This window comes from Silene latifolia, chromosome 2 (assembly GCF_048544455.1).
Source record: "Silene latifolia isolate original U9 population chromosome 2, ASM4854445v1, whole genome shotgun sequence".
Lineage (NCBI taxonomy): Eukaryota > Viridiplantae > Streptophyta > Magnoliopsida > Caryophyllales > Caryophyllaceae > Silene > Silene latifolia.
Window position 1 is genome coordinate 910,306 of NC_133527.1, and position 70,459 is coordinate 980,764.

At 37.6% G+C, this 70,459-nt stretch overlaps 7 protein-coding genes and 1 long non-coding RNA gene across 13 annotated transcripts; 2 read left to right on the plus strand and 6 right to left on the minus strand.

Moving 5' to 3' along the window:
* Window positions 1–5,514: 5,514 nt before the first annotated feature.
* Window positions 5,515–9,590, minus strand: LOC141641971 (glycerol-3-phosphate dehydrogenase [NAD(+)] GPDHC1, cytosolic). The gene is made up of 5 exons (XM_074450619.1): window positions 8,323–9,590; window positions 7,533–7,754; window positions 6,910–7,157; window positions 6,368–6,507; window positions 5,515–6,250 (listed from the first exon to the last, which is right to left on the minus strand). Exons 1-5 carry the CDS (start codon window positions 9,011–9,013, stop codon window positions 6,127–6,129), a joined length of 1,425 nt encoding a protein of 474 aa, XP_074306720.1. The 5' UTR covers window positions 9,014–9,590; the 3' UTR covers window positions 5,515–6,126.
* A 1,615-nt stretch (window positions 9,591–11,205) lies between these two features.
* Window positions 11,206–18,584, plus strand: LOC141641974 (uncharacterized). Its single transcript, XM_074450625.1, has 11 exons — window positions 11,206–11,246; window positions 11,456–11,847; window positions 11,946–12,072; window positions 12,200–12,349; window positions 13,575–13,706; window positions 14,729–14,792; window positions 14,871–14,909; window positions 15,018–15,092; window positions 17,841–17,905; window positions 18,159–18,249; window positions 18,337–18,584. The coding sequence occupies exons 2-11, from the start codon at window positions 11,625–11,627 to the stop codon at window positions 18,391–18,393; spliced, it is 1,023 nt and encodes a 340-aa protein (XP_074306726.1). The 5' UTR covers window positions 11,206–11,246; window positions 11,456–11,624; the 3' UTR covers window positions 18,394–18,584.
* Window positions 18,585–18,680: 96 nt separating this feature from the next.
* On the minus strand, window positions 18,681–21,574 carry LOC141641973 (F-box protein CPR1-like). Of its 5 annotated transcripts, none has more exons than XM_074450624.1 (4): window positions 21,369–21,473; window positions 21,173–21,266; window positions 20,115–20,338; window positions 18,681–19,949 (listed from the first exon to the last, which is right to left on the minus strand). In XM_074450624.1, exons 2-4 carry the CDS (start codon window positions 21,262–21,264, stop codon window positions 18,838–18,840), a joined length of 1,428 nt encoding a protein of 475 aa, XP_074306725.1. In that variant the 5' UTR covers window positions 21,265–21,266; window positions 21,369–21,473; the 3' UTR covers window positions 18,681–18,837. The 5 variants fall into 5 exon arrangements, with proteins under 5 accessions (XP_074306725.1, XP_074306724.1, XP_074306723.1 ...); XM_074450623.1 differs by having other exon boundaries at window positions 20,115–20,535; XM_074450622.1 differs by having other exon boundaries at window positions 20,115–20,680.
* An 849-nt stretch (window positions 21,575–22,423) lies between these two features.
* LOC141641975 (calcium-binding protein CBP-like) lies at window positions 22,424–23,942 on the minus strand. Its single transcript, XM_074450626.1, has 5 exons — window positions 23,349–23,942; window positions 23,211–23,257; window positions 22,937–23,109; window positions 22,796–22,814; window positions 22,424–22,686 (listed from the first exon to the last, which is right to left on the minus strand). Exons 1-5 carry the CDS (start codon window positions 23,743–23,745, stop codon window positions 22,588–22,590), a joined length of 735 nt encoding a protein of 244 aa, XP_074306727.1. The 5' UTR covers window positions 23,746–23,942; the 3' UTR covers window positions 22,424–22,587.
* Window positions 23,943–37,464: 13,522 nt separating this feature from the next.
* On the plus strand, window positions 37,465–38,848 carry LOC141641978 (uncharacterized). Its single transcript, XR_012543147.1, has 2 exons — window positions 37,465–37,989; window positions 38,289–38,848. It is a non-coding gene; the product is annotated as an uncharacterized LOC141641978 (long non-coding RNA).
* Window positions 38,849–38,893: 45 nt separating this feature from the next.
* LOC141641976 (cytokinin dehydrogenase 1-like) lies at window positions 38,894–41,593 on the minus strand. The gene is made up of 5 exons (XM_074450627.1): window positions 40,856–41,593; window positions 40,439–40,566; window positions 40,015–40,275; window positions 39,657–39,919; window positions 38,894–39,498 (listed from the first exon to the last, which is right to left on the minus strand). Exons 1-5 carry the CDS (start codon window positions 41,508–41,510, stop codon window positions 39,162–39,164), a joined length of 1,644 nt encoding a protein of 547 aa, XP_074306728.1. The 5' UTR covers window positions 41,511–41,593; the 3' UTR covers window positions 38,894–39,161.
* A 13,249-nt stretch (window positions 41,594–54,842) lies between these two features.
* Window positions 54,843–57,431, minus strand: LOC141641977 (protein IQ-DOMAIN 12-like). 2 transcript variants are annotated; one of them, XM_074450628.1, is made up of 6 exons: window positions 57,214–57,431; window positions 56,778–56,874; window positions 56,406–56,687; window positions 55,916–56,125; window positions 55,699–55,830; window positions 54,843–55,622 (listed from the first exon to the last, which is right to left on the minus strand). In XM_074450628.1, the coding sequence occupies exons 2-6, from the start codon at window positions 56,850–56,852 to the stop codon at window positions 55,155–55,157; spliced, it is 1,167 nt and encodes a 388-aa protein (XP_074306729.1). In that variant the 5' UTR covers window positions 56,853–56,874; window positions 57,214–57,431; the 3' UTR covers window positions 54,843–55,154. The 2 variants fall into 2 exon arrangements, with proteins under 2 accessions (XP_074306729.1, XP_074306730.1); XM_074450629.1 differs by lacking the exon at window positions 57,214–57,431 and having other exon boundaries at window positions 56,778–56,953.
* Window positions 57,432–59,637: 2,206 nt separating this feature from the next.
* On the minus strand, window positions 59,638–62,320 carry LOC141627821 (uncharacterized). The gene is made up of 2 exons (XM_074441039.1): window positions 62,055–62,320; window positions 59,638–60,913 (listed from the first exon to the last, which is right to left on the minus strand). The coding sequence occupies exons 1-2, from the start codon at window positions 62,155–62,157 to the stop codon at window positions 60,165–60,167; spliced, it is 852 nt and encodes a 283-aa protein (XP_074297140.1). The 5' UTR covers window positions 62,158–62,320; the 3' UTR covers window positions 59,638–60,164.
* Window positions 62,321–70,459: the final 8,139 nt, after the last annotated feature.

Sequence of the window (70,459 nt, forward strand, 5' to 3'; positions counted from 1 at the left end):
ACAAATGGGTCCATAATTACGAACGGGCCTTAGAGGTGGTAAATGAGTTCACCGTCGGGTATGGGTCGGATTAGTTTGGAACGGGTCATATCGGGTTTGTTATATATTTCAAATCGGATCGGGTTGGGTAGGGTTATTTGGGGTTTCAGGTCAAATTTCAATGATCTGTTATCGGTTCATTTTGAGTTGGGCCATTTTCGAGCTGATGGCTAAACACTAATACTATTTTGATTAAGAAATACTATTTGCAAATTTACTAATTATTAGAGACGATTGTAGTTTGTAACCAATAACACTTTATTTTGATATATATATATATATATAACTAGTTTTATTACCCGTGAAATTCACAGAGCTAACTATATTGTCATGTTGCTGGTTTTATGCAAGCCCGAATTTGCGATCTCACTGGGCCCTAAGGAAAAAAAAGGCTCGTAAGAAAAAAAAAAAACTATTTATTAATCAATACGTATATTGTCATAATATATCGTCAAAGTATATACTCCGTATTTTTATGTATATGATCACAATTTACTAAACTTTTGCCACGGTATATTAGTATTTTGTTACGAATATTGCTACGTTTGTTAGTGTTTTGCGACGATTATTGTTATTATTGTTTCCTATTTGTTTCTTTTTTATTATGCTCCCTCCGTCTCGGTCATTTTTCTACCTTTTATTGTTAGTTCATTAAAAACAATTGATCTACGTAATTAATTCAATCTAAAAGAATATTTTCAAAATAGAAATTTCTATATTTTTATTTGCGAACTATAATTCAAGGTAGATTAAATGATTAACATTCTTCCACTGGAGAAAAATGATTGTACATCAGATGTACTACCTCACATTTAAAGAGTTTTTGAGTGTTTTTTTAGTTCTATAGAATTGTAAATTACATTTTAGTTTTATTACGTCAAAAATCAAATTTTTCCGAGTTTGTATATAATTTTTTTGAGTTATAATGTAATTTTTTGAAAATAATGTTTAAATAAATGAACTCAAAAATATTATAATAAAACTCAAAAATTTTAAATTAAAACTCAAAAAATTATCTTAATGCTCAAAAACTATATCATCTGATGTATTAGATGTATAAATGTATAATCCACTTACTGTTCTTCCACTACAGTGCATTTTTTGTTTAATATATTTTCTCTCTCTTTGTAATACAATTTTTTTAAAATATCCTTGCAATACAATTTTTTGTATTATACAATAATTTGACTTTATAAAACTTTATTTTATTCCACTATATTATTTTTACAATTGCATGCGGTCAAAGGTGTGTACATACTCCAAAAGAAACTCTTTGACATGTCAAAATCGTACTGTAATGAGTAAAAATTGTACTGCGTAAATCAACACCCTATATGAAATGTCTAATTTAATTAAATTGTGAAATTGATAACAAAAAGTGGGAGTTAAATATATAAACAATTTAAAATTAGGGTGATGTAATTTTTATTTTCGTTTGACTTATTCTAACAATTAACGTCTAATTTAATCTTGAGTTTGGATATTTATTTTGAATTTTTATTTATTTATATCAACAATTAAAACATCAATTTTAATTGTTTAATATGCTATTATTAATTTGCATTTAACATTTACAAAAATTCATTAGTTTCTTATCGTGTAAAATTAGAATGATGTGATTATTTTTCTTTATGTTAGTATCTTAACGATAAACGTAGAAATTTAAAATTTAGTATGTATCTTAATTTTTTATTGTTGTTTAATTTATATTAAAATTAAATAGGTCAAATTTTAATATTTATTATGCTATTTATTTGCATTCAATGTTTACAGATTCATTTTTCTTTTCATTTTTTTTTTCAAAATAAGAAATGATAATGTGGCTTGATAAATTGCTCTTAAATAGTTGAATAGTGAAATATGATGCTTTGGATAGTATTTTTATTATATTTATAGATATTAATATGACTTAGCACTTGTTATTTCGGGTAATTTTGGGTCACTTCAAGTCAATTATGAGCCGAGTCTTTTCGGGTTGGGTCAACATTGGGTCGGACAAGGTTCAGGTCGGGTCTGGGTTAATTCGGGTTTCGGGTCAAGCAAGTCCACTTTTGGGTTGTGGTTCAGCCTTATCGGGTCGGGTCACTCGAGTATGACCCGTTTTGCCATGTCTACAAGTAGTAAGTACTCCCATCCTGTTTTTATTATCGCTTTATTTATGTTTTTCATATTTAAATTAATTGTCTTATTTTTAAATATAACAAATACAATAGTGAACGACCCATTATAAACTTAGTTAAATAAACTCTTTTTTTCCATTTTACTTATATTTTTTATTTAAATTTATTGGTCAATAGGTGATTGTTAAACATCATAAGTCGGAATCGATATTAAGATGATAAGAAGAATAATATTGGAAGATTGAACGTTGTTATTATTACTGATTAACACTCTTACTAGTTTTTGAACCCGTGCACTGCACGGGTGGTAACGAAAAGTGTTATTAAAAGTAAAAACTTACGTATTTTATTGGATTTAGTAAATTACTAAATTTTAGAAAATTGCATTTTGTCTATAGATACACTTTTGAAAAGTTTATTTTGCTTAATTTTATTTGAAATATTCTGGGTTTTTTTTCTCGACTTTTTAACGTATAAGAGCTGAAATCTGAGAAGTGGATATAAAATTATTGTGGATTTATTAACTTGTTTATCTACGCAATATACATTTAATTTTTACTCATTGTTGTACGCTTTTTATCAATTCTATACCTTCTCTCTCATTTTTTTCTCCCACTCACCATCGTTTGGACATTTGGAAGTAGTGTTCAGGATCACTGACCGACCACCTCGAGACCCACCAGCACACCCTCCACCGCAGTGGTGGCCGCACCCAACATCTCGGACCACGACATCCTTTTAGGCCCCTTATCTCAGCAGTCCCCAACAACTAATCACCACCTTGGAATCCATATCCCACGTCCTCCAACTACTTTCCTCCTCTTGCCTCCATTATCCCAGGCCCACCCCATGCGTGAACCTTAACCCTTCTCGTAACCAAACCCGGTCCATTCAAACAATTTTGAAAATTTAGGCTTTACACTGAACTTGAAATTTCGATTTTGTCACATAAGATGATTTTTTTATATAGTCAAATCAAGTTTCAGATCAGATTTTTTATTATAGGTGGATTCGGTATAGATTTGGAGCGGATATGGAGTTGGAAAAAGTATAATGAATCGGGTATGGATTTTGAAATATTTGGAAATGGATCAGTGATCCAATAAATGGATCGGGATTGGATCTCGCAAAATCTGATCCAACCCGATCCATTGCCATCTCTAATTATTATATTACCTACAAAAATACGCACTAACCATCACCACCCCTTGCCGGCTGCTAGATGAAGCCGAACCACATTACCCCCACCCAGGCACCCAGACAAACTTCAATGTCCCAGAACTGCCACAGATATCCTCTTAGACCCACTTACGCACCCACTTAGACCCGTGTCTAGCCACCCTCCCGCCCCTTTCTCGCCTCCCTGCGTATCCAACAACCATTGCTCCCTCAATTACATGCATGTCAGCCACCACATGAATCTAGGTCCCCTTCTCTTATTCCATCCTAGCCACTCTTTTCCATAACCTTGCATAACCCTAAATTAATTATTATCACTCCTTAATTTGATATAATCGATACATGCATAATATTATCTTCGTACATGTATTATGATTCAAGCATAATCGTGTTAGTTGTATATTTAGCCCCATTACTTTGCCTAATTATGAAATTAAACTCATTAAGTTTAGATTGTAGTGATCAGGCCCCATAAGTTATATAAAAGGTGAAATTAAACCCCTTACCTAAAATCTCATGAGAAATTCAATATATCATATATTAAAAGCGAAATTGATTATACTTTATATAAAATATACAATTAAATTTAAAAAAAAAATCAACAAATGAAATCATAATCTAAAATGAATTAACATCAATTAGAGAAGATTTTAAATTATTTTATAAAAAAAATTAAATTTTATAAATGAACTAAATATATTTCCAAAATATTTACCAATTATTTAAAAAAATAAATCTTTAAAAAATATACCATATATATTTTTTTTTGAAAGAAGCTGAATAGTCTAAAAATATATGTGCCTGATTTTAATTGTATAAAGTTTTCTTAGGTAACAAAGAAATGATTTAATAAAAAAACGTTTTTTTCTCAAAAAATATAAAATAAAATATTTCATTTCTTTTAGAATTTAAAAATATAATTTTATTTACATTTAAAAAATCCGATCTTTTTTTTAAATAAAACATAACTAATTTCGGTTTTTACGGAATGAGAAAATGAATTTCTCATGAGATTTTGATATGGGGGTTTAATTTCACTTTTTGCAAAAGTCAAGGAGCCTAATCACCTTGATTTAAACTTAAGGGGTTGAATCTCACAATTAGACTAAGTTAATGAGCTAATTTACTACTTTCACGGTTTCAGAAATAAGATAACAAATTGTGTGTACTGGTATCATGTATTTTGATTCCAATGTCGTATTATTTATTTTTCTAAAAATCGAAGTTGTGTGGAAGTTTGCGTAAAAATTAGTACTCCTGTCTTTATTTCATTGTCTCACATGCTTTTAAACTTTGGATGAGTTGATTTTTATCAACTTGTATCTGTATGCACAAATTTTACAAATATCAAAAATGTTACCTGATGTATAAATTGGATCCTTACCATGTGCTCATTGGGCACATGATAAAAAATCGTAAAATAATTTATCCAACTATCTTATTCAAGTAAAAAATTGACAAATTATGAAAAATGTCCATATAAATTACATTAGTCATAACTCGTAACTATAGAGTCCCTTAGTTTTTGTCACAATTCAGGATTTTTAGCCCTCGTTTGCTTCTTACCCTCAATATAGAAGTCTATCAACAGCCTCAATTTTTTATGAAATATTAATATTATAGTTTTGGTTACCATAATCTTTTCCGAAACCCCCTTATTAAATCTTTCATTTAATGATCTCAAATGAGGAAAGGATGATGCGATTGAATAGTTAGACAGACGTGTTATTTTTCCCATAAGATTTAAGTTTTAAAAAGTGATATATGAGATATTATTGATTCTATGATAATATGCTGATAATAACACAATCTCGTTTTATGGCAATATTAAATTATCCTAGTTATTATGGGAATATAATGAAGGCCAATCAAAGAAAATTTTTCTCATTTAATGTTTGTTATTATAGCTTCCTCTTATAATCACGGTATAATCATGCTTTTTTTTAAGGTCTATGTATTATGGGAAAGAATCAATAATTGACATTTTATTTTAGTTTAAAAAAATATGAAAATGAAAATATAATATAGTTTGTGGGAATGACACATGGCAATGGGAGAGGGAATGACACGTGGCGATTAAAGAGGTAACTGGTTGTTGCTTCAATATAATATATGATTTGCAAACTAAAACTGACCCGATAATCTGTGATTCGAACCTGACTCGATTAAATTGATGGTCTGACAATTATTAAGCTTAATATTATTCAAAATGACAGTGATTTTGTATTGAGATTGATACGTTTGACGTTAACTAAACCAAATAATGGTTAAAAAGTACATTTAATAGTAAAAATTGAAATAATACGATCAAGTAATTGGACCAGATAATGACCAGAAATGACCCTGACCACATAACAACCCAAACCGAACCCGACTCGATCCAAAAAGGTAGGCTTACCCGATATGACCTGCCACCGGATATGACCCGACCCGATCCGACTGACCCGATTGTCGCTTCTAGTACACGTCTAAACGGACTCGACAAAACACAATGTTTTGTTGAATTGAAACCGGATCGATTTGACCCAATTAAACTATGCCCAATAAAGAGAAAGAGACCACTTAAGCTAACCCGATCAGAACCTAAAACAATCTCAGTTGAGCAACTAAGCTTTTCAAATTGAACAGGCCAGATTTTCACGGAAAGTTGAAGACTATACTGCGTATTACTCCGTAAATATTAAGGTTATTGATTGATACAAGACCAACTACAGGTGGCTTCTTCCATCATTTCCGTTGTAAGGTTCAGAATTTAGACACACTTGATGTAGGAATGATACATCAGATTCTAAGGGCTTCCAAGGAGTGACGGCATATAAAAAACATGCGACTGAGCAAGTTCTATACGCTCCCTAGGGTCGTTCATGTTTTCATCTCTCAGAGCTTGGAGAATGTCCTTGGAGCATTGTTCCCTGAAATTTTACCAGAACAGAAAGAAAAGAATAAGAATTATTATTATTTATTAAGCACTTGGATTCAAGAGTGAATGGGGTGCCACTCATCAATAGAATGAGTAAATAAAGAATCACCTGGTTATGAGTATCTTATAAAGTGTCTTCAAGATGGGACACATGTCAACCGGACAAACTGGCTTGTTTTCACCGTGGCGAGTTACATTCAGAGACGACTGGCTCAGGAGCTCATAGAATGCTCCTACAGCTGAGACACCCTATTAACAACAGTTTGGGTATGTTAGAAAGACAAAACACTTTCGATCTGATCCGCTTCATCAGGCAGTCACAAATGCCTTCAACTTTGACGTCCGTCAGAAATACATTGTTTACAACATCATTCTATAGCAGCATAATCTTTAAGGCCTTGTTTGGACACTTATGACTCTTGCACCGCTTCTATCACATAGTTAGTTGTCCCAGTAATATATGCAGTTCAGGTTTCTTTCACACAAACCCCACCCCAAGACAGTAATAAAGGACAAATGAAATTGATAGCAAAGTAAACAGCTTTTGTGTCAAAGAATTTAAGTGTAATATGTGCTCGAGTCACGCCGTTTAAGACATGTGACACACAGCCAGAGTGAAGCTTCCAGGTAATAACAGAGGATAAATGATACCTGGATCATCCCTTTGCCGCTGATACTATCACCCATGTCAAGGCTCAAACCACCCTTGGCTAGCATTTGTCCGTACCATGCATTACGTCCTTTCAGTAATGTCACGTATGTGTCAGCTAGCAATGGTCCAGCAAGCTTCTCAGGATCTTCAGCCAACAGATGAGTAATAAATATCATTTCCGATGTGCAATGTGCAAAATACACCGATTTGCTGGTAGCACTTTCATTTGTGAGAGCTGCTGCCATTCCTGAAATTGGAAAAACAAAGTTCAATATTGGTTTCGTGATATTGAATCTTTATAGCAGTTATCCACTTGCAGCATTTAATCTGCCATATTACTATTTATTATTACTTGTCTATTAGCTTCACAAAATTCTCATCAGAAGTTCATTTAGATGCTTCTGTAGCAAATAGAAGCGATTAGTGAAGGACAGTAACAGAAGAATTTGAAGGGACCCTTTTTCTTGTGAAGGGAGAAGGAGATGGGAAAAGGGTCTAAAATGTAGAATTAAGAGGTCAGGTTTCCTGAAATCTGCTGACTGTCCATGAGCAAGTTTGTACAAAAAGGTGATGACTGATGACTAAACCAGTTTAAAAAGACACACAATGTAAATAAAAGTACCAGCTCCAATAGCGTACACATTCTTTAAACCACCCATAACTTCATGAGTGACGAGGTCACTATTGTCCCACACTATGAAATGGGGCTGCCTTAGAAACTTTGCCAGAGGTTTCCTCCACTTTTCGGTTCCACATATACGAGCATTAGCATATTCCTTATTGTAAATCTCAGAGGCAATATTTGGTCCTCCAACGTAAAGAATGTTGTCCATAGGTACTCCAGCTGTATCCACAAAAATGTGTGTTTGTAAGATGCTTATTGTAAGATACAAATTTCAGTTTGGGTGCGAGAATAAGGGGGCTTCAGTACGTGCTTCACATAAGCAGAATGCAACATTAAGTTTCATCATACAAAGCTAAATGTTTGCAGAAAAAACGGGCGTAACTTTTCTAAAAAATTAGGATAGTGGCTTCCCTGTCCTGAACTTTTCTATGTTGAGTTTAGTTTTTCAAATAATGCAACTTTGATTTCTAATCAAAGGGAAGACAGTGGGACCCATGTATCAAACAGCACAGAGGGAAGGAAAGTCAAAGTCCCACTCTGACTGCAAGGGTCACTCTTTTGTGATAGCTTGGCCTCGGAAATTCAGAAAATGATATATAGCTTGGTCTGAAACTATCCTAGGTTCAATAAGCATTCCGAAAATGATATATAGCTTGGCCTCAGAAATTCAGAACAGTTGTTTCGAGTTGTTATATGAGTGTGAGTGTGTGTGTGTTAAATCTGTAGCTAATATGAAATGCTTAAATTCAGGGTTTCGAAAAAAGAAAAGAAGACGAAAAGGTCATACTTGCACGGTAAATCATCTGAGTGGGAGTAATGATGTGAGGAACAGGGTGCAAAGCAGTCTCAATACCCTTAGACAAAGAGATAATAATAGGAACAGTGAGCCTCTCCTTCCAATAATTGTTGATCTCTTGAAACACCTCCCGAGTTTCAGTGGAAGGCAATCCATTAACAACAATGTCAGCATCCCAAACAGCTTCCTGTAGATTGGTTACAACTTTCAAAGGGCAAAGAGGTGTATCAATCATGTTTAAGCAAAACCCATCTCTCAGTATCTCATCTGCATAAAGCGTACGATCACCCAACCTTGCTTCCACATACTTCAAGTATGCACATCGCCGTATGAGTCTCCTCAACACATCTTCCCTTGAATTGATGACCTCAAACAAGTGTTGAGCTGTGGGTTTATCGACTGCTCTTCCAGACCTTCTCCAAATCCTAATTTGGACCTTATCGCGAAAGTGACCGTAACTGTCTTGGAGCAAAGCTGCAAAGACACTGCCCCAAGCACCCGCACCGACACCCACAATTCTTAAAGGATCGCCATCAGCCTTTCCTAGTAAGCTTCTCAGCTCATCCAGCTTATCTTGATTGGCATTGGGAGGATGGATAGATCCATTACAAAATGTCGTACTAGTACTACCATTATTATTAATATTATTATTATTCATGGATTCCACACTACTTCCCACCATTATTTCTCTTATTAAATCAAAGGATCAAATTCCCACAAATTACAAATTGGTAAATGTTTGAGAAATAACAAAGGGGTGGCAACACAAAATGTTGATAGGTGGATAATCGTAGCTACCTAATTAACAGACAGACGAAAATAAATAAATAAAGAAAGAAATAGAAGAAGAAGAAGAAGACGTGTAAAATGTTATCAGAAATAGTAGTATAGGAAGAATGTATGTATGTCTTTGTTTAGTCCGTCAAAGTTAGTTCATCTACCAACATATACTTGTACTAAATAAAGTATAGATAATGTAAGGGAGGGAGGGAGTAATATAATAGGATACAGCAGAAGTAATAAGTGAAAGGATACAACATGGAATTATAGGTGGGAAAGCAAGCAAGCAAGCAAGAAGAAGATGCAGAAGAAGATATAGTACTAGTCTAAATGTCTAATAGTAATAGTAGTAGTGGAGAAGTTTGGTAGGGGTGGAGAAGCTTATTGCTGCCTGCATTAATTAATGGTTCCAAGAGACACCCAATTAACCAACCAACCAACTACTACCGTTTACTACTACGGTCTACGGAGTTAGTAGTAGTAGTATCAACAACAAAGTCTATATGATACGATATGATAGATATCCCACCGCCCACCCGCCCTCATTAATGTTTAAATGCTGCTACTTCTTAGTGTCCTTACTTCTTCACTCCTTTCCCATGTGCCCGCCTTTAATCTTTTTTAATACAATTTCTCATTTTAAATGGACATATCCGTTTTAAGCATGAGACGAATTAAGTATATCTATGTGAAATGATTAAGACAAAAATATAATACATTGGGAAAAAACAATATATTACCTCATATACACACAAATAGTGTTGATGGGGCGATATTCTCGCACCATCATACTGCTCAACATATTGAAAGCGGGTCAAAGATATCCACAAAGAAGTCAACAACTTATGCAAATTTGCCGTCGATCGCAAATTTATCGGCTGTCGGCTGGTCTCGGCATGGCAACCCTGCAAATGGGACACATACCCGCGTACTCACATTCAAGACCCCTCGGCGGTGAGTCAACAAGGCCCGCCGCCCGCCATAGGTCCCTCGGCCGAGGGGTAGATCGATCTTTCCACCGCTAGCCACTTGGCCACTACGTGACAAAAGGTGAAAGTCTATAAATACTCATCAACCTTCATTGAGGAAAGGATCCACAACTTAACCTAAGAAACACTATTCATCCTGTATAATCTTCCTCTCTCTCTACAATATACATTTAGCCAAAGAACAACTTATCCCCTAAGTTACGACTTGAGCGTCGGAGTGAAAGACGCTTGGCACAAAGCCAAGCCCTCGGTTCGTTCATTGTTGCGAGGAGAGCGAGAGAACGATAAAGACAAGAAGGATTCAACCAAAGACATCATTCCACAAGAACGGGTGGTAACGAATATCTGCTGCCTAATTACACCCTAACAAGTGTATTACTTACCCATTTATTCTTAAGACAGATAGTCTATTCTAAGATAAACCTACTGCTATTTTAGTTTAATACCCACATGTTACGCATGTTCCTTTTTTATTTTCACATAACACCCTTCTTGAGAAATTAAAAACTAACTTAATTTTGTATTTTTATTTTGCAATTTAAATCAATGTTCAAGATTGAGTTTCTTTACTCTCACTTCTTTTTTTCCATGGGTGGAATTAGGGTTTTGCAATCATGATTTCACTTTCCATAACGTTTTTAATAGAGACATAATAACATGTCAAATGTGTGCCATGTATTGTTGTATACTAAAACTCATTAACGTTAAGTAAGAATATAATATGTAACACGTTTAATAGTATGATTGTTGTATTTTCTTTTATTTTACCCAAGTTATTTAAGGCGTTTTAAGGTTAAGACAGATATACCCGTCTTAAATAAGGATTTGGGTAACCCTAAGACTATCCCTCAAGCAAGGTCAATTGCTAGGTCATGACCTTGCTTGGTCACACTAATTACCACTTAACACAAAAATTAGGATGACGTTTGGAGCCAAAAGGTCAATTTGTGACCTTTACCAACTAAATTGACCTTCCTCATAACCTCTTTCATGACCTAGTGAAAATGAGGTGTTCTATTTTTATTGGGTAGGCGCAAAAGTAATAGGATGAGAGAGAGAGATTATTTAGGGAGAATAAATGATAAATGATTGAAAAAGTGGAAAATTTTGGGAAAATAGAAAACAATTAAGAGTAAAATATAAATAGTACTCCCTCCTATTCACTAACATCTTCCACATTTCCTAAACGGGTAAGTCACAATGATCTTCCACTTTCCTTATTTGTCTATCATTTGTGGTTAATATCACATGTAACCCCACCTTTTCTCTTCTACTTTCATTTTCCTCCACATGTTACCATTCCACTAAATAATTGTCTAAAACTAATGTGGAAGAAGATAGAGAATAGGAGGGAGTACTCCGTAACGTAATTAGCATGACCATTACTCGAGGATGGTTTAATCATATGAAAATGAAAATGAAGATTAATTGATTCAAGTTCCAAGGAAGGATATAGGTGGATTGAGTTGAGTGGTGGGTGATAAAAGGAGTGAGGGGGTTTGAGGAGACGGGAAGTTTAGAAGGATGAATAGCAGCTGCGGTGCCATAGCAGGAGCACCATGTGTCCGACATAACAACATTGCCTTCTTCAAACCTACAACAACAACATCTTCTTCATCTTCTAGTTGTTGTATCAGATTCAACAGCAATGTCTTCATAACTCAGTCTTCGCTTCAGTATCAATCAACTCAACACAAACACTCTTATGATAATACAACTACTCCTAAACCCTCTTTCCGCGATCAAGGTCGGTCGTCTTTTCTTTCTTCTCTTCCAATTATCCTTCCTTCCTTTCTTTATATTCTTATTCTTATTCTTATTATGTATGTATGTGGTGTGGTGCAGATACTACTACTCCTGATGATGCTGATGCTGATGCTGCTGCTGCTGCTGATCCTGAATTAAGGACTGTTCTACAACTTGCTACCAACTCCGAACTTTTTGAGCTTCATTCCATTCTCTTCCGTCCCAGGTCTCATTAATTCCACACTACTACTCTATTGCTTATCTACATTCCTTGGGGATTTTAGGGGAGGGAAAAATTAATCAAAGGGAGAAAATTGCAGTTGAATAATCAATTGCAGTTTATTTAATTGCAGTTACTTTAGCCCCCTCCTAAAATCTGTTACTAATGGACTCCAAATTGACCGATTCATGATTGAGGAGGACTTTGAAGAGCGAGACCAGTTCATTAATGCTCTTGAATCTCGATTCTTATATCTTGCTGCTGATGCTCGTTCTACATTGAGGTTACTTCCAACTCCACCTTCCTCATCAACCTTTCTCCACTGCCTCTTTATCAAAATTGGATTATGGCTTTGTCTCATAACTACCTGTTTACACTTCTGTTTCACTTTTTTTAATACCTCTACCCTACTTGCCAAATTTTTTTCGCTGTTTCGATTGTTGATACTTTAGGAGTGTCTTCGTTTCTAGTTAAGGTAGACTGGTTTATATGGTTTCTGATTATTAGTATACATACCCTTTAGCTGACATAACATTGTCAAAGGAAGTTCAACTTTTCGTTTGATTTCTTCTTAGATTTTTGATAATTAAGGAGTATCTCTGTAGTCCAATTAAGCTAAACTGGTTTAATAATATTGATTTCTGGCTATTAGATATCCTTCTGCTGACATAGGTTTCTGTATTTTTTTGATACAGGACCTGAAAAAGAAATTAGTCAATAAGTCATGCCTTTTAGTTTCTTTAGAAATCCTCTTAGAGTTAATCTTCAATATCATTACAAGTTTACTTAGCTTTACACCTGTTTGTTTCCTAAAATGACTTAGTTGTGGATAACTAAAATCTGGGTTTAGTCTTCTACTTATTCCACTGACTGCTGGTCTCTAAGCTCTATCTTCTTCACTATAGTGTCTTAAATGGCATTTTGCCGGCACCTGACAAACTGATCATGTAGGCTTCAAACACGGCTATATAGGTCAACTGAGAAGTAAGAAAAGTAGAATACTGACTACTATGGTTGTGAGAACATGACAGAAATTGCATATCCCTGTTTTTAGTCTAACTACTGCACTAAGTGTGCAGAATGTTACTGGGTCCTCCATCCAAGAGAATCTTCAAAATGATTGCATAAACCATTCTTGATTATGAATGACTGTGCTTTTGCTTAAATATCATTGTTGTTGTGTATGCTGCCTTCTTATTTTAATTGGAATCTAAAGACAATTAGTCACTCATTATGTTCGCTTTCAATTACTGCTATAGTTGATTAGTTTTTCCCTGTAGAGAATATTCCAAAAATGTTGTACTATTTCATATGAATATTTATTTCATGTTGGTGCATCCAAGACTAAGAAGTGGCTGTAACCAGTCTTCTTGCTGATGCGGCCCAATATTTATGTTGCCGTGATTTGATCTCAAAATGCGCAGAAAATTCACTATACCTCCTGATTCGATAATTTTTCATACAATGGCAATATGTCTAGCTGATCACAGTTTTTTGTTTGTTTACAGGGGATGGAGGCCTTCATACAGAAATGTATTACTTGATGTGAGAAAAGAACTGAAAATTCCTTGCTCAACAAGATTATCGGTGGAGGACTTGGAGGTTGAAATATTTATTTTCATGATTCAGGAATGTTCGAGGTACATTCAATTGTTGATATTCCCTCCATTTCAATTTCCTTGAATTTATTGTGGAGGTTTATTTATCAAACAATCCTATTATTATGTATCCAAAACTTTGAGAGACCTGAAGATGGTATTGCTTCTTTCTGTATTACTGATTTTCCCTCCATTTCAATTTTATTGGCTTCATTTTACTGAGGCCTGTGGTTCGCGCTTGAGAAATTATGCAGATGCACAAAATTGGCCCTTGACTTTATTAAGGTAGAAAGGGGCCTCTTATTTTAGAAAACCTAATATATAACTGAGACTGATAAAAATGCAATGGATTAGCTTCACTAGTGTTATTTTATAATCTCAGTTACCAAGAATGTATGGGACTATCGAACGAGTTTTGTTTTTAAGATAAAATAGCGAGGTTTAAGGGGTGAGTTTTCCACATCCTTACTAAATCAAAAGCTTGTTATTAATGTTAAAAAACTTGCATATTAAGAATTTCAAGAATTTAAGGTGTGTGTTTGTATGAGCCATTGATGCATCCTTCGCGGTTGGGTCAGCAGATTGTCGAAATGAGCTGAATAATTTCTCTGTCAACTATGTTGTGAGTGTGTAGTGCTCTGTGAAGAATGTATGGGACAATCTAACGTTTTGTTTCTAAGGTAAACTAGCGAGTTCTAAGTAAAAGCTCATTACTAATGTTATACAAACTTGCATATTAAGAATTTCAAGAATTTTTAGAATTGTAAGGCGTGTGAGCCACTGATGCATGGTTCGGAGTTCGGTCAGCCGATCCTCGAACTGAGTTGATTCAGTTGAATGAATGTCATCTGCCAACTAGGTTGTGAGTTTGTAGTGTTCGGTGAACTCGTCCCCCAAATTAAATTGATCACCAAACCATGCAACGCAGGTCTGGTCATTAATAGTCTTATTTTAATTTTACTGTTTTGCATATCCCTAATCCCTTAATAGTAAAAAAGTTAACATACAACTTGCCCTTGACATGTCGTGCACTCATTTTTGATTTCATATTCAATCTGTGCCAGGGACTGGGATACTGCCGATGCTGTAAGAGTTGGGGCTGCGGAACTATGTTCGCTGCTTCTCAAAGTATTAATTTTCTCTTTCTTCATCTGCTTTTTAAAAGTCAGACCGAGCATGTGTAAATCTTCTGTAGTATTTTTATAGGGTGGTCAATTGGTATCCTTGATGAAGATTTCTCAATTGGTAAGATTTGTAAGCTTCATTCAATATTGTTTGATTCTATCAGTTTTTTTTCATTTGTTTCTCTGCTATGATCCCTATTAACCTGCAATTTTTTGTATGCGTTGCTAGGTGTCTACAAAGTTGTCAGAGAAAATGCTTGTGGAAGCTGCCAAACATAAATTTGGCAGTGAGGTCATAAAAAAGGTACGTAATTGCTCTTTACTGTACACATTGACTTAATCATGTACTGTAGTTTTTTTCATTATATTTCCCCATTTTAGCCCTTCTCTTACTAAAAAGTACCAAAATTTCTCTCCTCTTTTCTCAAAACATAATCAAATTTCTCTTAGAATTTTCAATTATGGATCCCACTCTAATACAGTACTAAACAATAAATTACTTGTTTTATCTATAATTACATTGATTGTTATTTTGATTAAGTTGATTTGATAGTTCATTCTTCAATTAGGGTTTGATTTTAAATATTAAGGTTTGGTTTAAGTTGATTATTGTTTGATAGTGCTTGATATTTGTTTTATCATTAAGCAAAATAAGCATCTTTGACCTATTAACCATGTGAACTCTCGTTTCCAAATTATACATTTCATTGCTTGTTGGCATCCTGAATCTTTGCAAAGCTCGACACTTAACCTAGGTGGGTGGCGCGGAGGAGGTGTGACAGGGGAGAGGTGGCGGCAGCAGGAGAAATGACGGTAAAGACGATGGGTAATGGAAGGCAGGCACGGTTGGAGGTTTGAGGAGGGGCGGTGGCAGTTGGGTGTTTGAGGCGGCAATGGGTGGTGGTAAGGTTTGAGGAGGGACGGTGGCAGTTGGGTGTTTGAGGCGGCAATGGGTGGTGGTAAGGGGTTTGAGAGTTTGTTTCTTTTTTTTAGATGGAAAAGAGAGGGTGAGAATGGGTGAAAGAAATGAGAGGGGAAATTATGGAAATCATGTACATGATTGTGTAAAATTGTAAATCATGTACATGAAAGAGCAATACCCAAAAGGTAAACCTTGGAACTTAATCAAATCCATGACTTGCTTGCACACGAGTCTCTTCTGGATCACGAACACAATTATTCGCAATAGAACATGGGTAAGGGCAAGGCCTGTCACCATCACTGAAGTCGGAACCTCTAATTTTAAACTTAGCTATACACATTTAATTAAATTTCTTTTTTTAAATGCATATCCAATGCACTTGTCCAATATTTTGTCCTCATCGATGTCTTGATAATTTGAGTCATGACAAGTTGGCCACTGGACATACACCCGAGTACCATAGTTGATGTATCATTACACATCAAACTAACAAGCGTATAAAGTATTCAAACCTATCGCTGGAATACCTAAAGTTGGATCTTCTGGAACTTTATGTATGGTCACTGAGGAAACTTGGCCTATGTAGGCTGATTCAGCACGGACACACTGGGGCGGGACGGGCTGGGCTGGGAGTTGATGGCCCTGAAGTGGCACAAATACTATCCTACAACCAGTTGTATAGTAGCATGGTACAACAACTTCAAAGTTGTTGAGCTATTTTACAAGTTTTTGAGCTATTTTACGAAGTTATTGAGCTTAATAATTATTCTGTTAAGCTCAATAACTTTGTATCATAGCTCGGTAATTTTGTTAGTAGTGCTCGATAACTTTATAACAAAGCTCAACTGCATTGAACAAGTTGTATATACAACCAGTTGTATAATACATTAACTACTGAACTGGCCCATGTAGACATTAGAGTGATGTGGGGCCAGCGGACCATGCGGGCTGAGGTGTGGGCTAGGGTTTTTGTGGGCCGGGTTGCTTGATACACAATCCGGGACCGGCCCGGTATTGGGAAAGGGTTGGGTGGGCCAGCACGCCTGGAGATGCTACCTGCGTAGTGTCTTCGCCGCAGAATCCCTCCTGGAATCTCCCACACAAAAGTAGCTGAACGAAAATACCAGTCTAGAGAAGTCCGAATGGCATGCATTCCCATCCGTGTCGCAACTGATTCGGTAAGCTACGTGTCCGATGCACGGAGAACTGCCTTCGGTCCCCAAACTGACTTACTCGTGGCAACCTTCCGGCCGGCCGCCCTTTTCTCTTACCAAGAGAGACTCACGGAGCAGTAAGAGAAAGATAGAAAGGATCCTTCTGAACAGCGAGACTAGCGGTTGGAATGCTCTCGAGAAAAAGCCTTTCGAAGAAGCATCCTTGTGATTATTCACTGAGGCACGTTCGCGAAGGAACAAAACCCAAGGGAAGCAGGCCACATCCCACAGCGGGACTGGGTGGACGGTCTATCCGCCCTTAAGTGGCCACTACTCAATATGAAGCAAGTGAGGGGGCTCGTCCCTCTCCCGTCTGTCGCATTTGGAATGCTAGTCGTGGAACGAGCACCTACAATCCTTAGTTTTGAGCGGTTATCAAGAACCCGCGAGGGACGAGTCCCCTTGCACCGATAATCTTTCACTTTTCTAGGGCTATGGATCGCAGAGGTACCTTTGGCCGAGGATGATTAAATATGGCCAGCAATATCTTGAACCGGTTGTGTGAGTCGGGCCAGCCCGCACTTGTGTCCAGGTCTAGTCAACGCCACATGTGCCGTTGTGCTTTACTGATTGGGAACAGATCCAAGCAATTTGTAAAGGTTATAAGAGGAGTCAATATTGACCGCGAAGCCCAACTTTCTATTGTTTTGAGCCTTTGTTGTCTTTCGTTAAAATTTAAAGAAACTCCTACTCCCTACATTTCCATTATTGTTCCTTTTTGGCTGCTTTATTTCAATTCACCGTTTAGTCTTTATTGCCTTGATGAAAGCGGTTTTGTCTTCGGAAATAGTGGCTTGGGCATTCCTCATCTATATGAAGTACTACTAATATATTGAAAAGATTAATGATATTCGTATCACGTATCCTTTTTATCTTTTTGAAAACTTTAGATGGAGATTTGGTGTGCTTTTGACAGGGACTCACTGGAGCAACATCGCGATATTTGGGGATGAGCAGCTTAGCATCATTGTTTGGTCCTATGTGAGTAACTATCTCTGCTTATGTTTTTCTGCTTATGGATAAAACGCGCTATAAGAATCTCACTTGATGAAGCCAAACATGTATACTGCACCAACACGTTATTTATAGATGAAGCCAAGTTGTCATTGGCTCTTGTCATCTTTTGTTTCTGCAATTGAGCGGTTACGAGTCCTGATGTAGCTCTTGCTCAGATGAACAAGTGGGAACAAATTTGGCATCATTGCGCGTTCATTAATTGAATTTGTTATGTTAGGTTGTGGGGAACATTTTTGGCAGACGTCGTCATCCAAATGTTGGGAACTGACTATATCAGGATCCTGCAAGCTATTTACGCCTTTGCGCAGGTAGTGTTCCTTCCTTACTCTTAATCCATAATGTTTCACATTTTTGCCTGTAAGACGATTTTCTGACTATGTTTATGGGTGAGGTAGATCCGGATTCTTCGAAGACATGGTTTACACTTGGATAAGCTGGGCACTGGTTTTTAAAAGAGCAGCTGTGAGCTTGGCACTCCTCAGGCGGTGAATCGATTAGTGTACAGGGCCAGGAAACGGCAATACATTCTCGTTTCTATTTAAGTTTAACAAGCACAATGTATAGTACTCCACTACTTATATATTCAATCTCACTCACTTTATTATTTAAGATGGATTAATACCCTCTTTGTTTTTCACAAAAACAAGCATCCAAATGAATGATGATCACTTGGTTCTGATTCTCCATGAGCTTCTTGAAACCGAGCATATAATACAGAGACTGAAATGATAAACTCAGCTTTGAAGAGAAACACATGAAAATTTACCCAAATTTATTGAATCAAAACTTAATGCCACAAAAAAATAAAAATCCGAGCCTAACCAAAGAGTAAAGGCTAGTTCTAAGGTAAGACCTAAGATATTGGTCTGCCGACCCTATTTGTATTATGTATTTCTTCACTGTTCATCCCAATTAATGTACCCAGCGTCTGCTGAAACAAGGGTCTCCTCGTAAATGTGCACACCCCAACATATACGATTTGGGAAGTCACACCTGCGTAATTTGTTCTCTTCCACATTGTATGAGAGAAGAATATTGCTAAATCCCATGAAGAACACTTCCCTCTTGTCTCTTGAATAAGATTCGGGTCTTAGCATTACTGGAGATTGTTCCTCATCCACTATCCTAAACAGCTTACTCCATGAACTCTGAACCCCGTATTCTCGCATGATCCATACATCATGATAATGCATATCAGGGTAATTACAAACCAGACTCAGGCATCCCTCAAGGACTCCTATATCTAGAAAGCACCGCCTTCCTAGTGGCGGCTCTAAAGATTCAGGCTGAGAGACCATAAAATAATTCTCATTAGCAATGTCAAAAGCAGCTATTGCATCATGTAGTTTTTCATTGGGATTACTGCTAGCAACCCAATGCACAACACCGTTAACACATACACCACTAAATAGGAACTCTGAGAGCCGGAAGGGACTTGGTGTAACCCATTTCCAAGAATTGGTGTTTAAGCTATAAACCTGAGCAAAATCACGCAAAGGCTCGTCTCTCTTACTCTGCTGGGCAATCTTCACTACCTTGTAGTCGTCGTTTGTGGCATCATACCCAAATCCAAGATAATGGTCAAACCTAGTTGAGAAGCCATCCAAGAGAGGACTAGGGAGTACATGGGAGGAGCGAGTGGTTGGATTGTATAAAGCAAAGGGGAATATAAGATGGATGGTACTGGTGTCACATAGGCACAGTAATCCGTCAGTCGCACCCACAACAATAGGGGTATGGTTCTCACCAACTAGAGGATGGTCTAGACTGGCGTCACCGTTAAATGAATCAAACTCGGCATGGCGCAGGGTAAAAGCAGCGCCAGTATACACAATATGGAGCTTAGAGCTAGTTTTACGGGACCACTCAAGATGACGTGGGGCAAAAGAAGCATCAGCAATTAGATCATACCACGGCCAAGAAACGGATTTGAAGCGTAGTAAAGATTTGACAGGCAATCTCAATAGGATATTAATTACGATATCCTCTGGAAGACCCATACTTTCTTCTGCATTGAATAAGAGGAAAAAAAAGATGTCAGCAGCCGCCATGTATACGAAAGAGACTATGTTAATCTTTTTGTCATCAACAAAATTTCAAAAGGCTTTAATAAGTGACTTGTGCTAAAAAAAAATTTTTTGGGGGGAGGGGGAGAGGAGGGGAGAGTTATCACCATCATGATCACCATTGTTGGAGCCAGCAAGCGGTGAAGTAAGAGTCTCCTCGTATAAGAGCATATCCCAGGTGACAACCTGATCGTTATGGTGGACAACCTGATGAAGAGTCTTGCTCTCCAAATCATATGAAACCAGGTGACTGAAATGTACCATGAAGAGGATCTGTTTCTTGTTCTTGGAAAAAGATATAGGTCTGAGACTAGCAGGAATAGAGTGTTCCCTGCCAATATTAAACATAGGAATTGGGTCTGGGTATGCAATTCTGTACAGCTTAGTCCACGACTTGTGCACACCATACTCTTTCATAATCCACACAACAAAGTGGTGATCTTCAGGACAATAATTATCGATTTGAGTCAAGCATCCATCCAAGACTCCGATGGTCAGCCAACGCCTCTCGGCCCTATGTTGAGGCCACTGTCCAAAAATAGGCGGGGGTACTGAATAATAAGTTTCCAGGTGAAGATTAAAGGCTACAATTTTATCAGGCATGGATTGTTGAGGAATTTCAGTAGCAAGAAAATGAAGGGCACCATTGAGAAAGATAGCCATCATGTGGAGCCTAAAGAGACAATAGGGAATATCAGGTAGCTTTTTCCAAGTATTAGTGGACAAGCTATAAAGCCTTGCATCACACTGGAAATAGTTGTTTGGGTCCTCGGAAGTCTGAGCAATCCTGAGAACCTTGTAGTCATCAGTAGTGGCATCATAGCCAAATCCGTAGTAGAGCATATATTCAGAATTGTGATTATTCCCTTGAAAAGGGGTCCAAGGAAGGAGGTTATACAAGCGGGTAGATGGATTGAACAAAACAAAGCGAGTAAAACACCTGCCAGTATCAGAAAGACAAAGCAAGCCGTGACAGGAACCGACAACAACAGAATTATGGTTACGAGGATAATGGGGAGGGTGACCTAAGGGAGTCTCGTCGTCAAAAGAATCAAAAAGGGAGGTATGAGGGGAGTTAGGGTACCTACTATAGACAGCGCGTAGGTTGGAAGCATGATGAAGACGGTGGAGTTTAACGAAACAAGGATGAGTAATCAAATCGTACCAAGTATGAGAAACAGACTTGCATTGGAGAAGATGTTTAACAATCAATCTGGATAGAATATCAGCCATGATGTCCCTTGGAAGAGACTCCATTTCTGTGCATACAATACAATTAGAGGGAAAAACCCTAAATAAATCATTCATTTAAGAAAAAACCAAAAGGGGGGAACTGGGAAGAGAAGGAGAAGAATACCTACCTATACCTGTGTGATTTGTCCAGGATGGAATTCAGAGATCCGGGTTACACATACATAATTAATAATTAATTTGTGACGATTAATACCAATATATTATCTTAAATAACAACCATATTTGGAGTGATTTCCTCCCTATTTTGTTACTGGGTCAACGGAACGCCCATTCATTATTCATTACTCATTTACCAAGGTAAACACTTGCCTCCATTTCTTTTTCTTTTATCATAAGTCTTACCTGAGACAGTCCTTATGTGACCATTAAGGCTTCAGACGGAATAGGCCGTCTAAAATCAGATTTTGTATTCTTTTATTTATATTCCATTCTTTAGGTTACTACTGTATTTTAATTCATGTAGGCTGCCAAAAAAAAAAATTATTTTAATTCATGCCAGAATACAAAAGGGGAAAATTGGAGAGCAGGGGATACTATGTGTGGATGCCAGAATATAAAACGTAGATAAACAATTCAATGGAACCGATCAAGTAGTTGACTCTTTTTCGTGGCTATAACAGGTTTGTTTTCTATTACCTTTGTTCATGGCTTGTAGCTCAATAATTTATCTATCTCACTTCCAGATTGCATCATGCATGCTCAACTGTTACACCATTGCTACATGTTATTCGACTGTCTCGTCTATGATTATTACTGCTACTATATATCATAAACTCATACTCGTAACATGTTTCATACCTGGTCAAAAGAAGTGCTCAACCAAATTTATCAACTCTGTTATTTACAGCCTTTTTACTGTCAACAGATTGCGTAATACTCCATAAACTTGATTTATTTTGTGAAAACGTCCTGATTAATGAATATAATAATATATTTCCTCCTGAATGTCATGTTATTGCCGTTTGATTATATGTGGACAGTTGTTTCTTCTAATAATGGTTGATTAACAACTATTCAGCATACTGCGTACATACAGTGTAAGCAAGAGTGTAGGACTATATCTATAGATGTCTTGAGGTTAATTAATGTGAACATATATACTTGTCACCTGCTAACCAAGATTTGCCATAAAATATTGCCTGATGAATGATGATGCAGTGCATTCACAAACATGCATAATTAATTATATAACTGCGACAAACATAGTACTTCATTCGTAATACATAGAAATGGTCCGTTGCATTATTGTTGGTACATAAAATAAAGTGGCAAGACTGATAATTAGTACGTTTAGATCCATCACATTCATTTAGTAATTGCAAATTTCTAAGCAATGATGAAAGGAAGAACGTTGAGCAGGAACTCCTCGTAGCAGAATGTTGCTCTGCCACACTCAGCTTTTGCATTGAATGTCTCACTCAGCCCCTGTAATTGTCATTTTATATATTCAATCTTTGAATTACATTACATGTGTTTTCGGCAAAGATTTAAGGACTACAAAAATCCAAGTATAAGATAGTGTATTATTTATTACCTTGACAGTGAGGCAGCACCTGCACAAGAGAAATAAAGGGAAGGCAAAAATAAACATGTCAGTCAATTACATCATACATTAATATAATAAGGTATGGAATTTGTAGAGTTGGATAAAAGAGATGAAATAGGATTGACGTACTCGATAAAGCTATCATAAGGAAGAGAACACCTTCCACCAGATTTGTTAAACTTGGAGATGAGGAGGTTAACAATGATTGGGGATACACAAAATCCAAGGGAATTCAGAGCTTGACCAAGCTCCATTGAGTCAATGCTCCCATTCCTGTCCCTGTCAAACCTTTGGAACATGCTCTGCAATTTAACCTCATTACAGTAGTTAACACATTATATATGCCTTTTTATAAATTCTACTAATCTCTCATTCTTAAGCATTACAGATGTGACATACTTACCCTCCAGCTCTGAAGGCAATTCATGAGAGGCACGAACTCTTTGGGACCTGTATGTTACCACATATAAAAAAGAAATCATGAAATTTGCTAATCATGAAATCATTAATTAATGAAGAAATGAAGAAATGAATTGGTTACCAAGCCTCCTCTGGTTACTGTGGGTGAACTGAAACATGAGGAGGTGGACAGTCCTCATGTTAAACCTGTAGTTGCAGGAGGACAATACTGCCTGTAGCTCCCTGTCATCTATCACACCATTTCCATCCCTGTCAATTCGGTTGAAGCACTCTACCATCTTACGGTCTGTCCCTGGTGGGAATGAGGAAGGCATGATATCACAAAAGGGGTCCTGCCCGAACACAGTCAGTGTCGTCTTGGTCTGAGACGATGACTGGAAGGAAGAGGACTTGTGCATGACCATTGGCTGTTGCACCGCTTGCACCCCGTATTGTTGCTGCTGGGATGATGCTGATGATCGGTAATATTGTTGCTGGGATGATTGATCATCGCAGTAGCGTTGAGGGTATGCCTGCATCTTTCCTAAGCGTTTGGTTTGCTACTTGTGATATTTTTGTGATGGATGAAGAAAGTTGAGAAGATGAAGAAGGGTTTATATAGCGCGATAAAAATAAATAAAAGGCACATTTAGATTCTTGTAAATTGTAAGCTAAGTTAGGGAATCCAAACATATAAGTGGAGTTCACTAAAGAAAATCCTGCTTTTTATTTAGAATTTAGAACAATATGCTGCTGCTGGTTACTAGTTGTTAATTTAGTATGCTCTATGCCCATATCATGCAAACTAAAGAATCATCACAATTGGTTGCTAATTGATAAGGATTCCACATCTTTTAGAATATATATAAAATGTTTCTTTCAGTCCCACAAATTTTGCATAAATGTTTCTTCCTCAATTAGTCAATATCTACGGAGCAGTAGGCAAAAGAAGACTTCATAGCAAAAGCACTTTCATCCCATTGCCTTCTCATCTCTTAGAATAAACACCTTTTAAAATAAAATGGGTCATTGTCACTCCTCATATCCTTACATAACTACCAAATTTAAAGGTAATTTTAAATAAATAAAGCACAAAGTTGGATTATGGAGTATCATTTTTAAAGTGGAAAATATCTCAAACTTAGAAATTGGTAAAACTACTTAATTAGCTTAATATGAGACTGGTAAGAACTTCATATTAACCTCACTTAATTAAATCAATACATATATATAAAGCAGGAACTTTTCGAACGATATTAGAGAGTCCAATTTTTTTAGAAATCCTATAATTTAAAGAAAAATTTAATAAATTATCCTAATAAGAGTAGATTTTTAAAAAAGAATATTAAATTTATAAAATTATCCTAATAAGACTAGATTTCTTAAAAAAAAAAATTATTTAATTTTATATCATAATATAAGTAGATTGAATTTATTAAATCACACACATATATGTAGATTTTAGTGATTATAAATTTATATGTAAGTGTGAGTAACAACTTATCATTTTATCTTAAGTTGAAAATGAACTAAAATGTCATTCAATGTATCCTAATAAAAGTAGATTTATAAAAAGAACAAAAAAAAAATTATCCTTATAAAAGTAAATTTCTTAAGAACAAAGCAAATTTTATTTAATTTTATCCTAATATAAGTAGAAATTAAATGAACTAAAGTGTTATAGGAGGCAGTTTAGTACGTTATATTCCACACGAGTATTTGTGATATTGGCATAATGTTTCCGAGTAGTAAAGCAATAACCTTTTGTTGTATCAATTGGACCCACATTATCATTATCATATACAGAGTACTATAAAATGCAATTGTTCCTTCAAAGTACCAAATATATATTGATGAAACAAGCGTGTAAATGAGTAATAATGTATGCCGACAACTGTTCTTATTTAGAGTCTACAAAAATGAGTATTAGCTTGAAATAATTTCGTATATCTAGCTTATAGGTACAAGATTCATGTTAATAATTACATACTAAAGTTTAGTTCATTTAAAAAATTACACAAATTCTCAATTAAGATGGACACGATCCATCTTAAACTTAAAATGGGTCAAATATATACCAAATCACATGACAAATTGCCTAAAAAATGTCAAATTTTTTGTCTTTATTACCACTATGTGGTAGTCTTTGACCCGTTTTAAGATTTAAGACGGATATTCCATCTTAAACAAGACGTACTTTTTCAATCTTAAATATTCCGTAAGTAATCGTACGGTGACACAAATTTTTATCTGGTCTTGAACTACTATAATATGATGGCTTGAGCTTCAAAATTAATTTTCACTAGAACGTCCAAAGAAAATCAAATAGTTACCTTATCTAAGCAATAAAAAATTAGAGTATACTTAGTATAAGATAATAGTTATTCATTCCATTTTTATTGTTTTATTTTAATTTTGAAAAATTTAAGAAATATTGGTGATATTACTACTCTATCCCTTAATTAAGAAGAAGGGGGAGAATGTCATCTTAATAGAATGAATAATAGTATAAGATTAGGGGTAATAGTAATAGTCCATCGATTTTATCATTATCAGAGGATGGTTGATTTGGGATAAATTTTGGAGAAAAAAGGTCAATAAAAATAGAATCAGTGGATTATTTAATGCTCCATATGAGACTATAGTGACATTTATGTGCATAACATCCCACTTTTGCCGACCATTTTCACGTTATGTTAGCAAATCCAATATCTGCAAACTACTTAAACATAAATGAGAGTATAAAATTATAAATAAATACCCCGTATATGAGTTTTGAGTAGAGGTATGATTTTGAAGTGCCCTAACCATGTTAGACGTTGATCTGATCCTACTACTAAGTCAGGACTTATTACTACTACGTATATAATTTAGTTTAAGTGGACTATAATACAAATTTGACTCCTAATTCTATAAATAATCTTTTATTACATTATTGATGTATACGAATAAGGTAATTATATCAGTGCATTGAAATAGTATACCAAATGCACAATTCGCTTAAAATTTCGAAAGATAAACTATAAAGTATGGTGTATATAATAGAAGAGGAGAATCAGAGTGAGTTCTAATGTTTAAAAGAATTGATATGATTCGATAATTTTCGGCCAACCTTAAATATGTAACCAAAAATAATATATTCAGCAAGTCACAGCACAAAATCAGCATTTGGCAGGGTATAACAAAATTTTGGTAAATAATTAAGATAGTAGGGGGAAAAATATTTAAATACAAAGTACTTTAGTTTATTGGAAACGAGATAAATGTTTAATAATTTTTTGACAAAAAAACGCTTATAAAAGCAAAGTCAAAATCAAAACCAATTAGACATTGTATATTTTGTAAAAAAAAAAAAGGGCATATAGCCAAACAGAGCTGTATAATGATCGTGGTAAACATTATTAGTAGATTAATACACAGGAACATATGTATATACTCCATAATTGTGATGAATATAATAAATAAGCAATTGGTCATAATAAATGTTATTTATCGTAAATATAAGAATAGTTAGCACTACAATAAGAAAATCACTTTTATTAGAAAGCAAACTCTATTAAATGTGTTCAATTATATCAGTGCATTTGTTTTGGTTGGAGTTTATGTAAATGGCGATTTATTAAGCCGGTATTAAATTGTACATCGTGTCAACTATGGGCGTTAAGAGTCCTTAAGACATACATAAAGCTAATATTTACATCTTCATAACTCTTGAGGCAGTTATGGTTTCAACCATCGTTCATGCCCCTTCTCCATATGACATCCTTGCTTTTAAATGAGTCATTTTTTACTTTCATTATGCGCGACAATGACTAGGTATTTGTGTTGGACGCGGCAAGACGAAATTTGCTCTTGAAAATTTCACAATAAAGTACATACCCAATGAAGTTAATATAAATCATATTGCCAGTTAACTAATCCTATAATCAAATTTTTTAATAAAACTAATATAGATCTAATGGGATTTACAAGTAATACCTACTATCTATCCTAAACTCTAAAAAATTAAACATTTACTCCCTCCCTGGTCAATAGTTTACACTATCCCTTTTTGAGTGTTTCAGTCAATAGTTTACGTTTCTGTTTTAGGTATGTTTATACTCTCTACTTTATCTTTTAAAAATATAAAATCAATTTCCCTCTCTTTGTACCTTGGTCTTTATGTATATATTTCCTCCGTCCCGATCAATAGTTATCTATTACTTTTGGCACAAAGATTAAGGAAATAAATATGAGTGAATTTGGACCAGATGCACATGAGCCACAAAAGGTTGCCAAAAATGGAAATAGATAACTATTCAACGATACACCCAAAAATAGAAATAGATAACTATTGACCGAGACGGAGAGAGTATATGCAGCATATGTAAACATTTTATTGAGACAGATGGAGTATTTAGTTATTGGAGTAGTTAGTTATTCTCTAAGATATAAAGATACATCTATATAATAGACATGCAATTTTAATGACTCATATCTTCATAGATGTACACGGGGATAATGATGGGTTCTCAGATACAAAAATATATTTCGTATTTAACCGGAGACAATATCCATTGAGGTCATGCTACGCCTGCCATGACGATAAATAGAGGCAAAGGGCAGTCACTTAATCATATAGAAATTTATATGAACTCAGATTTTGGTCATGGTTAGCTTTAGGTAACAACGTAAAGAAACAACATCACCAAGGGATGAATGCTCTACATTGTTGATAGGGAACAAGTATACCAATGCCACACGAAAGATATTGTTTACATGAAGTTCATAGGAAATAATCAGTCTTAATTGTAAATTATGAAAACAAATTCTATTGGTTAAGAATATAAAAAATTTTCCAAACATGCTACATATATGATCGAGATACCTGTTGTTTTGCGTACCCTCATTCAGCTTTTACACCCTATATATTATGCTTACACAGTCGAATATATGGGTAGATATTGTAGGTTAATCTAATTTGCGAAGCACATAAATGTTAGCTTCAATTATCACATGTTTATTTTGGTAGAATTAAACCACATTTGACAATACCGTTTTATGTTAACTAACAACTGATGGTACCTACAACAATAAAAATAGGTAACTACATAATTGAATAATACAACTGTCTATTTGGATGTTATACAACTGATATAATTAATACCAAAGAGAGTAACTTTTACGTTACAGGGACTGGAGATCCAACAGTAATCAATTAAATCAACTAGAAGTTTTATGCGTTCCAATTTTTAACATATTTGGACTTTTTTTTTATATTTAGTTTAGTTGACTTCTACTACCAAACATGTCAATGTAAACCAACGTTTACAATATGTTGTTCAACAAATTCTTGGAACATTCAACATGCACATTGTTAAAGATAATCCTAATTAGAGCCCCGTGCATCGCACGGGCTTTTCAACTAGTTTATGAATATTTTACGATGTATCCTTGATTCTTTGGGGCGGTGGGAATCGATTTTCCTATAAAATGCCATAGCATTTTATCACTCTATCGAATTTGATATACCAAACTTGAATACATTTGAATTGAACAAGTCGAACCGATTGACATTTTTGAATTATTTGATATTTATTTTCTCATAGAAACAATCTCAATTAGGAGTTTTTTCACCGATTTATTATTTATTAACTATATTTTGAATTCTTAGCTTTAAACTGGAAAATATCAAAGGAGCAAATAGTAAAGTCGATTTTTGATACCTAGCCCAAAAACTTATAACTCAAACTCACCTGAATCGATATTGATTTAACTCGATTCGAGAGACTAATTAAAGTTGCTAAATGAAATGACATGACCGAAATTAAAATGAGTGAATCCGAATAAAAAAGAAACGATTTAATTCTATGTGAACCCGAATGAAATGCGAAATACTGGAGATCGGCTCGGTTAAAGCTCGGCTATTGCGAGCTCGGCTCGAGAGCTTAACGAGTCAAGCCGAACAAAGGCTGGCTTGACTTGAAAAGCTCGTGAGCGGCTCGAACTTGTGTGATTACATAAGATATTGTAAAAATATTTTATCATGATTATATTTTTGTAGCACATATAACAAATATCTCGCCAATTTACCAAATATTTTTACATATAACCTTCGAGCCTTGTTATTGAAAATATCGAAAGGAAAAAAATAAAAAAATAAACATTTATATATAGGCTTGATTTGGGCTCGAGTTTGGCCCGAGTCCGCTTTAAAGTTTACAAGCTTTATAACGAGCCCATTTTTTTCAAGCTCGAAATCGATTTGAGCTCGAGTTTTGGTTCTTGAGCACAAGTCGAGCATGACCAAGTCCGGGCCGTATATGTAAATTGAAGTGAACAAAATTAACGGAGATGAAGTGAATTAACGGAGATGAAGTGAATTGAGATAAAAAGGGGAAGTAATTGATAGTAACGTTTTGTGTCGGTCTAAGAGGGTGATTTTATCACCCTCGTGTCTTTTAATATGGGTCTTTTAGTATGATTTTCCCTAACACTTGACATAGGGGTTGATGTGGTTGAACTTGTGTAATTCACCTCGGTTGAACGATTGATCCTCATGAACGGAACCCGAGAGGCATAGAGCACCCTTCAAAGGTTAAGGCAAGCACAAGAAGCCCCCATGTAGCCTAGAAGCCAGCTTGAAGAAGTAAGGGTGAAACTTGGAAGAAAAGAAGGAAGTAAGTTGAAGAATTGGAAGCAAGAATTCCCGAGATGGTGCGCAGCCTGCGCAGTGAAAGTGCGCAGCCTGCGCAGGTTGCGCAGCCTGCGCCTACGTCAGAGGTGCCTGCGCATTTTGGTTTTAAACACGGGCTTAAGGAAATATTCCGTGTTTTTGGGCTTGCTTTGAGGCTTTTAACCTAGGAAGGAGTGCACCCATATATATACCCCTCATGTTTGAAGACCTAATTATCATCTAAGTATTGAATAATCACAAAAGACTTGTATGAGAAGAATATTTAGTATTTGGGAAAAAGTTGTAAGCTTTTGTTGGATTTTTATGTCAATCTTTCCACAACTCTTGGATTCATCCATGGTTATGGAAGGCTAGACCTTTTCTTGGTGTAATTTGGTGAGACACTACTCTCCTTAAGTTTGTAAGAACCTCTTAATCTTTCCTCAATAATTATTACATGTTTCCTCGATTTCATTGTTTATGTTGGATGTTATTATGTTAGGATTCATGAACCTTGCATGTTAATCATCTTACTATTGCAATCCTTGTAGCAAGCTTGCATCTTTATGAAGTTGGGTTAAAGTTTATATCTTTGTGAGTGGAACTTGTATGTTGCTCCTTGGGATAGTTGGATTAAACCTCCTAAAGGATTAATCTTGGTGCTTTTGTTTGGCTTTTGTTCTTAATGCTCTTTTATGCAAACCTTGTTGTGGTTTTCAATTGGGTGACCATATTAGTAGGACCAACTACTCTAGCTTAGGAGTAAGTAGTCATTATCTTACATTAGTAGTTGAGTAATTGTTGAGGGAAGGAAAAGAGAGGATCTTTATGCTTAGGAAGTAGTTGTTGAGCCTTGTTACACCAAGTCCTCTTTAATATTGAATTCTATTACTCACCAAGTCTTTCCCATTTTGATTGTTGCATATCTAGTGTTTGTTGTTTTGCTTCTATGATAAAAGTTGCATCTTTACTTTTCCTTATGTTACTTCAAAACCAAACTTTCTCCATTTATGTCACCACTTGTTTACCATTGTCCATAACCATTGTTTGTTGATAAACTTAGTTAGTAAGTCTTAATTGTGATTAGAGTCTTAATTAGTTAATAGAATCCTACTTAATTGTCAATAGTTTACATTTCAAGTCTTTAGTCTTAACCCCTTCTCTTGGGTTCGACCCTTTACTTCCGCTTTACTATTGTTTTTATTGAAAGTTAGTAGAGTCAAAGTTTAGGCTATAAATTGTTAATTTGGTACGCTAATTCTAGTATTACGACACCTAGTTTTATTGCTATCAAATTTTGGCGCCGTTGCCGGGGAAGGGCAACATAGCTAGAACTTGAGTTTGTGAATTTATGTGTAGTTGTTTTATTACTCCTCTTGTTGTTAGAAGTAATAGGAAGTTCTAATTTGTTTGCTTAGTGCGAAGGTATATGTTTGGTTCCCCACAACACGGTGAATCGACTCCCGTGGAAGAAGACGCTTTTGGGGCCTATTCTTGGCTATTCACTAACCCTTGGTACCGAAGACCCCAAAGAGACCATATAGTGGAAGAAACACCCTTAGAAGCCCCTATTGAAGAAGACCCTATTGACGTGGAGCCAATTGAAGTGGAATATCCTTCAATGGCGAATGATACTAGAACTATTAGGGAGCTCCGGGCAAGAAATTATGACACTCAACCTCTTTGCATTGCTTACCCACCCATGGGGGCCAATGCCAACTTTGAGTTGAAGGGCTATTTCATTCACAACCTCCCAAAGTTTCATGGACATGCGGGGGATGACCCAAATCGCCATCTTTCCGAATTCCATATGATGTGTGAGGGTGCAATTCCAAATGGTGTCACGGAAGATCAATTTAAGTTGAGAGCTTTCCCATTTTCCCTTCAAGATGCGGCAAAAGATTGGTTGTTTTACCTTCAACCGGGTACAATCCGTACTTGGAAGGACATGAAGGCGGCTTTTCTTGAGAAATACTACCCCGACTCAAGACATAACCATGCAAAGAAAGCCATCACTTCTCCGGAGCAAGATGCAAGTGAGAGCTTATATGAGTATTGGGAGAGATTCAAGAAGCTAGTTGCTCAATGTCCTTACCATGGCCTTAGTGGTGATGACCTTTTGGTCAACTTTTGTGATGGCCTCACCGTACAATACCAAATCATGGTTAATTCCGCTACGGGTGGTGGAGTTGACAACTATTCCGTGGCGGAGGCAAATGAGATCATAGAAAAGTTGGCCGCTAGCACAAGGAACTATGGAAGAAGCCGAGTGTCAAAGAATATTAACTCCATTGAGACACCTTCTCCTTCCTCCCACAAGCTTGAGAAAACCGTGGATGATCTCACAAAAATGGTTGCTCAACTAGTGGGGAACAATCAAGGAGGAGCACAAGGATCTAATGTGGAGTGTAACTTTTGTCAAGGTCCACACCCAATGGAAACTTGTCCCATCATGGAAGAGCAAGGACTAAGCAAGGAGAATGTGAGTGCCATGATGCACGGTCAATACAACTCTAGGAACCCCAATGGGGGAGGGTATTATAAGTATGATCCGAGCGGCAATACTTACAACATTGGGACAAAGGACCATCCAAACTTTAGTTGGGGAGGAGATACCTCCAAGAGCTTCCAAAATGGTCAATTTAACCACTTGAAGAACTCCAACTCTCAAGGACAAGACCCCAATTACCAAACATGATCAAGAGGAACACTAAGTCGAGCCATCGACGTTAAACATACGGCAACCTTTGTACATATCCTTTCTTTAGTGTAGAATTTACCGTTTTCTTGTCAATTTATTTATTCTTAACAAGTTTTAGAAGCATGCATTATGGAATCTTTTGAAAGTTTGTTGAAGTGTTTGAAGGTAGTAGGATGAAGCTCCTTGGGAAGCGTGCCCAAGTCGTCTCGGGAAGTGAAATGACTCGGGACACCATCTAGACGAGTCAAATGAAGGAAAAGCACGGAAGGAAGGCAAAGAATCCCCACAAAGAAGAAGTTGAGGGCAAGCTTTTTACTCGACAACCCGCAGACGCGCGCTGCGCCACAAAGCGCGACTGCGCAATTTGGCGCGACTGCTTGCGACCAAAATGCGCGACTGCGCGCAGAAAGCGACCACGGGATTTAGACGGGGCTTTTTACAAACCAAAAACACACTTTACCTTCATTTCTTTCGACACCTTCCTCTTACAACCCCCAATTTCCCAACTCAACTTCATCACCTTCATCAAAAATCCACCATCAAACCTTCAACAAACCACTTCCCTTTCATCACAATCACCTCTCAACCCAACCCAACAACTCAAAAACTCACTTTACCTTTCAAATTTCTGTTTTTCCCCAATTTTATCCCAAACCCTAACCTTGCACATTGAGGATTCAAGTTCGTTTCAAGAGATTTCTGGGTAGTTGGCGCATTCTTGGAAGGGTTTTTAGCATTATACTTCAATCAACTAAGCATTTTAAGTGGATTCGGGGAGGTATAACAACTTTTCCCATCTTTTCCTTTACTTACTTTGCTTTAATCCGGAATTTGGTGTTTTTACATTGAATTTTTGGATACTCTTGATTGATTGTTGTCTTTAATTGCTGGGATAAACTTGTTTTCTGAGAAAGGGAAGAGGTAATCAACAAACATCACTTAATCCCACCTTCTTGAATTTGTGCCTTGAAGGTGTTTGTTGAATTGCCTCAACGAGAGCAAAACTGTTTTGAGTGTTTTTGTTGGTCTTTTTGGTACTCTTGCTTGTTCGGAATCATGGTTTTCGGAAAGAGGAAAGCTCAAGGGGAGGGAAGTAACCCCAAGGTGTTTAATGGGAATGAGGGTCTTAATGCGGAACAAAAGAAAATCTTTGCAAAACTTGAAAAAGAAAACCCCACCCCCATCACCAAATTCCTCCACCGTGACACTCTTCAAGACCTAGGATTAGAGGAAATCACTTTTCAACTCTTGAGTCGGGTAGGATTAGAGCAATACATGGACCTTTGTGATGACACCTACCGCTCTTTTACCTATGAATTCTTGTCCACCATCTCCAAAACGGGGGAGGGAGTGAATGAGAGAGTGAATTTCCGTCTTCATAAAGTGTGGCATTCAATTTCTTTTGATGAGGTAAGAGAGATTTTGAGAATCACAAGACCACCCTCCCCGGTCAACCCACCCAAGGGCAAGCTTAATGAGGTGTGGTGTCACCTCACGGGAAGGGATGCCCAAGATCACAATGACAAACTCTCCGCCATAACCAACCCCGCCATCCGCATTTTGACTAGATGTTTGGCTTGTTGGTTCTTCTCCATGGGGGAGCCAACAAAGGTGAGTGATGCCGTGAGGGAGTGCATTTGGGCTATGCTCCCGGAAGGGAGTGGTGTGCCGGATTGGGCTCGGCTTTTTGTTGATTCTTGCTTAAAACATAAGAAGAGGAGGAGAGGCAATATCAATGGTGGGGGTCTCATCACCCTTTTTGTGGAGAAATTTGTGGGTTCCACGTCGGATGATCAACTCCCCGTTTGGGGAAATCATTTTTATAATGCTCATGGACTTGAGGAGACACATATGATACAAGTCCTTGACAAACAAAATTTTCGATGTAATTGGTTGGGAGAGGGAAAAATCCCCTACATGGTTCTACCAAAGAACGGTCCGATTCCTCATGGCACCCATGCCATTCATTTCTTTTGCCCACCCGACACGCCGGAACAAAGGGAGGCACAAAGGAGAAGGGTCGACCCACCCCCGGTTGTCCACGTTGATAGTGAAGAAGAGAGGGAGATTCGGAACATAGAGCGTGACCCGCCCATACATGACACCCCAATGTTTGAGGCGGGGGCAAGCTCTACTCCACCAATCGCCCCGTGGCAACAACAAATGTTTAATTACTTCACGGAGACCCGGGGAACTTTGGAGGCAATTAGTGGGAGAGTTGATAGCTCTCATGCTTGGCAACAACAACAAGCGCCAAGGCTTGAGAGTTTGGATCAATGAAGGGTTGCTAGTATGGAGCATCAAAAGTTGAGTGCGGAGGCCGAAAGAGCCCAAATGAAGATGCTCCAAGACATGGCTAAGAGGCAAGATGAGGCTTATGCTTGGCAACAACAACAAGCCAAGTACATGGAAGAGCAACAAGCCATGTGGAAGACCCAAAATGAATGGAGAGAGCAAGCATCTCAACAATTCGCGGTGCAAAATGAGCGGCACCACCAATATGTTGAAGACTCTTATGAAGATGCTCAAGCTCATGAGGATTCTTTTGGGCTTATCCGGGGCCTTTTCGGCATGACCCTCCATCCAAATGACCCCACCTACCAACCAACCATCACCGAGCCTCAAGTTGAGGAGGCCTATGAAAGGGCCAAGAGAGTGAGGCAAGCAAGAGGAAGAAGAAGAAGAGATCAAGGGACAAATGAGCAAGGGGAAGGCTCGGGTCCCTCCAACTACCAATCTTGAGAGAGTGAGAGTACTCCTCCACATTGAGGGCAATGTGGAATCTAAGTGTGGGGGAGTAAGATGATCGAACTTGTAATATTTGTACACTTCTTTACATTTCCATTGAATGTGTTCTTCTTTTTAAAAAAAAAAAAAAAAAAAAAAAAAAAAAAAAAAAAAAAAAAAAGGGGAAATCCCGGCTAGGTGAAAACCCACAAGGGTGGGCGCCTAGGCAAGAATGGGAAGGTGGCCGAGGACGGAATGAAAACCCGAAAGGGCATTCCGGGCAAAATGAAAAATAGAGAAGCGAGCCACCATGAGAGGAAAGGAGTAGCTAAGGTGAAAACCCGAAAGGGCACCTTAGGCAAAATGAGGGATTTTCGCAAAAAAAAAAAAAAAAAAAAAAAAAAAAAAAATGAAAAATTGAAAAATCGCAACACCAAAAATATGGAGGGACAAGAAGGGAGTGATAAGGAGGGTCTAGGAAGGAGGCTAGTTCTAGGATTTAATTTCTTTTTGTGTCACAAAATTTGTTTCAAATTGGTGGATTTTCCGATTGGCTACTTGAGTCGTTGATTCTTAAGGGTGTTTGGGCCGACCAAGTAGCATGATCTTGCTCTTTTTGGAGTGATAAGGGGGTGTTATAAGTAGTGATGATTTGTGATCAAGAGGTGGATGTGTGGGTCACTTTGCTATTGCCTTGGGATAAGGCAAGAGTGACCATTACTACTTGGGAGATATAAGAAGGGTGGAGTTGCGTGATGAGTCGGAGAAGGAGTTGTGTCGTGTTTTGTGTGAGGGATGATATAAGGAGGGTGAGTGAGTGAAGAGTGTGTGTCAACTTTGAGTCTTTGTTTTTCGTTTTATTGGTGGTTGTGTTTGAGGGAGACATAAGAAGGTCGTGGTAAGGGAAGAGTGATCATTCTCTCCTACACTCACTTGTAGACTTCTCAATTGCTTGTTCCGGGTTTTGCTCGGGACTAGCAAAAGTCTAAGTGTGGGGGAGTTTGATAGTAACGTTTTGTGTCGGTCTAAGAGGGTGATTTTATCACCCTCGTGTCTTTTAATATGGGTCTTTTAGTATGATTTTCCCTAACACTTGACATAGGGGTTGATGTGGTTGAACTTGTGTAATTCACCTCGGTTGAACGATTGATCCTCATGAACGGAACCCGAGAGGCATAGAGCACCCTTCAAAGGTTAAGGCAAGCACAAGAAGCCCCCATGTAGCCTAGAAGCCAGCTTGAAGAAGTAAGGGTGAAACTTGGAAGAAAAGAAGGAAGTAAGTTGAAGAATTGGAAGCAAGAATTCCCGAGATGGTGCGCGACTGCGCGCAGAAAAGTGCGCGACTGCGCGCAAGGTTGTTGCGCACTGCGCCTACGTCGAGGTGCTGCGCATTTTGGTTTTAAACACGGGCTTAAGGAAATATTCCGTGTTTTTGGGCTTGCTTTGAGGCTTTTAACCTAGGAAGGAGTGCACCCATATATATACCCCTCATGTTTGAAGACCTAATTATCATCTAAGTATTGAATAATCACAAAAGACTTGTATGAGAAGAATATTTAGTATTTGGGAAAAAGTTGTAAGCTTTTGTTGGATTTTTATGTCAATCTTTCCACAACTCTTGGATTCATCCATGGTTATGGAAGGCTAGACCTTTTCTTGGTGTAATTTGGTGAGACACTACTCTCCTTAAGTTTGTAAGAACCTCTTAATCTTTCCTCAATAATTATTACATGTTTCCTCGATTTCATTGTTTATGTTGGATGTTATTATGTTAGGATTCATGAACCTTGCATGTTAATCATCTTACTATTGCAATCCTTGTAGCAAGCTTGCATCTTTATGAAGTTGGGTTAAAGTTTATATCTTTGTGAGTGGAACTTGTATGTTGCTCCTTGGGATAGTTGGATTAAACCTCCTAAAGGATTAATCTTGGTGCTTTTGTTTGGCTTTTGTTCTTAATGCTCTTTTATGCAAACCTTGTTGTGGTTTTCAATTGGGTGACCATATTAGTAGGACCAACTACTCTAGCTTAGGAGTAAGTAGTCATTATCTTACATTAGTAGTTGAGTAATTGTTGAGGGAAGGAAAAGAGAGGATCTTTATGCTTAGGAAGTAGTTGTTGAGCCTTGTTACACCAAGTCCTCTTTAATATTGAATTCTATTACTCACCAAGTCTTTCCCATTTTGATTGTTGCATATCTAGTGTTTGTTGTTTTGCTTCTATGATAAAAGTTGCATCTTTACTTTTCCTTATGTTACTTCAAAACCAAACTTTCTCCATTTATGTCACCACTTGTTTACCATTGTCCATAACCATTGTTTGTTGATAAACTTAGTTAGTAAGTCTTAATTGTGATTAGAGTCTTAATTAGTTAATAGAATCCTACTTAATTGTCAATAGTTTACATTTCAAGTCTTTAGTCTTAACCCCTTCTCTTGGGTTCGACCCTTTACTTCCGCTTTACTATTGTTTTTATTGAAAGTTAGTAGAGTCAAAGTTTAGGCTATAAATTGTTAATTTGGTACGCTAATTCTAGTATTACGACACCTAGTTTTATTGCTATCAGTAATATAGGGTAAAATAAAGGCGAAAAGAAGAGGGTGAGTGAAAGTTGTAAGTGTAGGAAGGTGAAGATAGAAACGAGGAAGTGGAAGTGGAGTGGAGCATGAATGGGAAAGGACAATCATGGGTGTATCAAGGTATGCTCTAATTTACTTACCTGAATTGTTTAATTTTTGATTTAATTAATTAATTAATGTATATATACAAGTAAATCAATTTTGCCCAAATGATTTTACCCCAAAAGCAATCGCAGACAGACGAAAACTGCTTCAATGTCAGGAAGTTTATTCATAAGTATGAGGGTGAAATTGAGATACATGTGGTTAGGTTAGGTCTTTGTACGATTGAATTCCCAGGGTTTATTCAGATTAATAAGTAATCATGAGGCTAAATCTTTGGATCTTATGTTGCTGTTAATGGGGCTTTTATTACTCAGATACAAATGGAGAGGACACGCCTCAAAAGAATGTTAATAATATCCCTGAGGACCAGCTCTCTGCACAAAACACCACACAACCTTGTACTAATCATCCTGTACATGCAAAATATGCTCAACATACGGAACAACCTCAACATTCTGAGCCGTCACGTGATGTAAAAATGGAAACTGATGATATTATAAGGGCTGGAGGGTTTGGCGCCAGAGATGGCTTAAGTAGTGTCCTTCCAATTGCAAGTGACTCAACTGACTTTGAATCGTCTTTACTTGATATGCGTCAATATGAAGAGCCTCAAGCCGATACACACCGACCAGGTCTTGGCTGGAGCCAAGATAACGAGTCTAAGTAAATATATGTTGTCTCTCAGTATGTCTTTTACAATTTGCTTTTAATAATCAGAAACCTTCAAGTCTTTAAATTATGCTTGTAACACCTTCAATGTGATTACTTCTTTGTGTTTTGTGCTTATTGTAAACATGGTGCGATTGCTGGAATAGATGCACAACTTTGTATGTTTTTTCCTGGCTAATCTAAGAATCCTTTAATTTTTAGTCAACTTGACCATCCAAGTATCCAACAATGAGCCTTTTAGTGCTCATCATATATACTATTCCGTATTATATTCAGCTGACGTTAGTGGTTACATATGTCTCAATTCCTATTTCACATTCAAACTATAAACACATGTTTTCCATTAGAGCTTACTGTTTCATGAAAATTGGATAGCAAGATTTAAACTGTTTGTTGTTAATCTTTTCAAATCTGCTGATACCATGGTGCAGAATACTCTAGTTTATAAGAGATGATTAATTACAGGCCGGTGTTGATGCTTTTTCTCTATTTGTCAAAACCACCTACATCCGTATCAGCTACCTAAGATATTCTGATGTTGTGGCTCTACCTCTGTGGAAGATTCTCTGTCCAGGAGCAAGAATTGCTTGTGGGTCATAATTATATTTTCTCTGGGAAAAGGCATCCCATCTACGGCCGAAATGAGCTTTCCATCCGTCCTCATTGTCGTAGTGTGGCAGGTATTGCTTTACCCCAAGCTGCGCAATGTTACAGAAATTTATAATCCTTCTGTTCATTGCTAAGATATGTTCAAGCCCATCTGAGCCCGTTGAAGATGGCATTGCAGAAGTCAGAAATGCTACAAGGTAAAATACATCTTCCTCAGGTGTCACCAGAGAAGTCTTGCTATTCCATCTGTTACCATAATGAAGATCCGGAGTTAGATCATCTGTGTGAGTCTCAGCAAATCATTATGTATACTCATTCATTATAGGTTTACTGGGATGGTTTCACATGGAAGACACTCTCATATAAGATACAGAGAACTATGAATCATCAAAAAGTTTATTTACCTAGATTGGTTAACGGGATACATGAGGATTGGGCCGTTACTCGTGTCCTTGAGGATACTACCAAAAACTTCTTTAGCGAAGATGTATATATTACTTTGAGGAACAAGAAGGTTTAACCAGGGATGAGGAACATCCCATAATCCTTTTTCCCTGAGCTTTAGTTCTGACAGGTGCACCCGGTTCAGGAAATCCACATAAGATACTTCAGACTGAAAAAGTGTGTGGGAAATGAAGTTTAATCTGGACAATAAATATTCCGTTCGCTGCATATAAAACACACAGCCGTTTAGTTCTGATGTATGATATGCATGTAAGTTATGATATGGAAATAGAATGATTGGTAGTTTGAGATGCTAACCTGGTTCATATAATTGGCTTCCTCGGGGTTGAAGTACATTGCTAGTTCAAGGCAGTAGAGCGTTTTTCCTTCAGAGCTGAACTGACTAGCCTGAAGTGGATCCTTGGGATTGAAGGTAGATCTCCAATTATTCAGCAGGCCTGTCCTGTTTATTATGACGAATCCTTCAATGTAGTCAAAAGAACGATCTGCTGATATGAGGTTTTCTTGATCCTTGGTGAATATGTGGAAATCCATGTAAAGGACTCTTATCCATTTCACCTGTGAGAAATGACAGTCTCTAATTACTACAATAGTTTGTTTATGGCAAAGGAGTTGTTTGGGGTCAGCTAAACATGAACTGTCACATGGAACCATCCAAACGATTTAGCTTTAAAATTCAGTGTTACTCATAACTCAGAAGAAACAACTATGTAGTACATACCTTTTTGAGAGCTGGCTCAAGAGCAATTCTGGCCCTAGTGATGATGCCAAACTGTCCTAGTCCTCCAAGGACGCCATAAAAGAGGTCAGTATTCTGCTTTTCTGAACACTGTACTATATCACCCCTTCCTGCACCCGTATGAGCGATTAGTCATATATTTAAATGCTTCTTTTCTATTTGCATTATATCCGACTCCCTTTACCTCGCTACATGTAGGAGCTTTTGACACAATGAGCAATGTTGTTAATTTTCTTTATATATTTATGTTGACATGTACGAGTAGCATATTTTATTTTGAACACTTCTTACTGCTTTTTGCTGGGAAGTTTATTTTTTGTTATTTTCTGACTGTTAACTACATATATATTTGTACTGCCCTATCATGTATCGCTTATAAGCAATGAGTTGATCGCTTACCAGTTACAATTTCCAGCTGATAGACATTATTTATTTGAGGTCCATGCTTGAATGCTTGCCCACTAATTCCAGCATTTGATAGGGTACCCCCAACAGTCAAATGAAGGTAATCAGTCCATGATTTGGGCGATAATCCATGTTTTAGACTCTCATGTAGGATATTTATCCACAGTTCGCCTCCTGAAACATCAATGTAAGGCAGTTCCCCGTCATGAACATGCATTTTTTGTTCTTTCAGTGATTCCATGGTGATTACTATGCCACCATGGCTCTGTGATTGGCCTTGAAATGAATGACCATGACCTCTTGCTGTAATGGTGACCTCAGTGTTTGGACCCAGGTCGTAAACATGTTTGATTGTGGTAGATATGTCAGTGGTTGTTTTGGGTGATAGAATTGCCATAGGACTGAAATGGTATATGTTTCCAAAGTCACCCACTGCACGGTGGGTGTTGTCGAAATCGAGCTGGCCGTGAATGTTTAGTTTCATTAGTGATGATGCTGTGTCATCAAGTGAGTTTAAGGTTTTTAAAACTGGGGTGGCATGAGGAAGATATGAACACTGGTTGATGTTACCAGCTGAATTTAGCAAGAGAACGAAGAATACTCGTAACACCACATTTTCATTTCGTTTAAGGTGTTTACTAGAATACATTTTTGTTGGTAAAATAGGAGTTATACGGCAAGAGGAGAAGTGGGGAGCAAGGAGGGTCTGATAAGAAGGTTTAATTGAATAAATTTATGGTTATGAGGAGCAGAATTTAAAGGGGAAAGGGTGGCTCAAGTCAAATATAGTCACGAATGTTAATTAATTAATTTTTTATGTAAGCCATCATTTTGACTTGGGTGGGGGCTCATTTTTCTGGGTTATTTGTAGAGTGGTTACTGTCTACAATCCACCTCTTTTCTTTTTCCTTTTCTAAGTTGGTATAGATTCACCATATTTCTCTCTTAGGATTTACAACTCTTCATGTCTGGACTTCCTCCGTGTGCTGTTTTTGGAGTCCTATTAGAATAATGTTTTTATTATATTTCTTTCAGGGCATATAATTATATTTTTTTCAAGTATCATAATCGCTCAAACATAGCAAATTATTGCTAGAGTAACCTGTAAAATTACTCAGGGGAGCGCATCAGCTTGAAGGTTGCCATTGGGGTTCCGTCTACACCAAAAAGCCCTAAACCTAGCTTTTAAACCGAATAATATAATAGATACCATGCTAAGCATAGAATGTAATCAGAACCAACATAACTAACATGCTACTCAGTAAGTCACAAAGAATCTCTATTCTTTTCAAATGCATCAATAAACTTGAATAACGTTATCATTGATTACGGAAGGATGTAATCAATGAAATGGATCGGATCACTGTATCAAATAATATAACATGGATTATATCGGTTTTGGTGCTATTCTAATTTCACTAATTTTACTTGTTGATCATCTGAGATTGGTGAGTTGAGGTTTGAATTGTTTTTCATTTTGCTGACCTAAGAAATTTCCTACACTGTAAAATTTCAACTGAGTTAGACGATTTTCAATATGATAAAGTGCGAAAATGATCATTAAAGAAATTTCACGTAAGTTTGCAATGAATAATTTATTTTGCTTTATAATTTGTTTTTATTAATTAGGAGTTTTGTTGATATTATCGTTCTTTTACGTCACTATAGTGGGCTATGACCTGAATGTACTCCCTGTCTCCCTCTATTTTTTTTTTTTTTCATTTAGTCCTAGCCAGAATTTACTTAAAAACTTTCGCTCTCTATTGGAGATAATGCCAAGCATTGTTTTAGGACAAGATCCAGAAGTTTGATTTCGTTTGGAATTGTTTTGTAAAGAGAACGTACACCTTTCATGGTTGGAGATGATCCCCCATCTACATAATCTGGTCCATTTCCTAGCCATTTCACATGACATTCATTTTTCTAGCAGTTGTCGATCTTTTGAATTGACGCTGGAAAAAAGCATGATGTAAAGTATGCATGCTACTAAGAGACATTACAGTCATTATCACTTGTTACACTGATGTTCAGTTGTTAAATTTCCGTTTGGTAACAAGTGGTTTAATAATACTATGAAATGCTACTTAATCGAAATATATATTTGCTCATCTTTCAGGTTAGCATGTCCAATCTACAACATTTTGAAGTTCCTTTATTTAGGGCTGGATGGGACATGCACAAGCTCAAATTCATGTTATTACATATAAGCCGGGTATGTGTTTTTTTCTCCTCTTTCGGACTCCAGTAGCAATTAGGTGTTGCAGATTGAAACATGTTTATTTGAGTGGAATTCTGTAGCGATAGAGTTAAGATTGTGACAAACTAAATGATGCAGGAGGAGTAGTTTGTCCTTCCTAAGTTATTGACCAATCAATTCCTTGGGATATCAAGATGCTCGTCAGTCATCATCACGTGCGGTTCACAAGGATGTGTTGTGTTAAAGCTGAGAAGATCTTTGGACCACTTCCCCTATCAACTACATACATCCGGCAAAGCTATAAGGTAATTTTATCAAACCAAATCATGTTAAACGTCAATTATCCATTATTAATTGTTGTTTGCCTGTCCCTTCATCATTTGTGAAGATACTCTATCAATTTATAACTATGACAAAGTATCACTAGATAGTAATTACTGTTGAATTAATTTACTTTAAAAAAAATAAAAAAAGGATTAGTCTTTATTTTGTATTATGTAACTATGGCAAAGAACTTACATCGTACTTTTACCACTCCGGTTTTGTTATATTGTTAAAAAAGATTCTCCTAGTGAAACAAATGTCCGGGTTGTCAAAGTCGTCCCTACATGAGCTTTGGTACGCATAAAATGTTTTGTTTGATTAATAAATTATTAAGATAGTTCCAATAAGAATATTTCATTTTAGCCTGTAGTTAGTACTCAATAACTTGTATTTATTCTGGTTTATTGTTCATATACTCCGTATGATCATATGTAATTAGCTTGTGTTTACGGAAAAATAAATCGACCAAAACAAATGTTGGACTGACTATATACATAGTATGAATATATGATGATATGATAAGTTGATGACATAGTAATTATGGTGTAGAGTAGATGATTGCCTATACATTGAGAGAGGCAAAAGATATAGTAGCATCATGAGTATGCATCTTTATGTTTGATTTCAGCAGTGAAATGATGGGTTTGGATCTAGTGCCCATGCAACAATGGAGGACTAAATCTGCTTTCAGCCAAAAGTCTATCCTACTTACCTTTGAATTTGGTACCCCCCCCTAGATTCCAGTACTTTATTATTATTCTATCCTCCTTCCTGATGCTGCCTTAATCCAAGAGAACCATTTTTGTTGTCCAAACAGTCCGTCTCTTGTCAAGACGGACATATTCATCTTAGGATTAAAACTAGTTTAAGATGGATTGTCCAAATTAATGGCTAAAATTGATCACAAAAGTTAAAATGAGATAATATAAATGAGATGAAGGTAGTAGTAGAGTATAACGTAAGAAAACAAGCAGGATGTTAAAATGTTGAATGTTCTCTGTACGATGTGATGCACCTTTTTTGTGTATTATAGACTCGTTTATATTGTCGGGTGGGTGGTAAAATAGAGTATATGATATCAGTAATAGCGAAGAGGGAGTTTTGAAATGATTTTGTTAGTTAAAAGGGCATGAGACATTATTAATTGTAGAAGCCCTAGTCCCTAGAGAAGGGACACATTTGGCATTAAAGGAAGAAGATATGCAGTGAGGAAGACAGACAAGAATATATATACATATATACGTACTGATTAAAATCAATCTATAAAGGATTCAGGGAGCATTGTATGGAACATTATTAAAAATGGGTGAGCATTATTGATGATTTGGAACATTATTTAATTTAATTTAATGGCATAAAATGCACTATCATTCATTCATGGGCCAAATATATACTGTATGCAAAGTGTAAACTAAGATTTGTGTTTGACGACAAGATTTAAGTATGTCTGTCTTATTACACTCCACTGGTTGCTGACTGATGGGGCCGTGTGCATTCGGCTCGGGTGGAAACGACTACCAAGCCTTAATATCACCCTTTATATCATACCTGATAATAATATGTGACACCATTTCATTCTCCTAATATACATTTCAAATGAAATACTCGTATATAATAAGATTAATTAAAAGTGATGCATGTAAATGTAAGAAGAATAATGTGGAAAGAAAAGATACAAAAGTGTGATGTAGGTGAGACGTATGAAGTGAATGTTATGATGAATTTGGTTCACTATAATTATAAACGACCATTCGCACACGTGTATAGCCATTTTCTTAAACTAAAGTCTACTGTATTAATTAATTAATGTATCATTCATACGATGTTCTTCTGTTGCATACTACGGTGCATTTCCCTTTTTAATTTATGATTCACAATTACAGTACTCCTTAAAAAAAGGTAGGCCAGTAAGGCCACAACAAGTGAGCTTTATTTTCTACGCTCAAATGATTTGATTAGGAGACATTCTGTTTGATAATTAGTTTACTTGTGTAATGTGAACTAAACAAACCAACATCTATAATAATTAAACGTGATAGATTAAATGCTCCCCATTAGGAGACCATGTCTTATTCTAAACTATTTTATGTACAACATCAAACTTTGACATACCCATCAACATCATTTTAAGGGTAATACAATACAATGCTCTAATGGGTCATTAGCAATGTTTTTTTTTTTTTTTTTTTTTTTTTTTTCAAAATAATTAAATTAATTAAGGATATTGTATTGGGAGGTTAACAATGTAGAGCGGGGAACAAAAAAGAGTGGAGCCAAATAGACTTTCTTGGGTTAATAATGATGTTATTTACCATGTTGCTTCTAGTAGTATTATTATATTATAATACCCATTTAAACCAACTTTTCGAGGTGTTGCGTTAAAGGTTAGTATTATACTAGCTTTTATTTGAGTAGCAAAAATTGAACTGTGAGTATTAGTTCAATATTATAACTCCGTGTAATATTAGGTGAACAAGTAATTCTTAAGATTCCATGCATAATACAGTAGTAAGGAATGTTTGTGGTTTAGCAATAATTGTCCAAGTCTAGCACTAGAAATAATAGGAGTAGAAGTGTGATTAGGCCACACTTAATTAGCCGAAAGACCTAATGCCTACAATGATATATATATATATGGCCTCTTAATTGTCCCATCAAAGAATGTTTGTCAATATTTGTGAGCGCATTATAATTATAATTATTATTATTATTATTAAGATGGAGATGCAAATGTGGCGTCTGACATGAATTGAGGCTAGACTAGGTAGAGTTTGGAGAAAATCCTTGTTGATTTGTCCAATTAAAGTAACATTAGTTGGAGACCAAGTACTATACGTCTATACTATATTAAGTACCAAAAAGGCAAATTAGCCGCAAAATGTAATCTCATTAATTACCTTAATTAATATATTTATAGTTTAGTTATTGCCGCATTCAGAAGCTGATAGCCTGATAGGTGCTCAATTAAGTTGTACCTAGGATGGCAGTGGGTCGGGGACCCGACACAGACCCTGAGGGTCGGACCCTAATGGGTCGGGTATGGGTCTCATTTTTTCAGACCCAATGGGTATGGGTCGGGTATGGGTCTTAAGAAAATATTTCGGGTTCGGTCCGGGTCTAAGTTATGAGACCCATACCGGACCCTTAGAACCTTTATTAAAAAAAAAAAAAAAAAAAAAAAAAAATCACAACTTTTCTGAATTGCAGACCGTAGAAACTCAACTAATGTACCCCATCATTTATTTATTTTCACATGTACTTAATCGTACTTGGGATATTCTACTTGCTTCCATCCATGTTATTATTAGTAATAGTACTAGTAGTAGTGGTGCTACAGTTTAATGCTAGTTAATTAATTATTTCGCGAGTTTTTTCCTAGGTCAATAACTTAACACAAATCTCTAATACATTTCTAAATAGATGAAGATTTTTTCCTACCTTAAAAATAACTTATACTCCCTCTGTCCCGGTCATTTGTTGTCCTTTTTCATTTTTGGGTGTTTCAATCATTTATTGTTCTTTCTATTTTAAGAATCAACTTGATGAGTAATTTGATCATTTTCATTCAATTTGTTCCACTTGTCATTTAGTTATTGGTCTTTTCCTCATTCCTTAGTCTTTGTGCCAAAACGAAAGGACAACAATTGACCGAGACGGAGGGAGTAATAAGAGAAGGGGTCAGGGGGCGTGATTCTCATTGCCCGTTGGGAACTCGTATTTCTTGCTCTGCATGCAAGACAAATAATCTATCCCGGTTAATTGTTTATTTTTTCTTTAATTTATTCGAATGTCTTTGTCATCTTTTTATGTTACTCGTATATACTTTAGGTTTTAAAAGTTATTTTCCTTGAAACATGCCTGTGATAGATGAGCCATCTCAACCAAAACCTTAAGGTGATGGTTGAGGCCCAACTATTATTCTTATTACGCTCTCTCACTCAAATGCCCGTTGGGCTTGAAGAGTGGTTGTGTGCACCGGCTCCCCCATACCGTGTGCTGGGTTTCCACTTCGAGTTTTTGAGGTTGCCAGGATTTGAACCCGTGACCTTCGGTCACACTGGCTCTGATACCATGAGTGTTGGGAAGTTGAGTATCCAATGAACACACAAGCAACGGAGCGGGCTTCAAGTTTATGTTTAGAGTAGGGGCGAAGCCACGGGAAGCAGAGACTACCAAAGTTGTGGAAATTTTTATAGTTTGGGGTCTTATTGAAGAGGCGAGAGTAAGGGGATTCATTTTGTAAAGTGGAGGTTGGCATTCGGTTTATGAGATAGACGGCAGTTTGGAAGGCATAGGTCCAATACACAAGGGGCATAGAAGCATGAGAAAGGAGTGCTAGGCCGGTGTCAACAATGTGACGATGACGTCTTTCCGCAAAGCCATTGTGCTCGGGTGTGTGGGGAGGGGAAGTGAGATGTTGAATTCCAAATTTTGCAAAATCGGATTTTAATTTCTCAAATTCTCCTCCATTATCAGAATAAAAGGTTTTTATGGGACGGGAAAATTGTTTCTCAACTAGAGCTTTGAACGTTAAAAAGGTTGATTGAGTGTCGGACTTTTTCTTAAGCGGAAATAACCAAGTAAATTTAGTGTAATGGTCCACAAATATAACGTAATATTTGAACTGATCAGTTGAGTAGACCGGGGAAGACCATACATCGCTAAATATAATGTCAAGAGGAAATTTCGAGCAAAGAGACGACACATCAAAGGGTAACTTGTGACACTTATAAATTTGACATGCTTGACAATTATTATTATTAGGCAAATGAGAATGGGAAATTTTGCAATCAAAACAGGAAACAATTTGCTTTAAAACGTTCAAATGAGGATGCCCAAATCGATGATGAAGGTCGACATGAGCGGTGGCTGTCACATGGGCTTGCGGGGGAGACATCATCGGCCAATAGTAGACACCATCCTTAGCAGGTCCCGTGTATAGGAGTGCGCCAGAATTAAGATCCTTGACATAAAAAGAAGATGAAGTGAAGTCAATAAACACGTTATTGTCAACACAAAATTTAGAGACGGAAATAATGTTTTTACGCATTAAGGGAACATGAAAGACATTATGCAATTTAAAGGAAGAGGAGAGAGATGTGGAACCAATGTTAATAATTGGAAGACCCGTTCCATCGCCTATAACAATTTCATCAGTACCGTCATAGGGAGAGTGAAGGCTGAGATTATCAAGATCGGCAGTGACATGATGCGAAGCACCACTGTCCAACAGCCATGGGGAGGGCAGCGATTGAGGGGCAAGGTCAGTGGTATTGGCTTGAGCAGCTGGAGTGGGAGAGCGGGTGTATTTGGGTACCCGGATGTCGGGGTAAAGGGCTTTAAAAATCGGGCAGTAGTAGAGAGTGTGACCTTGGGTGTGACACCATTGACATTTACCTTTGAAGGGGTTGTTGGGATTCTGATTAGGGGTATGGGTGGCGGGTTGGGAGGGGCTTTTGGGGACGGCTGGGGTGGAGGAGTGACGGGCATATGTGGGATGGGCGACGGCTGGAAAGGTGGTGACTGGGGAGATGGGTGAAGAGGGGTTAAAGGTGGGCTCGGGTTGAGTAGAGGGACGGCGGGAGTAAACATTGGTTATAGGGCGAGGTGTGCGAGTAGGTGGGGTGGTGGGTTCTCGGGTAGGAGGGTTGGGTGAGGTAGCTAGGATTATTTGAGAGGGGCGTGGGGAGGCGGGTGTTTGATCAGGAGTGGTGAGGAGTGGGACGGTGAATTGACACCATTCCACCGAGGAAGGAAGGGGTTGGGACGAGGTTGCGGCGGAAGCGAATGGGTAGGAGTTTTCTATGAAGCGGACATGTCGGGAGCTGTAGATACGATTGGTGGTTGTGTCAAGGCACGAGTGGCGGGGCGGGAAGGAGGAGGTGGAGGGGGAGGGGGAGGCGTGGTTGCTGATGGTGATGAGAGAGTGGTGGATGTATCGCGGGCATTAATAGCATCAATGACGGGTTGGTACGACGAGTCGAGCCCTTCAAGAACTTGGTCAGTCACATCCTCTTGGGAGATGACCGTGCCAAGAAGGGCTAATTCATCGACGGTGGATTTAATTTTGGTCATGTAGTCGGAGACGGACAGAGAGCCTTTGGAAGTGTGTTTTAGTTTGTGGCGTAATTGTTTGATGTGGCCACGAGAGGGTTTGGCATAGGAGGCCGCAAGGACATCCCATGCCTCTTGAGTAGTGGAGGTACGGGTTAGGAGAGGGCTTACGGCAGAGGAGAGAGTGCTAGCCACAGTGCCGAATAGCAACTTGTCTTGTCTGAACCACGTTTCATAGGCCGGATTGGAGACGATTGTTTTATCAACATTGGTAATTGTTTTTGAGGGAGGTGCACTTCCGTCAATGAAGGATGATAGCCCATAGCCTTGTAGAAGCGACTCTAATTGGAGACGCCACTGGCGGTAATTTGTGCCATCAAACTTGGTGACGGAGTGTACGTTTAGGAGCACGAGCGGCTTAAGGGGCTCGGCTGTGTTTGGAATTGTGGCACTCGACATGAGCACGAAGGCAAGGAGACGAGTGGCAGATGTATTGTGAAGAGTTTTTTTTTTTTTTTTTTTTTTTGTTTATGAATGAGGTATAGGATCGATACTTAAACCTGATACCAAATTGTTGTGTAAGACTTAAATTTAGATAAGACTGGTCTAATAATTTTAAATCCATCAAAATTACTTAGTAAAAATATAAAATAATATTTTTATTTTAATAACTTAATATTATAAGTTGATAATATACATATTTAAATATGTTAGTTTTCAAAATAAGTTGTAAAGTTATCAAAATAAAATAAAAAGCTTGATATATTAATGATTTATGTTTGGGCTTTCTCCTATTGATCCAGTCGTATGATATAGGACGGTCATATAGAAGAGTTGCTGGTTTCTTATTAGCATGTAGGTAGGTTATTAAGGTCAAATTATGAGGATGGGTTATTAAGACCATCCCCAAGCAAGGTCAATTGCTTGGTCATGACCTTGCTTGGTCATGGTTAATGAGCTAATTAAGGTAGTTAATTGGTGACCACATGGGATAATTTGTGACCAAAGGTCAATTTGTGACCATACTTGAATAAAATTGACCACCTTTGTGACCTCCTATGTGTCCAAATTTGATTGGTGGAATAATTAATAAATAATAAAAAATACTACATTTTGAATGCACTATGTATTTCTGCGTGAAAGTACTTACTTGATATTTATTATTTGGTTACTCAGAATTAGATGAGTTACTCGGTTTTTATTAATTGGTTACTCGGTATTAGATGAGTAACTTGTATTAATTGGTTACTCGACTTGTATTAATTGGTTACTCGGATTTTTTTTTTTTGATGACGAGGGGGTTGAATCCCCCCGGGCCCATGCATTCTCGCACCACCACATGGACCATGTAAGCCACCCCCTTCGGGGGATTTATTTATTAAAATAAGAAACTCGGTTTTAATAATTAGATGAGTTATTCGGTTTTAATTATATTTCAAAATAATTATATTGTCGCATTTGGATTTAAAATTTCAAAATAAAACCGTCAATTAATTATAACAGTTAGATCAAAATATAGCCGTTGGAATAATGATAAGCATTTGTATTTTAATTATAACCGTTAGATCAAAATATAACCGTTAGATCAAAATATAGCATTTGGATTTTAATTGTTAATGAAATCGTCTAATCACTTTTCAAAATTATAACGTTATTTAATATTTTTTTCCATAAAGTGTTAGGATAAATAATGTGGAAAATGATATTTACAATAATAGATAAATAATATATTTATAAATAATAGATAAATAAAATGTTAGGATAAATAATTGTAAAAGTAAGAGAAAGAAAAGTGGGGTAGAGAATGTGGAAAATGATTGGTAATGTTGTAAAGTGGATAATGATTGGGTTGATGACCTAGGTCGCGACCTTCTGCTTGGGAGGGTGAAAATGGGTTAAAGTTAATAAGGTGGGATTAAGAGTAAAATCGGGTCGTGACCTAGTTAGCGTGACCTTTACTTGAGGATGGTCTAAGTGTTGAAACTCCTAGCTAGAATAAGCATCTAGATATAAAGGATAAAATGGCATGTGAAAGAGGGCATATTGTACTGATGGTATAACAGTAATAATAGATAGGTAGTTTGTAGAGATTTGAAAGGCCGCCGTGTTTAATTAATTAGTTGGATATAAAATGAGACAGTCGCGAGTTGTGTCCCTGAATGGGAAGTCATGGAACATCAAGCAAGCTAGCTAGCAAGGGTAGGGTGCATGGCGCATGGATCATGTGCGTTAAAGCCTGGCGCATTTCCTGGTGATTGCTAAGTATACTTACTTCTGACAATCCACCCCGGCCCCGGCCCCCTAATTTTACTGCTTGCTGCTGCTGCTGCTGTTACTTTCAACTTTCATGTTTGATTGCTACCCTTGTTGCTTGTTAAGCCATCCAACTCAACTCATATATATATTCTCCCTTTCCAATTCCCTTGACATGACTAACATATTCAGTACTCCCATTTTTTTCTTTCTTGTGGGACATCTTTTCATGTGCAACCGAACATCCCCTCTAACTTCCCAACTTTTCTTGCCTGGTATCCACAACCAACCAATATTTCCTCTACCTTCTGTTTAACCCGTTTTTATTCGGAAATCGGACACCCCTTGAAGATACATCTCCTTATTCGTTACTACTCCCCTTCTATTAATGTATTAAAGTTAACATGTAGTGATTTGAGTCAAGCCCTAATAGATGAGAAAGGGCTAGCTAGGACTAGTCATTTTGTTTTCTCCAGCTTGGACATTAACTTGATCTAAATTAAACCCCACAAAAAAAAGTCCATATATATGTACAACTGTAGTCTGCAGGTGATAAGTTTGGCCATTGTTAGGTCGTTTTCTTGGCACTAAATAAGTTTAGAACCATCAATAGTTGAGGTGCATGTATAGGCTCTTGGGGGCATCATAAGGCTGCCATTGTACTTGGTGCCCAATGCTATCTTACTCCTTGTGTTTTTCTTGTTCAAATAGCGCTCAAGAAAGCAAAACTCCATACTATAAGATAGATAGAATCATAGTCACTACTCTATCTAGGTCTCTTTGTTTTAGTATCTAGAAGAAATGTGAATAGAGAGCAGGTAAAAGCGAATACAGAACCGCAACTGTCGTAATCCCGCCCCACCCTAACGACATCCTATAGTAAACAACATTGAATGAGTGACCCACAACTCCACAAGCATGCATGTTATTTGACTTTAGTTATAGCCTAAAGGGAAGGGAGGGGAAGGAGGGCCTCAGGTATTGTTGTAGGAGTCTGCCACGTAGAAAATGAACCAAAGACACACCCACATGGCTTCAAGTATGCTGCTAAACCTCAACTGTACAGAATATCAGTTTCAGTTCTCAGTTCTGCATTCTACCCGGCCTGCTTTTGTCATCATATCATACATAAAGTTAACAGAGTCTTCAATTCCTTGCAGTTTCTAATAACCAATCTTTTCTCCTTGGACTTTCCCAAATTGACATGACCTTGCTTCATTACTGAATATCACGAGCAAAACTAGAAAAAAAAAAAAAAAAAGTATTTATTTCACCAACAGTAGAAATTTCAACGATCCTGGTTTCACTCCTCAACATGTTTTGCTCACGTTTGGCCTCCACTTCTCTATCTCGGTTGTTTATCCAGTGACTTTAATGTGATTAGCTTAAAATGAGGAATTAAGAACAGGAAGACTGTTTTTTTTTTTTTTGGTATACTTTAATGTGATTAGCTTAAAATGAGGAATTAAGAACAAACGTGTGACATTTACATTCGCCAACCTACTGCAGTCTGTCAAGATAAACTAACAACCACAGGCTAACTTGTAATTTCTCTGGTATGACATTAGTACTCCGCATCAATTCACAAATACGGAGTATTCAGTAGTATCAAAATTCAAAAGTTTAACCTATATAGCTAGTTAGCTATTGTATACAATGTCAAAACCTATATAGCTGTGTGCCTGTGTGAGTAACAAATGAGCCAACATGCCACTGATAAACGGTACCAAGGCAAAAATAAGGACGACTTGAAGATTTACAGCTCAACATTGAAGAGGGATTTTAACTCACTAAATCATAGAGTCTTGAAGGAAACAGTTTGTCTGAAAGCAAGGGAAGGGAATCCAAGTTTGCGAGAAAGTTGAGTGGAAAAATAATCCGCTAGACTGATAGTAGTAACAAGTACAATTTGATATACCGTTGAGTAGGTTTGGAAGTTGTTCCATAGTAATGTAGCAGCAGGAAGTAGATAGGAAAGTGAAAAGGGTAAAAGGAAAAAGATGACACACAGTTTAGTCCAATTGTATAAGCAGTCAATCAGTAACTCAGAACTATAAACTAGCTTAATGTAGTCCAAATGAGTCCCAGTTACTCTACCAACATTATTATACTGTACACCTTGTTCATTTCTTCTGAAATGAAAGCTATTAAGTATTAAGGATGCTTGCTTGCAGCAGTAGACGAAGCCTTAATTTAGAACAATACAGTATATGCAATTTGATCCAAATACCCGTATTAAACAAAGTTCTACCAGCACCATATGTGTGTGTATATGTGACTACTTTTGTTGATGGCTGATCAAAAAATTAAATAAAAACATTGAAATCAATATGTCAAGATTGATGGTGAGTCATTTAAATTAAGCACAAGGATCATACTATCAACCACAATTCTGTTACAAATACAAGAAAAGTTTGCAGCTTTGCCGAAATTAGCAAGACAAGCCACATAATTGGATGTTGCCAAGAACAAAACAGAGTGTTTTCACCAGAGAAGGCATAAACTTGGGAGCAGTACAACCTTAAATGAGGATTACATCCTATAGATATCAGCATAAGAAATATGAAAACCAATAAAACATACCTTGGAACAAAGAGACAGCAAGTGAAATGATAGGCGTTGGTAGAAATCGAGATTGCTGTAATTGATTTGCGATGCATGACAATGAGAGGTTGTCGTTGCTTAAATCATGAATAATTTAGGAGATTAGTGTATGGGAATGGAGTTGAGTCTCTGTTTGATCACAGGTTCTCATTACAAGAATGGAAAAGGACCAAGTCTGAAGCTTTTAGCTAAAGTTTTCAAAGTTCACCGGGGAGGAGCGCCCTGGCTAGCAGCCCTAATTCCAACACTGTTTCCAGCTATCAGATTTCAGCCTCAAAGGTCTTTTTCCCAATGTAAAGGCCATATTGCATTTTTTTACCTCTTCAATCTTCACTGTCACCACTATTTGCAGCCTTTCCACCAGGTAACCGCCCCTTTAAAAACTCGAACCAACCTCATTGGAGAGTCTATGTTATGTGTTTGATTGTTCTAAGTTCCATGTGGCATTATTCCCAAAGGTCAATCGGGTCACTCGGGTGAATGTGACATCCCGGTCGACTTCAATTTGAGTTTTTTTAATCACTATACAAAGATATACACACAGATAAATTATGATATATCACACTCTCCTCGAAAAAATGATGGAGGAAAGGGATGAAAATTTGTTAAAACACACAGATACAAACTCCGCCATTGAAGAAAAGATACATGTTGAAAAACTCATCCAAGTAAGAATTCTAAAAAACAAATACTGTAGCTCTCAACCACCCTAACCCACAAATCAAAGCCTCTTCAATGTTAATCAATCTTGACTATTTTATGTATAACATTCAATAACAAACATTTCACTCTTGTCTTCTGTTTATTGTATCTTCAAAAACCATTTTATGCTTAAGGAATTGGACTGGGAAACAAAAGAGTCTACCAAAGGGCACTGCTTGTCTTAGAGTCAGCATTTGAAGACGACCATTGAAAAGGCCTATTATTAACACTCGAATATGGGGATTCATGCTCCACATATCCTACTCTTTGTCTCGGTGTGCTCATTGATCTCATCTTTGCCTTGGCCGATTCAGTAGCTGCCATGTATGTTGGAAAATTGTAGCAACTTGTTATCTCACAATCTTCATCGACACTTGATTTTTGTGTCGTGTGACAAAATGATCGCCTTGGATACGAATAAGGAGAGCTAACTTCCTCTAAGAAATCCTCTTTGAATAGATTTCTTGGTCTTATGCTTAAGTTTCGACCATGGTCGCAAATTCTTGTATTAGAGTGATGATAATCCAAGGTTGTTTTTTCCTCTGCCCATTTCTTGCTTTTGCAAGTGAGACTTAAATGACGTCGGAGTGGGACTGGTTCTTCCATCATTTGAGAACTTTGCCTCTCCTGCAATGCATCAAGTTGCTATGGTAATGCTGCTATATAACAAAAAGGGTTGTCAGGAAAATGAGTAAGAAGTTACCCTATGAGAGAAAGAGTATTGGGTCATTCGCTCTCTTCTAAACGCGGCCTCATGTTTTTTCAAGTACAAGGACTTGAGTTCCTCCTTGGAGAACAATGTGCCTGTCCACTGTCTCTGGCTCTTGCATTCAAGCTGATCAAATAGATGGCATTTTTCAGTTGAGATAAAGTATGAATACAAGTAGTGAGGTTTGAGATAAATGCAACTTTTTAGGTACCTTTAATCTCTCTACCACTTCATTGCTCATTCTAGGGGCCTCACATTTCTCACAACTTGCTGAATGATGTTTTCTGTCAACATTATGTGAATGGATGAGTCGTGATTGAGTATGCTTCAGTACTTTGCTCACTTGACGTCTAACTGCTCGTCCTCGTGCTAATGCTTGTATTCTTACCACTCCCTTTAGTGCTCTTAGTGCTTTCCTTGCCTGGAGTTTGCCATCATCCAATTCACAAATGTTCGTCTTTTTAACTATTTTCAGGCTTTAATTTTACACTTATTGATCATTCCAAGTTTACCCTAGTTAAGGTATACTCTGGTAATTAATAATTGATGATGGCCAATATTTAACATGAAATCTCGTAAAGTTGTTAGGGGATGAGAATGACGAGGGCGTGAAATTCGTCTTACAAGAATAGTGTCAACTAACTAACTAATCATCATAATCACTCTTTTAAGTTGTGGTCTATGGAGGCCTTGCTACTTACCAGGTACGCTCTGAAAGCAGTTTGAATCTTAATGGCGGCAGAATTCCAAACTTGGGTTTCGGAAGGTTTCATGCATGAACGAGACACCCCGGTAAGCCGAACTACCTCAGCAGCTGCCTGTGCCGCTGCTATAGCAGCCTCAGCGGCAGCAGCTGTGGCCTTGGCGACGTTCAATGCATGCTTTCTCTGTTCTTGTTTGGCTTCAATTAGTGACTTTTGCTGAAGTGTTGATGCTTTCAACTTAAACTTGTCTAAAAACCATTTCCACCTTTTGTTGTTACCCTGAAAATATTAGAAACATCAGGTAACATAAATAGAGCAATTAAAGGTATGTATGTGTCAATAATAAAGCAGTTAATTATACGGACGGACCTTGTCTGCATTAGTTTGTGAATTACAAGCCAAGAGATTCTTGACTTGATTAATCCACCAATTCTTCTTAGCCATAATAATATAATATTATAAGTTCCTGAAAAATGTAGAGAATGAATTATTATTATTATTGATATAGAATTGGAAGAAGAAGAGCAAAAGACAAAATGTTATGAATTGGGAATAATGTAATACGGAGTACGTGATTAGGGTGATTATTTTCAAGAAAGTGATTGCTTGTAGTTTGTGATAATAGTACTCGGCATTTATGTAACAATCTTGCAAAATTCCAAACACTCGCCTTACACAAGTACTCGAGTATGGAGTACTATACTAAGCATAGCATATACGGACTTGTAAATTGTATTTAATGCCATCCGTATTACATTATTACTGTACTCGAAAATGGAATATAACAGACACGGCATGGACGTACCCTTAAAAACGCTTATGCAACCAACCGTCTTAAAATTCGATAACAAGAGCTGTGCTGGCAATTTAGTAGAAAAAAGGCGGGCCTGAAAATAGGAAGAACCTTAATTGATACAGTAGATGAAATGAAAAAAAGTGTGTGAGAATGAAGCAGCAGAGTGTTTGAGAGATGTAGGCATTTGTGTTTGATGAGAGGCCTTTTAAAAGGCATCCCAATTCCCATCCTTAGTTTTCTCTTTTTTTATTATGTACTCTTTTACTACTTTGTTAATAACTGCCTCTGACTCTTTCAATCCAAACCCTTTTTGGGGAATAATCTCAACTTCCTCTACTTTGTGGATCACCACATTTATGACTTCACTCAAATCATATCTTGTGATACCAATTGTACTTGGCTACTTGCATAGTATGCTACCGGAAAAATCGAGAAAATAAACACGCATTTGATGTCACTTTAAAATTACCCTATAAAATACATTTCACCAATTATGTGATCAACATGGAGATCCATATACTAATATGAAATCATATAATAACTATATATGCATACAACAATTTCATGTACAAGTATAACATTTACAAAATTATAAATTGTTTAAATTTTCGTCACTTTGTTCTTTGTTTACCTCGGTTTTTCACTACTGCATGTTCATGTTCATCAAAATTAATTAGCAGACACCAGGGGCGGATATAAGAAAATTTAATGTGGTAGACACTGATATAGGAATCATTAAATCCTAGTTTTGAATTCATTTGGATTCACTAGAGTAAAATGTTGGATATTAGTGCTACTTATACAGCATTGTGAAGGGAAAGAGAAAAATCTAAAACAAAATACTAGTAATTTTCATAAAATAGTCCATATGCTTGGGCGTATAAGTAGAAATACGTATATCCGATGAGCGACATACACTAATATATTCATCATTAAATCATTCGTCGAAAACCCCATATAAGAAGGTGTTTCCAAAACTACACTTTATGAAGTTACTCCGGTTGATATTTTTTTTTTTTTTTTTTTTTGACAACAGAAGGAGAATAGCTTACAAAGTATTACCAGCAACAATGCAAACTACTCGACTACGTAGCGCCAGAACATCGACAACTAAATCTGACACTACAAAGCCATACCTAATACATACATAGAAAATATTTAAACCTAAAATTACAGCATACAAATAGACTAGTTCTGCAAAGATAGGATAGATAGGGGCTCTCCGGTTGATATTATGAAGTTATGAAGGTACTCCCGTATATAATAGGGTTTGGTGCAAAGATTAAATGAAAGTTGAATTAGTAGCAGAGCCCAAATGCTGAATCCAAGTTAATTTGGTGAGACAATTATAAACTTCCAAAAATGCACACAATTAGCCTGACACCAATGATTTAGGCCTGGCTTTCCAAAAATGCACTTGAATTTCAGTAATCAACCCGGCCACGTGAAAGACCTACTACTAATCTGCTCTTTTTAATTTGTTAAAGAATTTTCAATTAAGCTTGAGCTGTACAACAGCACCAATAAATGATGTCCTACATCGTGCTATACTTATACTTGGGACTGTTTTTTTATTAGATTCATCGCTTAAGCTAACTTTACATATATATGTACCATAAATTAGTATGTCTTTTAGGTTGTCCAAACATTCCCAATCATACAAACAAGTCTTTAATTAGAAATTAGGATGTTTTCCTTAATCTCATTCATTGTATCTTGTAAATCTTTCGGGTTTGAAATGGATAGAACGCTAAACCTAAATCGTAAACCTTAAACAATACGGAACAAATATATATAGTAGTCTGTACTACGTAATATGTAAATCACGCCCTTATTGGGAATCACGTTGCCCGTTCCATGTGCTGAAAATCCACGATAGATGAACTTGTCTGATACCATGATAGATGAATCACCCCAACCAAAATCATAAAGTGATGCTTGATTGTTGAGTCCCAACTATTTTATATCCTATTAATACTTACTCTCTAGGTAAAGGAGTAGTGCATCTTTAAGCTCTTGTAAGAAACTATAAGATAACAAAATTGTTAGAACAAACTAGATTAGAAAAGAATATTGAATAGTAAGATGATGAGCGGTTGGTGATCATATGAAGCTCATAATTTTGATCATTATCATTTTATCATTATAATGATGATTACACACAACATCTAACTATGATTATAATCATGATTACACACACATCACATATTCACATCTAACTATGATTAAGACATGTACTCCTTAGTCTTGAAAAATGAAAAAGAAAGATGAGCTAATATAATTAATGTGCTAACAAATGCTACAGTACTTTGATCATATCATATATTGAGAGAAAGGCCATCTGGGGCCAGCAGAGTAGATCTAATCACATACTCTACTGCCGAAAGAAAGAACGGCCAGCAAATTAAAATGAATATTCTCAAGTTTTTCTCTGGCTAGTCTCAAATTGTGTATGTTTGATTATGTTAGGAGAATACGAGATTTTTACATGAATCACTGTCAAGCACACAAATATCCAAAGCTTGGACGTGTATAAAATGCTACCAAAAATTGCACAAGGAGCAATAAGCACACAAATTTTGACTAATAATTTTGCACTTTTGGAAACTTCCATGGCATTGATTGATCACTAACAAAAATAATGAATGAATAAGATTCTTATTGAGGCCCTTCACCCTTGTAATGTAAATATAGAGATTACCATCCCCCTTTTACAGTAGTTGCAGATTGACAACCTACACTAGGGGATTCCTAACCTTGTCCGCTGTCAATAAATTTAATCCGCATCTTCAAACCTTTCCTCTCGCACCACCTTTTCAACTCGACATCATAGAACTGCCTTACAACAATAAGACACTACAGATAGACTTTCCCAAACTCCTGTTGACACGGGGTCATATAATTTTAGTCTCACTGAATCATATTCCCGACTAAATCCAATCCTCACCTACCAAAACATCTTACTGACACCTAGTAACAGGTTTCCATGCCATGAGAGGGCGTTGGCAGTACAAATTTCGTTTCCTGCGCCCGAAATTGTCAAAGGGCCAGCTGTTATTGTTATGCTGGTATCGAGAGATCTTGTACCTTGATGTGTTCCAACCACCACCATCTTCCTTTCTATCCAAGTGCCAGCCATTCCCATTCTCATAATAATACTGTGGTTTCCTCCTGTAAGAATTCCAAGTCGACCCATTTATTCTATTTTCCTGATCACGGCTTGTATCTTGGGTGGCATACACATAATTGTTTGAGAAACCTTGATCTTCCCTTTTCACAATAACATTGTCATCCCAAACTTCCTGCTGTGGCTTGACATTTTCAGCATCACCCCAGCCATTAGGGGTCAAATCAGATTCAATAACGGTGGGAGGAATCTCGATGATTACACCACCAATATCATCTTGTTTCACAACTGCCTTGTTGTCCAAGTCAGACAGGAGGCCGGGATCAACAGCAGCGTCCCAATCAATCTTGTCGTTGAAAATGTCCGGATCAGGGAGTTCAACGTCACACGGCTCACCATGTACCTCCGCTAAAAACCGCGTCTTGGCATCCCAATAAGCCTCCTCAACAGCAGAATCCTCCCACTTGATAATCTTGTCATACAGGTACATGTACTTCTGGTTTTCGATCACATGTTTCCATGAGACTCCACCTACCATTCTGCAGAATTTGTTCTCTAGTTGATGAGCAGACAGCTGCCGACCTACAGAGCAAAAAGGGGCATAAGTTAGTTGTATATATATTTTAGGACATTAAATTTCAAAATCAGTAAGTGGCGGTAATCCCAATCCATTATTCTTTTGATTCAGCTCGTTTTGATAGACACACAATGGGAATTTGGAAAGAATCGCTATTCGATCATTTCCATCTAGGCCAAACATTCAAATTAATAGGTAAGGTTTTGGTTGAGATAGTTCATCTATCATGGTATCAGAGCCAGTGTGACCAAAGGTCACGGGTTCAAATCCTGACAACCTCAAAACCCCTCAAAAACTCGAAGTGGAAACCCAGCACATGGTACGGGGGAGGCGGTGTACAACTAACCACTCTTCAAGCCCGACGGGCATTTGAGTGAGGGAACGTAATAAGAATATTTATCACAGGGTTGTTGATGATAGTAATGCCGAGAATGGCAAAGTTGGAATGGTAGTTAATATAGTTGGTTTCCCTTTAGGTGACCATAATAATGTTGTTTCTAGATTTGTAGACAACAAATTGCTCAACTTTTAATTTTGGGACCACCTGTCAACCAAGGAAATTGCTTCAATTCAATTCATTGCCCAACAGTAGTAGAATGAATGAGAAGTGTTGATACATCTCTTAAATTCGTCATCTTGAAACAAATTTATTAATAGCAGTTTGGTTTGTTAATGAATCATTCACAAGTGATTACTTTAAAAGGTTTTTTAAGGTTGAATTGTTTGTGCAGAGTGGCATAATATAATGGCAGATTTATCATACTCAACATGCATTACTAAAATCAGTAAATAGCAGACTAAGACTGTAGAAGAGGTGATTAACAACAAACACAATAATCAATGTTCCAAAAACATATATACATACATATATATATGTCCAAAAAGCATCTTTATTATTTTAAGATTCTAAATAAACAAAATACTCCACATAAAAGATACATTCAGGTCAGGTGAAGAAGCCATGTCATAGAATTATACAGTATTCTTATTGATAAACAAATGATTGGGAAAGGGACTAACAAGAAAAGCATGCATGAATGAATAATAAACACTTATAGCATTGTCTGTCATTAATAAACACAGTACAATAAATATTAAATAATTAAACCATGCTGACAGAAAATAGCAAGTGTTAAGAAAAATTACCATTAACAGAAGAATAGTTGCTCCTGTTGTTGCATGATCTGGGCTTCGGAATGCCATTATTATTATTCTTCTTCTTATGATTATAATTCTTAACATAAGCCATAATTAACCTAATTAATTAATTAATTTCCTTTAAAATTTGTGAGTGATCGCCAAACAGTGTAAACGTTGGGTTTTATATTTCAATATGAGTATATAATTTTGGGGGAAAATTAAATTAAATTAAATAGAAAGAGGATGTTATTTGTTTGTAGTAAATATGATATGATTTGGGAAATAGAAGAGGGTGTGTATTTATAGTAGCCGGGATAAATCAATTAATTTAACTTGGTCGGTTCTTAATCCTAGTAGGATACCCAGATACGTTGTTCTGATTTTGTTGTAATTCCCTTTTTAGTCGGACTCGCACTACAATCATGATTATCCTTGTTATTACCTTATTACTCGATTCTCAATCATAATCACCAATAATTATGGAAACTCTCTTTTTAAAAGCCAAGTACCAGATATCCCCATAATATAGAATATCGTTTTAAATTAAACGCATTTCTAATAATAAAGACTAGTTCTAAACTCGTATTGTAACGAACTAAAATTTCCGACCCTTTCAAAATATTCCGGAAATCAATTCAATGTATTACCTAACATATAAAAATATTTGGTTTAATAAATGTATAGGTGACTTAGTTTTATCCTGTCGCGGCTATTTTCTGCATTCAATTTAGTCCAAGCTCAAACATCGTAATATGCCCTTTTTATTTTTGATTTTAGCGTAAATAAGATCTAGCGATTCTCGACAGCACGTGTGTATAAATAAAAATAAATTTTCTCGCTGTTATAATTTAGAGTTGTTAATTACACTACCTTATGTCCGTATCTACTAACTATTATTTTTCATATTATTAGATTCGGAACATAATTATATATATTGTCCATCAAAGAGCCTAAAATTTTACAAATTTTTATTTGAGATTGTTGTGCATAAATTACGTTAATTATTATTTTTGGAAGTAAAAGATTTCACCTAAAAGTAAAGATGTTAGATGGTAAACAAACCAATATATGGAAAGTAATTCTTTTGTGTAAAACAATGAACTTATACAATTATGAGAACAATAACGTGATTGATTTAATTTAGGGACTTGCTAAATCCAACACACTATTTTACTTAATCCCGCACACTTATTCCTGTTATACCGAGTATGCCCCTCTCATTTCTCACCCAGAGAAACAAGAGAGAGAGAGAGAGAGAGAGAGAGAGAGAGAGAGAGAGAGAGAGGGGGGGGGGGGGGGAGAGAAAAAAGGAAAAAAAGAAAGAAACCACCGTTATAATACCCAACCCTCGACAACTCTCCCCCACCACCCTCACAGCTAGAGATGTCAATGGGGCGGGGTGGGTGCGGAGGAGGGGTAACCCACACCCGCATCCGCGAACTATAATGTGTACCTACACCTGTCCCGCGACCCGCAGCGAATTGAACTTTTCAAACCCGTCCCCGCCCCGCCAGGACCCGTTGACCCGCCAAATTACCTAGTACACAAGTTTAATTTTCCGCAAAATGGTCTAACATTTAATTAACTAGTACACAAGTTTTTTAGACCACGAAATAGATTTAGGATTAACGTTTCTTTTTTTTGGGTTTAGGTTGTTGGGTATTTGGGTGGGTAAGAACTAAGAAGCAGATTGAATTTGTCTAGGTTTATGAAAAAGATGGTTTAAGTTTTTTATCTAATTTATAAATTTTATTTTTATATAGTACAAATTTGTCTAAGTTTATGAGTAAGGTAGGTATAAGCAGAGCGGGGACATGGGAGGCGAGGCGGGTGGGGTGGCGTGGGGCGGGGTCGGTATGGGGCGGGTCTCACGTGATACCCACACCTGCGACGAATGACACTTTTGAAATATATCCCCGCCCCACGACCCATCAAATCATTACCCGTACCCGCCCAAGTGGGGTGGGTGTGGGGCGAGACCCGCCAAAACCCGCCCCACTGACATCCCTACTCCCAACGCCGCCGACCACCCCTCCACAGCCCCACTCTCGCGCCGACCATTCCCCTGCAACCCCACCCCGCTGACCACACCTCCTAGCTACCATCCCCATGTCGACAACCCCCTCCCCGCGCATACAGCGTGCAACAACCACAACTCGACGACGAACGCCTAACACTACCACTCGACACCCTCCCCCACCAACCATCCTAAGGCTGACGACCCAACCACCCCTTCAACAACCCAAATCAATTGAAACCCTAATTGTTGATGAAACGGTGCGGGGGAAGGGATGAGAGTGGTCGACGGTTTATGATAATACTAACTCGAGTTCGGTGATCGACGGCGCAAGGTGGTGGTCTTGGGAGATAGGCGGTCGGGGCCGAGGAATGGGTGGTTGGGGATTGGTGAGGAGTTGGAGGGTTTTTGTTTGTTAAATTTTTTTAATTTTTTTATAAGAAGGGTAATAATGGAATAATGGTGGAAAATGTGTAGGATATAGTAAAAGTGTGTGCGGGGTTTAGCAATTTGGTTAATTTAGTGATATATTTTCTATGCATGCAAACTTATACAATTATGTATGAGCACGCGAGTCTAAGGTCCTGGACAATCACCCTGTTTTTCAATCACGCGTCCGAGCTCATTTCAGAATTAACATGTTCGATTTCAGCCTCAAATAACGAGCTTTAACACATTTTTCACGATAATCGAGTTTCGGCGAATCTTTGGTTTGTGGCACACCGGCAACCCCAAATGTCTTCCGTTGGTGCTCAAATTTTGGGTGGCCGCTTTATCTGAACCGAGGTACTTTCTATGTGATTTCCGGAGAATTTTATTCCTAAGCACCCCTAAATCCCGAAAAGCGTGTGTTAGACACTTCAATTTCACCGTTCGGAAGGTCGTCTGGGACCTGTTTCTTTTTCTCCTGTTTTTAAATCACGCGTCCGTGCTCATTTCAGAATTAACTGTTCGATTTCAGCCTCAAATAACGAGCTTTAACATATTTTCACGATAATCCGAGTTTCGAGAATGCTTTGGTTTGTGGGCACACCAAAGACACCCCAAATGTCTTCCATTGGTGCTCAAATTTTGCGTGGCCGCTTTATCGACCCGAGGAAATTTCTATGTGATTTCCGGAGAATTTTATTCCGGAATCCCGAAAAACCGTGTATTATACACTTCAATTTCAGCCGTTCGGAAGGTCGTACCGGACCCTGTTTCTTTTTCTCCCTGTTTTTCAATCACGCATCCGAGCTCATTTCAGGAATTAACCTGTTCGATTTCAGCCTCAAATAACGAGCTTTAACACATTTTTCACGATAATCCGAGTTTCGGCGAATGCTGGTTTCTGGCACACCGGCACCCCCAAATGTCTTCCGTTGGTGCTCAAATTTTGCGTGGCCGCTTTATCTGACCCGAGTAACTTTCTATGTGATTTCCGGAAAATTTTGTTCCGGACCCCTAATCCCGAAAAACCATGTATTATACACTTCAATTTCAAATTTCGCCGTTCGCAAGGTCGTACGGACCTGTTTCTTTTTATCCCCGATTTTCAATCACGCATCCGAGCTCATTTCAGAATTAACCTATTCGATTTCACCTCAAATAACGAGCTTTAACACATTTTTCACGATAATCCGAGTTTCGCGAATGCTTGGTTTGGGCACACCGGCACCCCCAATTGTCTTCCGTTGGTGCTCAAATTTTGCGTGGCCGCTTTATCTGACCCGAGAAACTTTCTATGTGATTTCAGGGGAATTTTGTTCCGGGACCGAATCCCGAAAATCGTGTATTATACACTTCAATTTCAAATAGTTCGGAAGGTCGTCTGGGACCTGTTTCTTTTTCTGCCTGTTTTTCAATCACGCGTCCGAGCTCATTTCAGAATTAACCTGTTTGATTTCAGCCTCAAATAACGAGCTTTAACATATTTTCACGATAATCCGAGTTTCGAGAATGTTTTGTTTGTGGCACACCAAAGACTTCCAAATGTCTTCCGTTGGTGCTCAAATTTTGCGTGGCCGCTTTATCTGACCCGAGGAAATTTCTATGTGATTTCCGAGAATTTTGTTCCGGACCCCTAAATCTGAAAACCGTGTATTATACACTTCAATTTCACTGTTCGGAAGGTCGTCACGACCTGTTTCTTTTTCTCCCCGTTTTTCAATCACGCGTCCGAGCTCATTTTAGGAATTAACCTGTTCGATTTCACCCAAATAACGAGCTTTAACATATTTTCACGATAATCGAGTTTCGAGAATGCTGGTTTGTGGCACACCAAAGACCCCAAATGTCTTCCGTTGGTGCTCAAATTTTGCGTGGCCGCTTTATCTGACCCGAGGAAATTTCTATGTGATTTCCGGAGACTTTTGTTCCGGGACCCCGAAATCCCGAAAAACCGTGTATTATACACTTCAATTTCAGCCGTTCGGAAGGTCGTACCGGAACCTGTTTCTTTTTATCCCTGTTTTTCAATCACGCATCCGAGCTCATTTCAGGAATTAACCTGTTCGATTTCAGCCTCAAATAACGAGTTTTAACACATTTTTCACGATAATCCGAGTTTCGGCGAATCTTTGGTTTCTCACACACCAACCCCCAAATGTCTTCCGTTGGGGCTCAAATTTTGCGTGGACGCTTTATCTGACCCGAGGACCTTTCTCTGTGATTTACGGAGAATTTTGATCGGGCCCCGAATCCGAAAACCGTGTATTATACACTTCAATTTCAAATGTTCGGAAGGTAGTACTGGACCCGTTTCTTTTTCTCCCTGTTTTTCATTCACGTGTCCGAGCTCATTTTAGGAATTAACCAGTTCGATTTCAGCCTCAAATAACGAGCTTTAACACATTTTTCACGATAATCCGAGTTTCGGCGAATGCCGGTTTGTGGCACACCGGCACCCCCAAATGTCTTCCGTTGGTGCTCAAATTTTGCGTGGCCGCTTTATCTAACTCGAGTAACTTTCTATGTGATTTCCGGAAAATTTTGTTCCGGGACTTTGAAATCTGAAAACCGTGTATTACACTTCAATTTCAGCCGTTCGGAAGGTCGTACCGGACCCTGTTTCTTTTTCTCTCTGTTTTTCAATCACGCGTCCAAGCTCATTTCAGGAATTAACTTGTTCGATTTCAGCCTCAAATAACGAGTTTTAACACATTTTTCACGATAATCCGAGTTTCGGCGAATGCTGGTTTGTGGCACACCGGCACCTCCAAATGTTTTTCGTTGGTGCTCAAACTTTGCGTGGCCGCTTTATCTGACCCGAGGAACTTTCTATGCGATTTCCGGAGAATTTTGTTCCGGAATCCCGAAAACCGTGTATTATACACTTCAATTTCAGCCGTTCGGAAGGTCGTCTTGACCTGTTTCTTTTATCTCTGTTTTTCAATCACGCAACCGAGTTCATTTCAGAATTAACCTGTTCGATTTGAGCCTCAAATAACGAGCTTTAACACATTTTTCACGATAATCCGAGTTTCAAATGAATCTTTGGTTTGTGGCACACCGGCACCCCCAATTGTCTTCCGTTGGTGCTCAAATTTTGCGTGGCCGCTTTATCTGACCCGTGAAACTTTCTATGTGATTTCCGGAGAAATTTGTTCCGGGACCCCGGAATCCCAAAACCGTGTATTATACACTTCAATTTCACCGTTCGCAAGGTCGTACGGACCTGTTTCTTTTTATCCATGTTTTTCAATCACGCATCTCGAGCTCATTTCGTGAATTAACTGTTCGATTTCAGCCTCAAATAACGAGCTTTAACACATTTTTCACGATAATCGAGTTTCGGCGAATCTTTGGTTTGGGCACACCTAAGACCCACCCCCAATTGTCTTCCGTTGGTACTCAAATTTTGCGTGGCCGCTTTATCTGGCCCGAGAAACTTTCTATGTGATTTCCGGAGAATTTTGTTCCGGACCCCTAATCCCGAAAAACCGTGTATTATACATTTCAATTTCACCCGTTCGGAAGGTCGTCTGAACCTGTTTCTTTTTCTACCCGTTTTTCAATCACGCGTCCGAGCTCATTTCAGGACTTAACCTCGTTTGATTTCACCTCAAATAACGAGCTTTAACATATTTTCACGATAATCCGAGTTTCGGCGAATGCTGGTTTGTGGCACACCGCACCCCCAAATGTCTTCCGTTGGTGCTCAAATTTTGCGTGGCCGCTTTATCTGACCCGAGGCACTTTCTATGTGATTTCCGGAGAATTTTGTTCCGGAACCCGGAATCCCGAAAAACCGTGTATTATACACTTCAATTTCACCGTTCGGAAGGTCGTGACCTGTTTCTTTTTCTCCCTTTTTTTCAATCACGCGTCCGAGCTCATTTTAGGAATTAACCTGTTCGATTTCAGCCTCAAATAACGAGCTTTATCACATTTTTCACGATAATCCGAGTTTCGACGAATCTTTGGTTTCTCGCACACCGACACCCCCAAATGTCTTCCGTTGGGGCTCAAATTTTGCGTGAACGCTTTATCTGACCCGAGGACCTTTCTCTTGATTTACGGAGAATTTTGTTCGGGATCCGAATCCCGAAACGTGTATTATACACTTCAATTTCAAATTGTTCGGAAGGTAGTACTGCACCGTTTCTTTTTCGCCTTTTTTCATTCACGCGTCCGAGCTCATTTTAGGAATTAACCAGATTCGATTTCAGCCTCAAATAACGAGCTTTAACACATTTTTCACGATAATCCGAGTTTCGGCGAATGCCGTTTGTAGCACACCGCACCCCCAAATGTCTTCCGTTGGTGCTCAAATTTTGCGTGGCCGCTTTCTCTGACCCGAGTAACACATATATGTGATTTCCGGAAAATTTTGTTCCGGGACCCTGGAATCCAGAAAAACCGTGTATTACACTTCAATTTCAGCCGTTCAGAAGGTCGTCTGGGACCTGTTTCTTTTTCTCTCTGTTTTTCAATCACGCGTCCGAGCTCATTTCAGAAATTAACTTGTTCGATTTCAGCCTCAAATAACGAGTTTTAACACATTTTTCACGATAATCCGAGTTTCGGCGAATGCTAGTTTGTGGCACACCGGCACCTCCAAATGTTTTTCGTTGGTGCTCAAACTTTGCGTGGCCGCTTTGTCTGACCCGAGGAACTTTCTATGTGATTTCCGGAAAATTTTGTTCCGGAATCCCGAAAAACCGTGTATTATACACTTCAATTTCAGCCGTTCGGAAGGTCGTACTGGACCCTGTTTCTTTTTATCTCTGTTTTTCAATCACGCATCCGAGTTCATTTCAGGAATTAACCTGTTCGATTTGAGCCTCAAATAACGAGCTTTAACACATTTTTCACGATAATCCGAGTTTCGGCGAATGCTGGTTTGTGGCACACCGGCACCCCCAAATGTCTTCCGTTGGTGCTCAAATTTTGCGTGGCCGCTTTATCTGACCCGAGTAACTTTCTATGTGATTTCCGGAAAATTTTGTTCCGGGACCCCGGAATCCCGAAAAACCATGTATTATACACTTCAATTTCAGCCGTTCGCAAGGTCGTACCGGACCCTGTTTCTTTTTATCCCTGATTTTCAATCACGCATCCGAGCTCATTTCAGGAATTAACCTATTCGATTTCAGCCTCAAATAACGAGCTTTAACACATTTTTCACGATAATCCGAGTTTCGGCGAATGCTTGGTTTGGGCACACCGCACCCCCAATTGTCTTCCGTTGGTGTTCAAATTTTGCGTGGCCGCTTTATCTGACCCGAGGAACTTTCTATGTGATTCTCGGAGAATTTTGTTCCGGGACCCCGAATCCCGAAAAATCGTGTATTATACACTTCAATTTCACCGTTTCGGGTCGTCACGGACCTGTTTCTTTTTCTGCCTGTTTTTCAATCACGCGTCCGAGCTCATTTCAGAATTAACCTGTTTGATTTCAGCCTCAAATAACGAGCTTTAACATATTTTCACGATAATCCGAGTTTCGAGAATGCTTTGGTTTGTGGCACACCAAAGACACCCCAAATGTCTTCCGTTGGTACTCAAATTTTGCGTGGCCGCTTTATCCGACCCGAGGAAATTTCTATGTGATTTCCGGAGAATTTTGTTCCGGGGCCCCTAATCCCGAAAAACCGTGTATTATACACTTCAATTTCAGCCGTTCGTAAGGTCGTACGGGAACCTGTTTCTTTTTCTCCCTGTTTTTCAATCACGCGTCCGAGCTCATTTTAGGAATCAACTTGTTCGATTTCACCTCAAATAACGAGCTTTAACATATTTTCACGATAATCGAGTTTCGGAGAATGCTTTGGTTTGTGGCACACCAAAGACCCCCAAATGTCTTCCGTTGGTGCTCAAATTTTGCGTGGCCGCTTTATCTGACCCGAGGAAATTTCTATGTGATTTCCGGAGAATTTTGTTCCGGACCCCGAAATCCCGAAAAACCGTGTAT

Coding starts and splice junctions, on each gene's coding strand:
- LOC141641971 (XM_074450619.1), bottom strand. CDS start 9,013: ATGGTGGGAAGTAGTGTGGAATCCATGAATAATAATAATATTAATAAT. Junction 7,158..7,532: donor TGTGTACGCTATTGGAGCTG/GTACTTTTATTT, acceptor TTCCAATTTCAG/GAATGGCAGCAGCTCTCACA. Junction 6,251..6,367: donor TATAAGATACTCATAACCAG/GTGATTCTTTAT, acceptor GTAAAATTTCAG/GGAACAATGCTCCAAGGACA.
- LOC141627821 (XM_074441039.1), bottom strand. CDS start 62,157: ATGGCTTATGTTAAGAATTATAATCATAAGAAGAAGAATAATAATAAT. Junction 60,914..62,054: donor CAACTATTCTTCTGTTAATG/GTAATTTTTCTT, acceptor TTTGCTCTGTAG/GTCGGCAGCTGTCTGCTCAT.
- LOC141641977 (XM_074450628.1), bottom strand. CDS start 56,852: ATGGCTAAGAAGAATTGGTGGATTAATCAAGTCAAGAATCTCTTGGCT. Junction 56,126..56,405: donor CTGCTTTCAGAGCGTACCTG/GTAAGTAGCAAG, acceptor GGCAAACTCCAG/GCAAGGAAAGCACTAAGAGC. Junction 55,831..55,915: donor AAGTGGTAGAGAGATTAAAG/GTACCTAAAAAG, acceptor CTATTTGATCAG/CTTGAATGCAAGAGCCAGAG.
- LOC141641975 (XM_074450626.1), bottom strand. CDS start 23,745: ATGCAGGCATACCCTCAACGCTACTGCGATGATCAATCATCCCAGCAA. Junction 23,258..23,348: donor CAGTAACCAGAGGAGGCTTG/GTAACCAATTCA, acceptor GGTAACATACAG/GTCCCAAAGAGTTCGTGCCT. Junction 23,110..23,210: donor ATTGCCTTCAGAGCTGGAGG/GTAAGTATGTCA, acceptor GTTAAATTGCAG/AGCATGTTCCAAAGGTTTGA.
- LOC141641973 (XM_074450620.1), bottom strand. CDS start 21,264: ATGGAGTCTCTTCCAAGGGACATCATGGCTGATATTCTATCCAGATTG. Junction 19,950..20,114: donor CAACAATGGTGATCATGATG/GTGATAACTCTC, acceptor TATTCAATGCAG/AAGAAAGTATGGGTCTTCCA.
- LOC141641976 (XM_074450627.1), bottom strand. CDS start 41,510: ATGTATTCTAGTAAACACCTTAAACGAAATGAAAATGTGGTGTTACGA. Junction 39,920..40,014: donor AAGCCAATTATATGAACCAG/GTTAGCATCTCA, acceptor TTTTATATGCAG/CGAACGGAATATTTATTGTC. Junction 39,499..39,656: donor TATCCCGTTAACCAATCTAG/GTAAATAAACTT, acceptor TTATGGTAACAG/ATGGAATAGCAAGACTTCTC.
- LOC141641974 (XM_074450625.1), top strand. CDS start 11,625: ATGAATAGCAGCTGCGGTGCCATAGCAGGAGCACCATGTGTCCGACAT. Junction 12,073..12,199: donor TCCATTCTCTTCCGTCCCAG/GTCTCATTAATT, acceptor ATTTAATTGCAG/TTACTTTAGCCCCCTCCTAA. Junction 12,350..13,574: donor GATGCTCGTTCTACATTGAG/GTTACTTCCAAC, acceptor GTTTGTTTACAG/GGGATGGAGGCCTTCATACA.